The 72,089-nt window shown below is 42.3% G+C and overlaps 1 protein-coding gene across 4 annotated transcripts; it reads left to right on the top strand.

Moving 5' to 3' along the window:
- Positions 1-25,934: 25,934 nt before the first annotated feature.
- Positions 25,935-47,790, top strand: LOC147639358 (uncharacterized). 4 transcript variants are annotated; one of them, XM_086790479.1, is made up of 6 exons: positions 25,935-26,093; positions 27,799-27,928; positions 28,035-28,211; positions 46,655-46,753; positions 46,835-47,080; positions 47,182-47,790. In XM_086790479.1, exons 2-6 carry the CDS (start codon positions 27,872-27,874, stop codon positions 47,452-47,454), a joined length of 852 nt encoding a protein of 283 aa, XP_086646605.1. In that variant the 5' UTR covers positions 25,935-26,093; positions 27,799-27,871; the 3' UTR covers positions 47,455-47,790. The 4 variants fall into 4 exon arrangements, with proteins under 4 accessions (XP_086646605.1, XP_086646616.1, XP_086646600.1 ...); XM_086790490.1 differs by lacking the exon at positions 25,935-26,093 and adding an exon at positions 26,125-26,287; XM_086790474.1 differs by lacking the exon at positions 25,935-26,093 and adding an exon at positions 26,125-26,321.
- Positions 47,791-72,089: the final 24,299 nt, after the last annotated feature.

Below are 72,089 nucleotides of genomic sequence, written 5' to 3'. Positions count from 1 at the left end.
GTTGCCATTGAAGTAAATAGAAAGAAAAAAATGCAAAAAGAAAAAAGAAGCAACATATATAAAACAATATATAGACCAAAGATAACTCTGAAAATTTTATTATAGATGGAGAGGTTACAATCTTAAGGCGATTCAACAACCTCTAGGATATGTGGTTCGATACAAATAGAGCAGGTTTTGGAAGCTTCACTCTTGCTTTCGATTTTCCTACCAGCTAACTTAAAATAGAAATCCCTTGGTGCATCACTACACATCAATTGGATCTCTTGTCTAAGAAAGGCTAATGGCCAATGGCGTTCTATATTGACCACTAATGGGTCTCAACCTTGTAATTGGATTGCAACATCTATGATGGAAGAGTGAGTTCCATCATGCATGTCTTGATCCAAGCTTTGCCAGACGCCTCTCCATAGTCGCCATCTTCTGTAACAAAATTGCATGTATAATGTTTGCCTCCTAATGAAATACCTGGTAAAAAACAATCAATGCTAAAAAGTAATGGATGTCACCCTAACAGAATTTGCTACAAACACACATAAATTTTGATTTCACTTGAATGTAACATCTGGCATTGTTACTTTGTATTCAATGGCTATAGAGGTCCTCTTTACATCCCATCTCTCCCCCAAAAATTGATTTATCCAATCATTATCAAGGGACCTCACTTGATATGTTAACTTTGTTTTCTTGACACCCTCACATCATGCAAACATCATGGTATAAACCAACTCAAATGCAAATCCTTAGAACTTGTTGATGGTTTCATTGCTGCATGCATATCTGTTCTTATCTTATTCTTGTATGTTGCAATGGTGTCTGTGTAAGAACAAACCCATTCTTGGCTAAACAATAGTGGTAGTGGGATAGACTCCGGTCATAAAAACAATCAATGCTAAAAAGTAACGGATGTCACCCTAACAAAATTTGCTACAAACACATATAAATTTTGATTTCACCTGAATGTAACATCTGGCATTATTACTTTGCATTCAATGGCATCTTCTATAGAGGTCCTCTTTACATCCCATCTCTCCCCCAAAAATTGATTCATCCAATCATTATCAAGGGACCTCACTTGATATGATAACTTTGTTTTCTTGATACCCTCAGATGATGCAAACATCTGTGCAAAGGTGCTAAATGGTATAAACCAACTCAAATGCAAATCCTTAGAACTTGTTGATGGTTTCATTGATGCATGCATTTCTGTTCTTATCTTATTCTTGTATGTTGCAATGGTGTCTGTGTAAGAACAAACCCATTCTTGGGTGGCTAAACAATGGTGGTAGTGGGATAGACTCCGGTCTACCAACATTATCGTTTGCATTAGCCAAAACATATATGGAATTATAAAAGAAGATTTCATGTGCCACTAAATGGTTGTCATATAACAATGTGCCTATCTCTATAATGAAGACATTGATTCTTCCACTGATGCACTCTGCATTCTACCAATCCTCCACATTAGATGGCTGCAAGAAAATTTTAATGCTTAGCTATAGAGCACAAAACAATTAGCTATTGAACACAAAAAACAAAGACTACTTATTGAATCTCACTGTTTGTCTTAGATCTTGTACTTTCATCAAGGTGATGTAGCACAAATCTACTTATTGAATCTTATTGTTTATCTTAGATCTTGTACTTTCATCAAGGTGATGTAGCATTATGTCCGTGTGCATATAAACATGTTGGACAAGGACCTTGATTGCACCATTTGGCCACCTGTTTGTGGTGCAAAACTCCACAATCTTACCTTTCCAATGCTTGTTAGAATCACCAATGCCTTTTCATTTTACCTTGAATTCTCCTCGAGTGTTGGGTCTCATTGTGATCTAGTATGACTTCCTAAACCCCGCTAAGGGATCTAGCTACCATTAGCATCCTTCCTATTGAAAAGATTTACACTTTCAATGTTGCAGATGTGTTTTCTCCCAGAGCTCATCTACAAAGGGAAAACATAACATTATTACCGTTTCCTTGTGCTTAACAATCTAAATAACAAAAATAAAACTTTAAAGAAATGTTGTGAACTTTGCACTCCGTTTTCCTTGTAGTCGAGTTGACAAATAACCCTATAAGTTTTCACAAATGACACCATGGTCATTTAAGGCTAATGAACATAACAAACAAAATAAAATCACAAAGAAATCATGATTAGAAAACATAGCTTAACGAAGTTACCAAACTATTAAGATGGAAGAAAAAAGAGGCTGAGAGAAGAAGAAGAAGAGATGAAGCAGATATGGCAAAAATAAGTGACGTTGTAAGAGAGGCGGGAAATGAAGAGAACTAAGTTCAAATTGTGGAGAAAGTCTTTAATCATTCTGGCCTCTTTTCTTGATATTCCTTCTAACATACATTTTGGTAGGTGGTATTCAGGCCTGACATTCTTCTATTTTTGAGTTTTATGCCAATATATTTTATTCCTCTTTTTTGAGCTTGAAATTGTGGGGACCACTCTGACAAAAAATATCCATGTTACATGGATCTAGAATCCAAGCGCTCTCACTGGCTGGCCTTGTATTATTTTAATGGGCTCTAAAAGGGCCCATTTGGAGCCCGAATTCCCCCTAATGGGAGATGATTCCTTCTTCATGCCACGAGATGATCCTCGTGATCTCTGCATTGTAATGGATGCCTTGGATATGTTTGGTACAACTATAAGACTACAAATGAATTTTCGTAAATCAAGCTTATCCCTCTTAAGACACAAGATTAGCATAGTGTCTTGTGGGTCTAGGGGCTCTTGTTCCCTTCAATCAACTAGTTAGGCATTTGGGTTACCCACCTGCATGGCACACGTTGATAGCTTTAGGAAGTACTTCCTATATAGCTTCGTCTCTAAAGCACACCACCATGAGAGGAGACTATAACTAGCACCAAAGCCCAGCAAACACAACACCAGAAGGCACCAGAAGCAATCAGCCACTACCCCCTGGTCCTCAACTTCCCTAAAAGATACTCCAATACCCTCCCAGCCATCCTATGCAAGATCTTAAGCTTCTTAAGGTTTTTAATTATACCCAATAAATTATTTTATTCCTCGGGGGGTGCACTATTAAGAAACCCTATGTATCACATGCGTTCAAGGGGTATTAAAAAAACCCCTTGCCTATGAATTTTTCATGAATAAAATAACCCCTTTTTCTTTCTAGATTTACGAGTTTTTTTAAAAAGCGATTAAAAAAGCCCCTTCTCTAAATGTTTTTTGTAAATTTACCTTAAATTTTTGAATTAAAAAAACCCCCTCATTTGAACTCACGTGCTATTCTTACATATTTTTAGGTGAACCCCAAAAGTTTTATTCTTCTTGGGCTTGAGATGAGCATCCTCATAGGGCATATCCCTTTGGCCATAAAAAACTCCATCATCTTTTGGCACCCCCCCCCCATGGTTGAATCATTTATGCTCAACCACTTGTTGCCTATGGATTCTTTGAAACAATCTTCAACAAACAGTACATTCAGCTCCCAATAATCTTCTTCATGCTCCTCTGTGTAGCTTCATCACTAGATAAGCCTTCATCCTCTATCTATGTATCCCAACTTTGCTCTTGTGTTGCTCAGCTGGCCAAATCTTCTTCCCTTGCCAGCTGTAACTCTTGAAGATCCAATAGCCTCTCTCGATACTCATCTATGCATTTCCCCTGATGCTTTAATAGAAACTATAGACTAGGGAGTTCCACTTCAATGGGAATTAGGGATTCCTTCGCAAAAACCAAATGGTATGATGAAACTTTGTAGCTATTCTCACAATTGTCCTATAGGCCCACAGAACTAAAGCTACATGTAAGTCCCATTGCTTGGGATGTTCTTCCAGACATTTGGTTAACATGGTACATAACTCCCCATTGAACCTCTCCAACCAACCCATTACACTGTGGATAATAGGGGGATGAAACTTTGTAGCTATTCTCACAATTGTCCTATAGGCCCACAGAGCTAAAGCTACATGTAAGTCCCATTGCTTGGGATGTTCTTCCAGACATTTGGTTAACATGGTACATAACTCCCCATTGAACCTCTCCAACCAACCCATTACACTGTGGATAATAGGGGGTTGAAAACCTGTGAGTAATGTAATTTCTCCATAATCTCCTCAATAATCTGGCCTCTGAAACTAGGTCCTTGATCTGTCAATAACTCCAAGGGCATACCAAATCTTGCATAGATATCCTCAAAGACAAACCTAGCTACTTCCTTAGCAATAATTCTTCTTACACATCTAGCCTCAGTCCATGTGGTAAGATAATCCACTCCAGTTAGGATGTAGGTCCTACCCCTAGTAGTTGTGTGGGTAGAGGGCCAATGGCATCTAAACCCCATTTCTCAAAATCTCGATATGAAATAATGGTTTTCCTTAACTCATGGTGCAATACTCTCCTTCCTTACTTCTGACATTGGCTCATAGCTTCTACACCAACGGTAGATATCTTTTCTCACACTGGGGGGGGACACTAGGCCACACATAGCCTATGGTGGTAAGAATTTTCCTCAAAGTCAACTTCACAGCAAAGTGCCCTCCACAAACGCCCTCATGACATGATCCATTATGGCAAAGATCTCTTCTTTGGTTCGGACCCTTCTCAGAACCATATCCTTGCCTTTCATGTACAACTGATCATTAACAATATTGTACTTCAGAGCCCTTCTAATGAAACCATACTTCTGTTTTTCATATAAACTTGAAGGGTACCATACTTATATGCAAAAACTCTTCCATTTCATGTAAACTCTCCCTTCCAGAATAACTAGGGTGGGTTACAACTATAGCATATGTATCCAAATCTTTTCCTGCCCCCCCTCCTTGTTAATGTGTCTACAGCTTGGTTCTATGCTCTTTTCACACGTTGAACCTAAACTTCTTGAAACCTTTGCAACATCTTTCTTATTTGAAAGAACCACTCCTTCAATTTGGTATTCTTAGCCTTCTAAACATTTTGAAGTTGTCTAATTACTAGTAAATTGTCTCCTTTAATAATTAGTCTGCTAATCCCTCTCTTCAAACACTGTTGGAGTCCATATTCTAAGGTGGCATACTCAGCTTCATTGTTGGTCTGCACTTGTAACTTGATTCCTTCTTGATATATTACAATACCTTCTCGATTCAATAAAACAACCCCACCATTGGCTACCTTTGAGCTCTTCTTAAAAGCTCCATTAAAAAACAGAGTAAAAGCATTTGACAGATCTGCTTCAGGTTCTTCCTACCTAGGTACTTTCTTCTTCTTCGCAGTTTCTTCCCTAAATACCAAAGGTTTTGTCTATAAGTGGCAAAGTAGCCCTTGTACTATCCTCCACTATGGAAGTGAATTGGAACTCCATTTAGACAGTCTCTTTGATGGAAGATCAGATTGAATCTAATAGGGAAGTAAAGAATAATGTGTCAATATTGTGAAAGGCTTAGGAAGTAAATAAGACCTAAAATTTCTTAGGGAAAACACCACAAATACCATTACAAGCTCTGCCTCATAATAAGTCCTTTCTCCACCTATCCTTGTCCTACTCAAAAAATATACTGGCCTCATGTAAGAATGCTCTCTTCCTTACTATAGCAGCACTGCACCTATGGCATCTTCTCCAACACTAGGATTCACAAAGAATTCCTTACTCCAATTTGGGGGCATCACAATTGGCAAAGTGCTCAAATTTTCTTTAACTGTAGAAAGGCTTCCTTTTCTTTGGCTTGCCACACAAAAGGATCCGTTTGGAATGCTTGTTGCAAGGGGTACAAAGCCTGAGAAAGAAGATGAATAAATCTAGCCAGATATCTAACCTTATGTGTGAATGTCATCAAATGTTTCAGATTCTGAGGTGCCTCTAACAAAAGCAAAGCTTCTACCTTTGTAGGGTCTACCTCAATTCCATTCTTAGAAACTACATTTCCCAGTAAGGTGACCTTGGCTTGTTGTGCTAAGTGACACTTATCAGGGTTTAACTGTCCACCCAATTCATCCAGCCAATTCAATGCCGTCCTCAGCTTCTCATAGTGAACTAGTCTACCACTCTAACGAAGGACCCCAAATAAGGCTCAAACACCAGGTTCATAAATCTTTGGAAAGTAGTAGGTGCATTTGTGAGGCCGAAGGGCATTACCCTATATGCAAAGCACCCCCATGGTGTAATTAAAGTAGTTTTCTTCTGATCCTCTAGGGATATAGAGATTTGGAAATAACCAAAATATCCATCACAAACAATGTACCTCTCATGCCCAACTACACTATCTAAGATTTCATCTTGAAAAGGCAATGGGTAGTGGTCCCTCTTGGCCCCACAGCATTCAAGGGCTTAAAGTCTACACAGACTCTCCCATTTCCCAATTTTCTTGGGAGTAATCACAACTGGAGAAGCCCACTCTGAGTTATCAATTGGAAAAATGAAGCCTGCATTCAACAACTTACTCACCTCTTCTCTCAATACTTGCTGTTGTACTACCCCCAATATTCTCATTCTTTTCACCACCACTGGTTTTTCTTCAGGTTTCAATTGTATTTCATGTTGTATAGGTGACACCCCCCTAACTTGAGTATAAGAAGAGATAAAGAGATCTAGATACTGACACAGCATTGTTAGGTATTCTTTCTTCTTAACCACTAATCAGATGTTTAGCAAGCATCTTTTGTAAAACTTCCTCTTTGGCTGAATTCTCTTCAACCTCAACTTCTACCTTCTCCCCTTCTTCTATACACAACTATAGAGACATGAAAATGAGATATGTGTCTGGTTCTAGCAATGTAACTTTCCCCTCATCATCCTATGAGCTTTCGTCTTCTGTCTCAGAATCCTTTGTTTCAGAACCACCTGTGGTTCTGGTTTCTACATCTTCATGTAATTCTCTGGGATTAATTCTCTCCCCTTAGCCATGTCATATCTGATTTTCTTTTTAGCAGACTAATCTAGACCCAAAATCAAGTGCCCTCTCCACCAATCATGCCATGTTCCCAAAATCAAAGGATAAGTCTCTGTCCTAGCATGACATGCACATCGATCTCATCTTCTAGCCTAAGGATAGTCACTTGCAACCTCCTCACCACTCCTAGACATCTAACCTTTGCATTATTGTCCATTATTACTTTGAATTCTGATGGTGCAGTCACCTTAAGTCTTAAGGCTTCCATAGTTTGCGAGTCATAACACAAACTTGGGCACCACCATCAATGTACACTTTACGCACTTTGAATTTATTTATCCAACCATCCATGACAAGTAGATAATCTTCGTCTCCTTTGACACCACGTATAATATTCAGCTATCTTGCTTTCTTCTTCTGCTCCTTCTTGTTGGAAATTGTTGTACTAACCAGTTTGTTGCTCCAGGTCCTCCTGACTTTGGGGCACATTTGTAGCAGCAGCAGCTGGGGCCAAGACAAACAAGGTCCCTTCTCCTGGAGGTCCTTCTTCTTCAGGTCATATTCTTCCACCTACATCTCTAGAGGAATATCTTCCATGCCTATGCATCTCCTGGGTCTGCTCTTTTTCTTCTCTTCTTTTTGAACTGGTCCTCAATCTGCTTCTCCTTTTTCCTTCTAGATGGTCCAGCTTCATCTTCACCTTCTACACCCCTGGATCTCTTGTTGGCTAACATATCTACTTTCTCATCTCTTCCAATTATATTCACCTCACCTGGTCTAGGCACATTTGCAAGTTGTGGCTGAACCTGAGGTCCTGGTGGGTGTGGAATTTCCTCTTCCCTTCTCACATCTGGCCTTTCCTCTCTTCTAGGTGCCAGAGGGTATACATCTTCACCCATTCTTCTGAGATAAGGACATTGAGGGGAGATATATCCCCTTTCCATACAGTTAAAGCATTAGACATTTAGGTTTGGGCCCCCTCTTCCCCTGCCTCTCATCCCTTCTCTATCCTCTGCCCTAGGGGCATTTTTTCCTCCTTGTTGCAACAAACTCAAATTTAAAATTTCCATTTGTTAGGCTAACTGATTAATACCTTACATTAATTTGTCAAAGCAGCCACTAGAACTCGAACAGAATGGTTCTGGTGTGGCTTCGTTTCTAGGGTTTGCTAGTTTAGGGCAACGTAGCTGCAATATAACGAAGCATTCTGAGAACTGGATATGGAGTGGTTGGATGCCCTTCCATCTTAGTGGGTGTATGTCTGCCTGCCGTGAACGGCCCACGGGTCTTGATCGGGCAGGCCTGGATATCCCACAAATTCATCTATCCTGACATGGACGTTATGGTTGGCGATGATGAGCTTAATACTGAAACGCTTTCTGAAGCCTCCCATGGCTTGTGACAATTCAGTTGCGCTCTGATGCCTCGTTACAACGGATGGTAAGCTTTGAATGGAGATTGTCTGCAGTATCCCTATTTTCTCTTCAGATCTTGAGCTCCCTTCTGAAAAGGGGAATGCTGCAGTTGTCTGGAGTTTTAGACATGTTCCCCTCTAATGCAATCCCCTAGTCGTTAGTCATACTGCTTCCCTTTAATTCAATCCCCTAGTTGTTAGCCATGAGTGAGGGACAACATCCCAAGGCCATGAACTCTCGTCATGAACCCGCTCACCAAAAGGGAGGACAAGACAAAGTAGCTTCCGAAAGCGGATCTAAAAAGGGCACACTAGGCTTTGCAAGTCACAGACAAGGTCATGAAGAAAACGAGGTTGTCAAAGGGAATGGAGATGGACAAGGTCCAGAATCTCTTGCAACAGCCGAAGGGAAATGTCTTCAAGAAAGCTCCCTCACTGCTAATCTTCTCTAAAATATCATAAGGAAAATAGTGTTGGAGTACAGAACAAATGTTTGGTCGTAACCTCATACTTAAAGGGGTCTGGAGCTAGCGGATACCTACCTTACAATTTCTTCATCTTTCTCTCTAAGAGGGTGAAGATGCCTCTGGAAGTCCTTAGTGTTGGTCGGTGGATGACCAGAAACTCCCCTCTCATTCTGTTCAAGTGGTTTCCACAGTTTTTTCCCATGGACTCGAAACCTAGCAAAATGAATGTGTGGGTGGATCTCCCTAATCTACCCTTGCATTGGTCTCCCCTCTTGCCAAAGTACTGGGGCAAAGGCCCTCCCTAGAGCTCAATCCCCATTGGCACCCTTAGATTTTGGTTGAAATTGACCTCCGTATGAAACTTCTATAGTCCCTTATCATCAAAGTAGGAGCTTGGGTCCCCATCACCCAAGTGGTTTTATATGGAACCTTTCCAATGCTTGCTTTCATTGTGGCACTCAAGGTCATCTACATCACAAACTGCTCCATCAAATTTTCCCCCATTCTTGACTCCTTGCCTAAAGAGGCCTCCAAGGCACATGAGGATGGTTTTATTACAGCAAGTAAGAGAGGTAAACCCCAACCCAAGCCATCGCCTACACCGTCAATGCAATCTCTAAACAAATTTGTAGTCTTGCTTTCTAATGTCACAGACCCTCTCCAGGATGTGTGACCCTATAGCTCATCAGAGGGAGACTCAAGTGACTCGGATGATGATGAAATTGTGCATGGCCCTCAAGCCAAGCCTTCTCTTGAAGAAGTAGTCCAGATGGATGATATAGAAAACATTTGAAAGGAAAACTTTCCCCCTCCCCATGGAATCCACTTTTCCTCTTTTAACCTTGCCTTTAGTCCTTCCCCCTCCCGACCTCCAGAAGGAAGCCATTCTAAACAGCCATAAAGAGAGTTTTAAAAAAACGGCTAGAGCCTAAGGTTCCCCCATGACTATTGGTAACCAAGGGAAAAAGAAAATAAAAGGTTTTATATGAAGCTCATAACCTTAAATGTCAAAGGGCTTACTGACCCCAGTAGGTCAAACATAATCAAAAGTTGGATATATGACTCTCAATTATCTTTCGACTTCATCTATTTACAAGAACTCAAAGTGGCATGGGATGAGCTCTATGGGATGAGCTCTTTGCTAGGCTCTCCAAAAGTTCAAGCATGTACAAGTGGCACTTCACTAACCACCAGGTTGGAAGTCCTAGGAGTATCCATGAAAAATGTCTTCCCTTGGATCAAGACGTGCAATTAAGCACATGTCATAGATGAATGGCTATCACAATAGGAGGGGATTCCCCTATGACAGTTGTGTCTTTGTATGCTTTTCGCCCAGTTGCTCGGGAGTCCCTAGCAGGGTTACAAGGCCCCCTCTTGACTGCAAGAGACTTCAATATGGTGGAAAATATATTGTAAAGGCTTAAAGAACTAGGGCATTGTTTAAGGCAGAGAAAGAAGAAGCTGGGAGGCTCTGATGTTGGCTCAGGACTTGTTTGATCGAGATATAAATAAGGACTATACATGGTAGAACAGGTAAGGATATTAGGAAAGCAAGATTGGACAGAGTGTGTCTCTAATAACATTTGTAATACCTTCCTCAATATCAAATGTAGAGTCTTCAGGTCCTTGGTCCTCTCAGAACACTACTCGATTGTCATTAACATTGACAAAGAGAGTCAAAAGGTAAGGACCGTCGCCTGGTTTCGTATTGACCCTAGCTCTTTGATTTGCCTTCTATTCAAGAGGATGTCACTGGGAGTCCAACTTTAGAGGTTGGATTTTCAGCTAGATAATGGTCAGCAACTAAAGAGTCCCAAATCTTCTTGATCTTTATCAGGAAACAAGTTTTAGTGAGATTGATAAGACAAAATAAGAGAGAACTCGATTATCAAGTCCTATCTTAGTTAGAGAAGGATGTTAATGCAGGGAATACTAATGCTCAGCCCTAGCTTCTTGCTCTCAAAGAGAGCCTTAGGAGGGAAGAACAAATCAGTTGCTCCCATCTCAAATTATTAATGAGAGACTGGTGGACTGGTAAGATAGATAGGCCCACTAAAGAGATGTGCTAGATCCTTAAAAAGAAAGCTGCAAAGGAAGGCATCCCTATGCTGAAGAACCCCTAGGGTACCCATGCCCATTCTCAGGAAGAAAACCTGCAAATTGCTTCTCCCCAATCTCAATTTCTTCCCAGCACAGAAAGGACTGTATGTAGCAAGTTGCAGATGCCAGACAAAAGGTGGTTCCCAGTATGCAACTAGAAAAATCATGAGCTTAAGGATGCTATAGACAATCTCAAGCCCAAGAAGATCCTAGGTCTTGATGGTCTCCCCTCTAAATTTTTTCAAAAATTCAAATTTTTCCATTGATGAAAGTTTGGAATGAGGCTATCCTCTATAAAGCCCTTTCAAAATCTATTAATGAAGGGGTGATTAAGCTAATCCATAAGAGGGGAAAAAAGGATGATCTCTCCTATTGGAAGCCTATCACTATGCTCAGCAAAGCCTACATTGTCCCCTTGCTCTTTGCTATTGCAATAGATGGGTTAGGTGTGAGACCCCTACGCCCTCCGCGCACCGGAATCCGGGGAGCTAGCAGCGGAAGTAGCAACCTCACGCGCGCGGTAGGGTTTCCCACTCAGGGCCTCATCCACGAAAGTCGGGACAAGAGACTAATCCCTCGGTTCTTCCAAAACCAAACCCGAAAAAACATCCCTTGCCCAGAAAGCATAGGCAATTACTCCGAGAAAAATCTTCTAATGTAGTCAAGGGCCTCAACTAACCTTTGTATTTCGACCGAACCCGCAGGTCACATGGCCGAATCAAAGGAGGAACTTGCACTTGGTTCATAGAGACCAACGCTTTTTTCCCATCAAAGAGGCATAGCCGTTAATTCTTTTTCCATCACATGGCCAAATCAAAGGAGGAACTTGCACTTGGTTCATAGAGACCAACGCTTTTTCCCCATCAAAGAGGCATAGCCGTTAATTCTTTTTCCATAGAACAAGGATTGTCCTATGACTTACTTCAGCTATCGTAACTTGAACAGAATTAAATTTTAAATATAGGGATCCATCAGTCCAGAGCCTAACCCTATCCAATCCCATGGTTAGCCAACCGCCCAACCATTGTGTCACGTAGGCTGTAACGCCTGTGAGACCGACGGCGATAGACCGAATGGCCATGTCCGGGGTTCAGTGGGAGAGGACGCCCATACGGAGTCATGGGCGGCCAGGCTAGTATGGACGGCAGGCCACACACTATATAGCCTGGGGGATGAGGGGCAATCCTCATTCTTCCTCAATGGCTGGGTGGTGAGCCAGAGGCCGTCCCCTCCTGTGGTAACGCCCGTAGCGGCGTTACAGTTATCTAACACTGGTATCAGAGCGTGGTTCGATGGGGTCGTCAGAGTCCGCGCGTGACCGGGGGACCGAAGCCCACTCGATGGTTTTCAACCATTCATCTTCTCACCCTTATCTCCACAATGGAGTGTGTGGAGGGAGGCGGCCAAGAGATTTTTGAAGGGAAGAACTCTCTCTCTCTCGCTCTCTCTCCCCGTCACACACAGCAAGCAAAACCAGGTAAGCTATTTCGTTTTTTTTTCCTTTCGAAATTAAAATTGTCTGCGCAAAGATAATCTCGATAAGGTCGCCACTGTGTGGAAGGGGGGGCGCAGACCAGCCCCACGAAAGCATGTTGAAACGCACTTCCGTGTGTGGGGGTGTGGGGCGAAGACAAGCCCAGGACGAAGCCCACTACTGTGTGTGGGGGGCGAAGCAATTTTCATTCGGTGTGGGGGGGGGCGAAGATCAGCCCCACGGCGAACACCAACCCCATCAGCCCCACCAGCCCCCCATGACTTGCGTTGAAGAAACTGTTGTATAAGGCTTGAATGACAGTGGCGTAGCCACCCAAGTGTAATGACCTGCGCGACCAGCAAAAGGCCAGGCGGCTATGGCGGGCGTGTGGAGGTGAATGGCAATGCTGCTGCTGCTCGATTGCCTGAGCCATGGGCCAGCCAGGCGGCGGCTAGCCCAGGCAGCCTAAGCAGCCAGCCAGGCCAGCCAGGGGGGGCGGTGACGCGGGCAGCGGCGGCGGCCACCAGAGCATCCAGCGGCCAGCCACATCCAGCCAACAAGCGTAGCACCAAAAGAAGGGAAAAAAATAAAAAATTAAAAAAAACATATATATATATATATATCTCTCTCTCAATTATTCATTTTTAATTTATTAAAAATGAAACTGAATTCAAACGAATCCTCTCTCGGTTGGGGAGGGATAATCCCGGCAAGGGATAACCGATTGTTTTCAGGCACAGCTTCCCGAACAAAAATTTATTTTTTTATGAGTTGCAGGAATTTTTTCAGCCGCCTCGGCTAGTACTCCGACTCCTCGTGGTAGCCGAGCTCCTGCGGCACGGGTGAGCGTAGCCTCGCCAGTGGTTGTAGGAGTACAGCCGATGCGCCTGCGGGGCCGTCCGTAGCGATAGCTTCGTCGTTATTGACTTAAAGCCGCCTAGTTTTGGTGGCGAGGAGAAGGAAAGAAACAAGGACTCGGTCAATATGTTTCTAGCGAAGTGGTCAGATTTGCACGCGCTGCGACAGCAGCCTAGCCATATACAGCCCGTAGAGACTAGCCTCTCATTAGCCGGCAAAGCGTACAAGTGGTGGATGAGTTTGACAACTCGCCCTGCCACTTGGACGGAATTTGAAACGATGTTTCGAAAAGAATTTTTGCCTGTTAATGAGGCAGAGCCAGGAACCCAGTTTTCCATGCGTAGACAAAACACATTGAGGTAAATTACCATTTTATCAAGGAGGGAGAGAGTCTTGGCAACAAGCAACATCAACTTGGTCTATGTCAACACACAGGATCAGGTTGCTGACATCTTCACGAAGGCCTTGGGAGCTAAGAAGCTCTGCAGATTTTGAGATATGCTTGCTTGAGGGGGAGTCTTAAGATGTCAAGATCAACATGAGCTGACACTCACAAGGTGCCTGCATGATCATTCGACATTTACATCACTAGCGGGTTTGGTAGCTAGCACCGACATATCTTCGCCAGAGTATCTACAGATGGACTACACTGACTAGTCCACACCCATCCACTCCACTTAGCATGTTCACATTATGGACCGCTTGTATATACCTTATTATGTGTGTTAGTAACTTTATCTTCTTTGTAGACCTCTTTTGTTGTATGAAGAAGAAGAAGAACTTTCAGCCTCTCATCTTGTGTGTTCTCTTCTAGGGTTTGTGTGAGTGTGTGTATGCTTGCAAGAGCTCAAGCTCTCTTCTCCCCTGCATCTTTTCATTAACCACATGTGGTTAACCTAACTAACTATAAAAATAGTTACCATGGTAACCTTTCCAAACCAAGAATATGGCTTTGAGTTTGACAAGGGGAGTGTGGGAATAAGCATGTGGGAATAAGCACTAGATTTTCTATAGTTCTCCTATCACCTTTTTCCAAATTCTTATTTAGATGTTAGAAGTACTCTTTAAGTCTAGGATCATGTAATTGTAGGATAAATGCACAACTCTTTTAACGATGTAGCTTGAGATTATTTAGGGACTTTTAGGATGGCCCATGGACATACTTTGATTAACTCATTATCATGAAGGGTGTATCAAGATTTGATTTGTTCTTATGAAATGTTCCTCTCTTACTATATGTATTCCTCTTTTGTAAGGATGTATAGATCAAAGATTGGACTTGGAGAGATGGTAAGTTGTTGACTATGACTATTGTTGCTCATTTACAAGCTATAGATTTCAAACAAGACAAGCTGGGATCAATTAAAAAGGGTTTGGAGAGTTAAATAATTTACAAGATGTTGGTTCTATAGGTTTTTGAAATCTTTGGAAATATGGTTTACTAGCTTATGCTTTGGTTTTCTTAAGGAAGGTAATAGTGGGTGCTAGTCAAAGATGATTGCTAGGAATATGACTAATGGAAGATGTGTCTAGTGCTCAATTACTAAGGAGGATAGTTGGTATGCATTTAAAAATTGACTTGCCTTGAGATTTTTTTTGGTAAATTTGTGAAGGTCTTGGTGTTGCTACTACTAACTCTCATAAGAAGGACTCTCCTTCATGTTTTCATGTTTTGCTAAGGTTGTATGCATGTCTCTATACATATTATTCTTAGACCTAGTGGCTCTTTTTGTTTGCTACTAGTAACTCTTATAAGGATTCTCCCTCATGTTTTCATGTTTTGCTAAGGTTGTATGCATGTCTCTATACATATTATTCTTGGACCTAGTGGCTCTTGGATTTTTGATTTGTACATAAAATTGTATTTCTAAGAAATAAAATTTTCTTTTAATAGCTATTATTGAAGTACATACTCCAACTGAGGGTATGAAATTTTAGTTCTTTTTTTGTAAAAATAACAATTGATGGGGTTTATTTTCAAGAATTCAATTTAATTTCTTTCTAGGAAAAATCAAGTAGAGTCCACACTAGAAAACCTTAAGAAAGCACACTATTTCTACCTCACACATGGAAAGTTTTGCAAATTACACTATATCTACCTTACACATGTGAACTTAAGCAACTCTAAAATAATGAAAGCAAGGTGTACCAATCTGCCATGGTTGTAGTGTGATGTAAGTGAAGGCTACACTAATGTGATGTAATATATAAAGTCTTTGTAAGATTTAGAGACCATGCTAGGTGTTTAGGAGAGAGAGAACTAGTTAGTGGGTATTAACTTTGTCAATTAAAGAGATCCAAGAATCCCCTATATTTAGAGGCCCCACGCTTCCTTAACACTTAACAAAACATAATAGATGGTTAAATGATTAAAAACTTATTTAGTAAGGCTTAAAAAGATGTTTCTAAAAATTGCTTCAAAAAACTTATTTACTACCTTCAAAAGATTTCTTCTAAAAATCGATGTGTTTCAAATGGCTTCAAAAAGCTTATCAAGTTTAGTTTTTTTTTGAGAAGCACACTAAAAGAAAAAACTTCCACTTATCTCTACTTTACAAAAACTAGCACACTTTCATAACCATGATAATATATATATTTTGAAAGGTGCACAAAAAAACATTGAAGAAATGCAAATTTGCTACATTGTTTTATTGTCATGATGAACATTAACTATTCTTCTTCACTTTAGACAATGTCACCTTCTATACCATCATCCTCTTCCTTCCCAAATGAATTGGAGGAAGCATCTTCCAACAAATCATCTTTGAAAAAGTTAAAAAAAATACACAATCTCCACTCAAGAAATCTCTTGTTAATGTATGTTTTCTTGTTATGCATGATCAAATTTGTCCCCATTACATTTACTACTCTCTTCATCACCTTATATAACAACATCATTATCTATAACATCATTATTTCCCTCCCATAAGTGGAGGAAACAACATCCTTCTACAAGATGTCTTTTAAAAAAAAAAGGATACATCATCTTCTCTCAAGCAATCTCTTGTTGATGCATGATCTCTTGTTAATACATGATCAAATGTGTCCCCATTAAATTTACAACTCTTCATCACTTTGCACAGCATCAATATCTATACCATCATTATTTTCCTCCCAAAATAAAGTGTAGGAAGCATCCTTCTACAAGATATCTTTAAAAAAGAAAAAAAAGATACATCATCTCCTCTCAATCAATCTCTTGTTGATGCATGTTCAAATGTTTCCCCATTTATGATGCATAGTGTACATATATTGCAAACGTTTTCATGTTGATAGAATATTGATTTGACTAAACAAAAAGGAAAATTATGACAATTTTGCATGATGTTATTCAACTCTTATTGTTGAGTTTCTAGAAAGCGCGACTATTATTTAAATGTCAGACTATTTTTACCAATATTTTTAGCCTATCAAAAAGGTCTTGGTGGTATACTAGCTTTTGGGGTAATTCTCCTTGCTCATAGCCTCGCAAAATTTGGAAAAACTTGGGAAAAAATATTTAAAGCCCCAGCTGTCTCAACTTTTCTAAAACAAAAACCACATCTTTGATATCATTGAAATCTTATGGATGTAGTGATATTTATTGAAAACTTTTTTCATATGCACAATGTCATGTTAGGTGGGATGTTAGTTTTTCCACAACTTTTTCAAGAAGATGTTTTTCAAAATGAAAAGGACCGCGTGATCAAATTTTTTATGATCAAGTTATTATGGTGTCTACTTTATGGTTTACCTTTAAGAAAGAAATATTTCGGTGTTAAGTTAGTTCCCAAGATAGATTTAATATGCAAGAGCTATAAGATAAAAAATCTTTTAATTTAAGTGATTATTGTAGTTTAACTATCATTTGTGTATTCTAAGAAGGTGGATCTTGAAAGATGTTATGGTATCTACTTTATGGTTTACCTTTAAAAAAGAAATATTTCAATGTTAAGTTAGTGCCCAAGATAGATTTAATATGCAAGAGCTATAAGATAAAAAAATCTTTTAATTTAAGTGATTATTGTAGTTTAACTATCATTTGTGTATTCTAACAAGGCAAATCTTGAAAGATGTTATTTTTGTAGGGGAGATTTTTTTGAATAGCATAAAGGAAAAATCAACTTGTAAAACATACGCGAGAGAGAGAGAGAGAGAGAGAGAGAGAGAGAGAGAGAGAGAGAGAGAGAGAGAGAGAGAGAGAGAGAGAGAGAGAGAGAGAATTTTAACGAGTCCATTATATGGGAAAAACTAGAACATGGCATATTAAAGCATAAAGTTCTACAAATCAAGACAAGTATTGTGATTAGATCCAAGTTTTTGCTTGAAGGGGACTAGAGCCTTGCCATCTCCGATGTGCATCCATTCACACAATATATATTGTTGTTCAGCCTCTAGACTAAAAGTACAACAATATTCTACCTAAACAATGAGGTTATATAGTCTTATCCTTGTGGTACATATAGTGGACACACAGCCATCTTGAGTCTCACCACTTCCATTATGTCCTATTATGAAAAGCTTTTGGGATTCCAATTGATAAAACTTGACTCTGATTTCTGCAGCAGTGATGTACAAGATGTAAAGATCCTTAAACCTTTTGGCATAACCCATGTACTAACCTAGAGTAAGAGAAATTACTACTTATGTCATGCCTAGGAAACAAATCAACTGGCAAGAAAGTTGCGATGTAAACAGAAGTAATAGAGATTGGCTATTTAAGTTCAATGACAAGTTGATGGTATGATGGGGCCATCAACATAACCTTTGTATAAGCCCTTAATGAAGGGTCAAGTTGGGTCCATGAACTGACCTTTGCAAATGCCAAAGGGTCAAGTTGGAAGTCGTGGCTCGACCGTTGCATGAGCACCGCGTAAGGTCCTGTTAGCGACCAAGTGTCGCTCATGCGCCCCCCCGCTGCATGCAGAGCTACCGTCTCCCCTGCTTCGCATACCCTCTCCGCCTTACCTATGCTGAGCCGCTCATCGCTCTACCCCCTCCCCCCGAGAGGGGGGAACCCTGTGCTAAGATGTCTCTCCAAGACATCGTTCTCTCTGGAGCTTCTACGACCCCTCACACCATACGCGATGGTGCTGGTCCTTCGTCCCTGGTCCTTCGTCAAGCGCCAATGAGGCCTCTCGGTGTTTCGCTCTCCACATCCAAGTCGTCTGCTCCTCTCCTTCGTCATCAAAATGGCTCTGGAGGCCTGTGTGAAACTGAAGGAGCTCAGGGGTCTCATCTTGATGGCCCCCCTCATCTCGGACCTGCCTCCACTGGTCACCCGATATTGTTCGCTGAAGCAGTCCATCTTCCCACAGGCGCCCAGGCGTTCTCACGTCATGTTCACTCACCTCTCCCCCCCCAGGTCTGTTGAGAACCCTCTGATTAATCTGTCTCGCAGAACCTGACTTTTGAAGAAAGAACTGGTGATTTTGATGTGGATGTGGATGGTGCTGTCATATGCGACGACGACGAGTTGGCTGCATGGCAGGACCACCTGTCATCCCACTCATTGATAGGGCTCTGTCATGGGGCGAGACCCCCGGTTGATACTCTGAAATTCTGGATTAAGTCCAACTGGGAACAGAAGGGGATTAAAGTTGCTTCTGTTCAACATTTGCCAAATGCTTACTATATGTTCCACTTTGAAGACCTGGTAAGTGCTACCTCTGTAATCAACAACGGCCAGTGGATAATTAGAAACACCCCCCTTTCTTTCTTCAGATGGTATGATTCTTTCGATCCCAAAGGCCCCATACCCACCAAAATCCCTGTCTGGGTGGAGTTTACAGATATGCCTGCTAAGTATTCCATATGGGCCAAAAGGATTGGTGGTTCTGTAGGAAAGGTTCTAGGGCAAAAGCCCTTTCAAGTTGTCAATCCTCAATGGGCTCATCAAATGCTAATTGAAGTAGACACCGCTAAACCCCTTAAAGAGAAAGTCCCCTTGAAAAACAGAGAGGGCCAGATTATTTATGAACAAGTTCTTACCTATAAGAACCTTCCGAATGCCTGGTTTAACTGTAATAAGCAAGGGCATATGATTAGGGATTGCCCTGATCTCCATCAACCAGTTGTTAGTGATAAAACCCCAGCCAAAGAGGCCTTTGTGGTGCCCCAGAAAAAACATGTGTCAAAGTTTAAAAACACTAAAGCTAATTGGCATATCCCTGCCAACAGATTTGCCCCCCTCCTAGCAGAGGTTCAAGATGGTCTAGGCATGCAGTTTTAGGTCAAAGAGGCTCTTAATTCAGCCCTTATAGGTGTCGAACAACCCTCCCCGGGAAGGGTCCCTCACAAGGACCGAGTGCTATTCAGTCTAGATCTTGATTTCCCTATGGAATCAGATGAGGAATTCATTGACAAAACTCAACGAATGGATGAAGTATTCATCAAAGATTAACTAGAAGAAGAGGATGCTGCTATGATGAAGAGGATGTCCCTCTCACCTATGAAACAGCACGAGGAGGGTGACTTCTCTCCCCTTCTTTTGGGTTCAAAAATGAAGAGGAAAAAGGAAAAAAGTCAAGAAGCCCTAAGAACACCATGTCCGCGGGGAAACCATCCAAAACCATTAAAAAATTAATTCTATTAACCTGCTCTCCTTTAATTGTAAGGGGCTCACGAACCCGGAAAGGGCAGTGGCCATCAATAGGTGGATTAGGGACTTAGCTTTTGATTTTGACCTTCTCAGTCTGCAAGAACTCAAAATTGGGGGTCCTCAGCTGCATATGAACCTTCAAAGAATCTCTAGAAATGCTCTATGGTTTTTTACCAATCATCACTCAGGGAAAGGTGGGGCAGCAATTGGCATTCACATGAAGTGGGAGCATTCAATTTTAGATGCTTGGTCTGATGTTAACCATTGTTGGACAACGGTTAGGCTGGGCAACCCTTTCAACTTCACCTTGGTTTCTGTTTATGCCCCCTGTTTGGCCAACTTGAGAGCTGCAACCTGGCATTCTATCATGCAGATTGTGGGACCCATCTTGCTTGTTGGTAACTTTAACATGGTTGAGACTCAGGGAGACGAAAATAGATTTTTGGGTAGAACCATTAGTGGTCATGAAAAGGTTAAATGGGACTTGCTGAAGGTGCATAAGGATCTTTCTGACCTTTCAATGAAAACAGGATTCTCCTGGTCTAATAATCAAAAAGGTTTCTATCACAGAGCAGCTAGATTGGACAGACTTTATGCCTCGGGCAGCCTGATTGATATGTTCTTAAAAGTCAAGTGTAATACTAAGTCCTCCCTAACCATCTCTGATCACCTCCCTTTGATTTGTAAGCTTTCTTTAGGCCAGTCCAAAGGAAGGGCTGGATGGCCCCATCTCGACCCCTCCCTCTTCCGTCTCCCGTGTATCCAACAGATGATTAAAGTCTCCATCACTGAAGCCTTCAGTCAATTATCCTCCCCCTCCAAGGGATGGGAATGTCTGGTCAATAAGGTTCATACTATCTGTAGGGAGTATAAGCTGAAAGTTTCTACGATCCGTCTAAATCGTAGAGTTCAGATCAGGAACCAAATCCAGGACATCTATCTATCTAAAAATGGGGTATTAGACCACTCTTTGATTGAGCTAAAGAATCAACTCAGACTTGAGGAGTTGTTGGCAGCCAAGGCCACAAGGTTGTGGTACAGAGAGGTTTGGGCTGGGAAAATTGACACGCCTCACCCTAAGATGTTTGCTCTCCTCAAAAGGAAAAAAGTTAGGGAGCTCATTCCTATGGTCAAGAAACCCAATGGGCATTCAGCAGATGATGTTGAAAACTTGCAGGTAATCAAGGATCACTTTTTTGACTTGTTCTCCACAGCCCTACCTCCCTCTCAGGAAGTTACTGCTGCAAGGGCCAAGATTGCTCTCATAAGGAAAAAGGTTGTCAACCCCTCTTTAGCTTTCAAGCTAGACTCCCCCTTCTCTGAAAAGGAGGTCAAGGAGGCTATCTCTCATCTCAAAAAGAGGAAATCTCCAGGTGAAGATGGGATTCCAAATGAATTCTTTCTTGCATTTAAAGACGAGCTTACCCCTCACATCCTAAACATCTGGAAAGAAGCCATGAAGAAGGGGGGTCTAGCTGAGAGGACTAATATGGGGGTTATCAAACTGATTCACAAAAAAGATGAGAAAGAAGACCTTGGAAACTGGAGACCCATAACATGTCTCTCTTCTCTCTACAAAGTTTTTGCGCATATCCTGACTAACAGAATCAACCCCTATATGGATGAGTGGATCCTCAAGGAGCAAAAGGGTTTCATTAGGGGAAGGTATATTCTAGATGCTATCATTAGCCTATGGGAGGGTATTGAGCATGCTGAAAACTCTGGCCAGAATTACATCTTTCTCAAAATAGGTTTTGATAAAGCCTATGATAGAATTGATTGGTCCTTCCTTTTCCAATCCCTTCAAGATATTGGCCTCAACAGGAAATTCATAAAGTATGTTCAAACCTTACTGGGGAATGCTTCATCTAAGGTGGCAGTTAATGGATCTCTCACTGATGCCTTTCCTCTTAGGAAATCTATAAGGCAAGTTTGTCCTCTCTCCCCCCTTCTCTTTGCTATTGTTGCGGATGCCCTGGGGTGGCTTGTTAACAAGGAATTAGCCAACAATAACATCAAGGGTATTTCGGTACCAAACAGGGCTGATCCTTTATGTCTTCAGCTCTTTGCTGATGACACTAATGTTCTTCTTCGGAATGAAGTGCAGACTGCAGCCCACTTCATGGCCTGCCTTGATACCTTCTATCTAGCCAGTGGTTCTCAAATAAACCACTCCAAGACCAGCTTCAGAGTGTTCGAAGGAGTGCCCCCTCCAACTATTTTGTCCTCGTAGGTTGTAAGACTATCCCTGAAGGTGTAGTATTCAGGCTGCTTGGCATCCCCATGGGTTTTAACATCTCAGCTAAACAGAGATGGGACTATGTGCTTAATAAACTTAAGAATCAGGTCAAGAAATGGAGTCACATTAACACCGGGGTGGCCTCCCGAGCCTTTGTCCTCAACCACTTCATCATCCCCTCAGTTGTATACTTCCTGGCCTGTTGGAGGCCCTCCGAGACCCAACTCCAATGGAGGCCCTCCGAGACCCAACTCCAATCCCTTAACTCTATCATGGGTAATTATCTTTGGGGGGGGTCACTTGACAGAAAGAGGATCAGCACAGTTGCTTTTCAGGTATGTTGCTTGGATAAAGAGCAAGGGGGTCTTGGCATAATCAATATTGGTTTGCTTGCTGAGAAGCTTGCAGCTAAATGGGTGCAAAGGGCTATCTTGTCAAAAGATGTTTGGGCAGACCTGCTCAAAAAAGGGATGTTGGTAAATTTTGGCTCACAGGTAAAAGGGCTTGGAAGGGGTTCTCTCTCAATGAAGTTCTGTTCTCAAAGGCCTATCTCTCCCCAATAGGCAGCAAGCTATGCTGCAGGATGTGGGAGTCATGGATGAACTATAAGAAGCTCTTTTGCTTTCAAACATATACCAAGAGAGGGCGGTATGCTTATGCTGCGAATTCAGTCTGGTTTGGGCATCTTGTGTTTCCGATTTCCAATGAACAGGTTCAGATCAGCCTCTCTTGTTTCAAAGCTGGTATAAAGGTGTGGGGTGACTTATGTGACTCATCTGGCATGTTAAGCATTGAACAAATCAGTAATAAGTTCATCTTGCCACGGGGTGGAGTTGAGCTTGTAATACAAAGATGTAATGCTTTGAAGGTTTCCATTCCCCCGGGGCTGCAAAACCTTTTCTAAAGCCCTTCTGTGGGGGTATTCCAGTAATCTTGTCAAGCTGCCTAACGTGTTTCATGCAGGTAACCTGGTTCTCAAGCTCAACAATAGATGGTCCTTGTCCTGGAACAAACATCAATGGGCCTTCCGCTTCAAGTTAATTTGGGCCTTCGCTCAAGAAAGAAAACACGCCATTTTGGCCTGGCTGGTCATCCACAAAGCAACCTGGACCCTTGAGAAGGCTATGAAGATTGGTCATGGGAATGGTCTATGTCCCCGCTGCAAAACCAAGCTAGAAACTGTCCCACATCTATTTTTCTCTTGCTCAGACACTAGGCAATTCTTGAGTGTTCTGAACAAGGCTTTTATGAAAATTAGGAACTCCCCTCTCAGTTGGAAAGAAGTCCTCTTAGGAGAATGTCACACCCTGGACCCCTTAACGTGGCAGTCCGTCAGAATGCTGCTTCTATGGCATGTATGGAATCAACGGAATGAAGCTCTTTATGAAATTAAAACTAATCACCACTTTTATCTCTTTCTTGACCGCAAGCTAATCCACTAGCTTCAACCTACTGGTGTACCTATGGAGGTGGATCGTTGGGCAGGACCTGCCATGGAGGAAATGGAAGAAGTTTCACTGCTCCTCGCTTTGCAACAAAAAGAAGGAAACCATGCTACAAGGATTGGATTTCGAGTGTCAAAGAAGGCTTCAGCACTCTGCTTTTTACATCCACGCATCGGAAGGTTTCCGAAGGGTCCCTTAAACCCTCCTGGACTCAGTCTACTATTCACGTGGTCCGACCATGTCCTTACAAGATGATTGCTCAGCTCCTCTCCCTGAAAATAAGAAAGTCAAGCTACATTTGGGTCTTGTTGGCCTCAGCCGAGTTCATCAGGCTGTTCATCAAGTTTTGATTCATGAAACTGCTCATCAAGCTTTGATTATGTCTACTGTTTCAGTTTTGCTGCATATGATTTTGAAGGTTCAGAGTTGATCCCATTATCTGCAGGGTTTAACAGTTCTCAGTGTCTCCCCATGGACCTTCCTCATGGGGACTTGTAACCTCACCTTTTTTTAATATATTCCTCTGTTTTAACTAAAAAAGGGTCAAGTTGGGTCCATAAACTCACCTTAATGAAGGGTTAAGTTGGCTCCATAAACGCAGCTTTATATAAGCGGCCCTCAAGTTGGGTCCATAAACTCACCCTTGTATCCCTATATAGCGGAGGAGATGTAGAGGGCCTATTGCTTTGCACGTTCCATTTTTTCCTTTCACCAACGACCCCAATTTCAACCTGTTTTTTTTTTTTTTTTTTTTTTGGCTTGCCTATGGCAAAGGCCTTAGCATTGCGTATGTGGGGTTGCATTGTTGCCCATGAACCATTGCTTTCTATGAGTTAATGCACCTTTGCCTTTCATTGAGTTATGGGCCTAACATAAGGCTACCCTTCAAAATGGAGGACTGCATGCAACCCAAAGCGCCCACTATCACAGAACTCACATGCATGATGTGGTGAACGAGATCCGGTCACGTTGGTTGAGTGGTGAGTGGAAGAGAGTACATAGTAAAATAAGAGAACACGCAGGAGAGCCCTCCGGGACGAGTGCATGATAATAAGAGAACGCATTGCAAACTCTGTGATTACAACCCCTCCACTACAGCCTTCGTACTCAATCATTGTCTTCCATTTTGCCTTTCCTTCTGAACCATTGATTCTTTTCAAGCCAACCTTCAAAGTTCACAGACTTTGCATCAGTTTGCGTTGTCTTGTTCCCCTTCGTATTGCTTTCCAGTACTCGCCCAGTGCTCAGCTCAAGTTAGGCCACTTTTTTTGAGCCAACTTCCAAGCCTTAGGGGTACAACTGCTACAGCCTGCAAGTGAAGAAGTCCTCCTAAAGCTCTTACCCGAACGCCCTACATTTCATGAAGTAAGAATCTGGGCTTCTTCATATGACCCTCTTCCTCATGAAGTATGACCCTCTTCCTCATGAAGGTGACCCTCTCCGTCTCTCCTGCAAACTGTAGGATGAGGGCTCTCGTTTAAGCATGCGTTTCTCGTCCTCTCACGAGAGAACCATCCTGAGGACGTACCAGCCTTGAGGCTATTGTTTTTCTTACATTGTGGAAAGGGTGACGAACTCGAACGATAGGGTGTAAATGTCCATGATACCACCAACCGCAATCTGATCATTGGCTTGCCTATGGCAACGGCCTTAGCATTGCATATGAGGGGTTGCCTTGCTGATAATGCACTGTTGCATTTTTATGAGTTAATGTACCTTTGCCTTTCATGACATCCTCTAAATAACCAAATTTCAAGAACTCTCTCTAGTCCTCTCATTTATTGAACATTCTCTTTTTGTCTGCCTATGGCAAAGGCCTTAGCATGGGGTTGCAAAGGCCTTAGCATGGGGTTGCCTTACTGGCAACTGCCCATCAACTGTTGTTTTTTATGAGTTAATGCACCTTTGCTCTCTATGACTTAATGTACCTTTACTTTTCATGAGTTATAGTTGGGAACCAGTGGCACGTCTTTTGAGGCTTTCAAAATCAAATTTTACCCAAACGTCCTCAAACCTCCTCCTCCCCTTCTCGAACCTCCACATTCTTGTCAGGTGGCAGCTTTGTGAAAGGGCCTGGTCGCACCATGGATTTCATCCAGCTATCCAGCTCAAACAACCGGTGCCCCTTCCGGTAATGATTGATTTGGGTGCAGTAGAAAGGTGAAATGATTGCACGTGAAAAGACAGCTTCAGAGCAGCCGCCCAGCCATTTGAGTTGCTCCAAATCCCTACCCTCTACTTAAGCAGTTCATTCAGCTATTTAACTGTCAAATCCAGCTATTCAATGTCAAATCAATGCATTAAGTGCACCAGTACTGTTGAGGGGTAACCGGAAGGGGCACCGGTTGTTTGAGCTGGATAGCTGGATGAAATCCATGGTGCGACCAGGCCCAAACTCTTCCTTAAGATAATATATAGAGAAGAGATAGAGATGAGGGTGACATCCTCTAAATAGCCAAATTTCAAAAACTCTGAACATTTCCTTTTCCCTATCGGTATGACCATTCAATTACCTGCTTTCTTATTCTGAGTCAATAGTAAGGCACGGCATCGTCTTGTTCTTCTTTCAGACGTGACTGTGAGCCTTGAACAGTTCCGTGTCTCTAGTGTTGATCACGACGTCCAAAGCACAGATGCAGCTCGAAAAGCCCGTCGCCTTCACTGGTAACAATCATCTCTTCAACCCTGTTTCTCGAACCCTAACTTCCTCCTTCTAACGCGAATCCTTCAAATCTCTGCATGCAAGGCCTCGCACCCACCTTCTAGTGTCATTCTAGCATATTTTAGGAAAATTTCACACAAATCAAGCATTTTTCTGGACAATCACCTGCTGCTCCTGTGGAGAAATTGATTATTCGGTTCAAATTTCCCCTTTTACTTATTTTTCCTCTGGTAATGAGTGTTGTGCCTCTTTTGAGAAATTTTCAACGTAATTGATGGAATTTAGCCTGTCTAGTTCAAGAATTAGGATAATCGGCTTCTAGAAAAGAAATTTGCAGCAGTTTAACTTGAGAATGGTGGTAAGAAGAATCTCCATTGAACCATTTCTTTTGCCTAGTTGAGGACCACTGTTTGGAATGTAATCTTCAGCATCTGAGGGCTGTCATAATTGGTACTTGGAACTGTCATTATGGTGTTTGAAGGTGGCTACAGGCCATAGCTGGATGATTTGGCCGCAGGTGGATGTCTTAACAGAAAAGTAGCCCAGTTTCTCACAGCTGGATGGTTTAGCTAAAGCAGTAGCCAGGTTTCATCTTCTGATAGAAGGTAGAGTACACTATTACCAAGATCTCAAAAGAGAAAGAGGCCCTTTTGATCATGCACGTGATAACACGAGGATAAAAGAGGCAAAGGGGATTCATCTTGGTGGCAAGATCATTGATGGACATGCTTTCAATGCGCATAGCATAGAGAGTGTAAGGCTATAAAAGGCATCAGCATCTCTTTTCATCTCTTTTTATATAGAGATTATAATGCAGCCAATTACCGATCAAGGATAGCACCAGAGGGCGTTGTTATCTAAGGATAGTTCTCAGCATTACCAACTTTACCTCCCTGAGAGAGGTTGAGAACCTCAGCATTGTTTGTGTGTAAGGGTCAAAATATAGATTTGGTTTTCTTGTATGCCATAAATTTTGAACTTAATCTTTGATGTACATGAGTTGAATGTTGCAACACATAGTTTGCACAAGCTCAAGTAGACGAGCTAACAGACTGGTAGGAAGGCAAAGTGATGAATCATTTGAGAGTGGCCTTATGTGTCTTGAGAACTTGCAGTGCAGCGATGTCTGGTATTGATCACCTCCAATAGATCACACTTCTCCTGCATGCTATGTTAGTAGCATATACCCATGGTGAGGTGAAGGTGAGTTGAGACTAATCATTAGACACTATGGCATTTGCACACAGTAGTCAGGGCAAAAAATAAGAGGGCAATCCCACAAGAAAGATAGAGGTAGGTTGGCGAATGTTATTCATGTCTGAACTAAGAAGTATAGAAGAACGTGGCAAATCTTTTGAATTTTCTATTGTATGTCCTGACATTTAGTGCATTTTTGGTGAATTTTTGGCCAAATCTTACCCAAAAATGTCATTTTGGGTGAATATGTTAAGAAAAACTCTTTTTTTTTGCTCTAAAACAGCCCATGACTTTCTGGAGACCCTCAAAAAATAGCCATTTGACGAATATTCGTCCCTATTTTTTTCGGTGACGGTAGTAGTGAAAGGATTTCATTGATGTGCAATATTTTGACTTGTATGGCTTTATCATCAACTCTTGTCGTCAAGTAAGTTTGTATTTTGCATGCTAGTGAGTGGATCCAGAGATTTTCAAGTGAGGAACTGAAAATTCTGCTTCCTGTTTCTGCAGGCGAATCAGGAGATCTGAACGTTGTGTCTATTTTATTATTATTTGACACACTGCGGCACAGATTACCACCAGCATGTTCTGGGGCCATGATCCTCTTAAACATCAAACTTTGGATGAAGAGCTTGCCAAGGTATTATGAGGTTTTGTTCAAGTGAGAGACAAATGTGTTCATTGGTTGAGATGAACTTGTAGGGCTTCAAACAACTGGTTTTACCTGTCGTTTATGAATACTGCAGGTGGAGGAGCTTCGAAATGTACTAGGTTCTTTCAATGGTTGGGAAAAGCTGTATTGCTCCGATGCATGCTTGAGACGTTATTTGCGAGCCAGAAATTGGAATGTGAAAAACGCCAAGAATATGCTGAAAGAGACCCTCAGATGGAGAGATTCGTATAAACCTGAAGATATAAGATGGGTAATAAGCTGCACGATCATAGTTATTGGGAATTCTGAAACATGGGTTTATGTTTTCTCTACATATGTCATGTCAATTGCACCATATGTTTCTTTAAAAAGCAAGACAAAAATTCATGTGGAGAGAAACTAATGTGTTGAAAGCTTTTGTAGTAATAGGAAAGGGAGGAACCCGCTAATCAAATTCTCTTCTGCTAAATAAATCACCATGATTAAACATCTGCCAAAATCATCGAACTGAACCCTAGATGAAAGAGAGGGTTTACCTCTTTGCGGCAGAAAAAATAATTTCAATACGCAGTACCTTGTTTTGACACATGCACATGCCTAGTTTGATTTTCTTCTGCAAACGTATGAAAACAAGGTGCCAATGGCATGAAGGCTCGCCTGGTGTGGTAAAGGAGGGGGCTAATGGGTGGCTGTCTCTTTGCACACAATATGTTCAGGGTTTCAATCACGTAGACCCAACACTGAAACAATGACGACGTAGCAAGGTAAGGGTGGCATAGATTACCAACTTCCTCTCCTTCAGCCTACGGATGGAACACTAATTTGCATCCAACATGATGACGCCATAGCAAGCCTGACTAGAAAGGGGGATCGACGCTGATTGGAGAGGGGATGTGAAGTGTGCGTAGTTGGTTGATGGCGGAATACCTTAGACGAAATGCTACACCATCCAAAAACAAGATTCAGTAATTAATTGAATTTCATTTTCCACTCATTGGAGTCCCCTATTCATCTTGTCCTTGGGCTAAACATTTCTTGAAGAAGGTCGTACCCCAGCTGGGCCCTCATCCAGAAGGCAGGGCCTTGTGGCAACTGTTGGTTAGTGAGTCATCCCTTGCCTTGGTGTTGTACCCAATCTCATCCATCAAGCCTGCCCATAGATACATATCATGTGGCAAAGGCCATATTTCCTCTTGGAGAACCCCTGAACCTGAGGCTCAACTCACATCAACTCAAGCCTCTCGACTGACAGTCAAGCTTTTCCCTTACTACCAAATTTCACTATCGGAGTGCCTAGCTAGAGCTTGGTCAAGGCCAGATCCAAGTGCTTGTCTTATGGTGTCCATCCGGGATTATGAGCATCCCTGACCACCACTTATATAGGCTCTGAAATTTGGGCTAGCAAGAAAGTGTTCTAGTCCTAAGGCGACTTCATTTTGTCCCTTATTATCAAGTCATAGCCTAGCCTCATCATAGATGTTTTTTGGGGAGATAACATCTATGGGTCACCAAAGATGCTGAAAAAGGGAGAGAGGGGACCCGAGGGGAGGGGGGGGGGGGTGAGAGGAGCAGGGGCAGCCGAACAGAGCTCTCGACCCTACAGCTATTCTACTTGCCTTGTTGCATGCGCGGAAGCCTTGTTGTACTGATCCACAGCCCTAAGCCTGATTAAGAACAAGATGCTCATTAAAACATGATTAAGATAGAGGAGAGAGAAGAAGAGAGAGATCGGTGTTAGGTTCTCCTGTATTTAATATTGTACAAAAGGTTACTGATGAATGTACATGGCTTGGGCCCTTGGTCAGCTCCGGAGGGGTGACCTCTGGCATATCTACATGACCACTGCTGAATTCTAACGATTTACTTGCTGAAATGCTGAGAATGACTTCATGCTTATATATTTCATTGAGCACCAGGTCGGCCAGAATGTTGGACAAATATTCCTTGATTTTCTTCCTTTTTAATGCTGCGCTTTTGCCTTTGTATGTCCCACTGCTGGCCTTCACTTGGGTGTCCACCTATTGCCTGGGACCCCATGCTGGCTGCTGATAGGTGTTCACATGCACCCTGCACTCGAGTGCTATGTGACTCATTGGCTCTACATCAATGCACCATTCATCGGTAGGATTTACCTTTTTAGGAATATTTTGTAGTATGCCGTGGCCCCCGTTCGGGACATGTGAGGCACGAGCTACGTAGGTCAGTCTCCATAGCCATAGAGAGTCTGCATGTGTCAGTCCTCTTAACCGACTTGGAGAATTTATTAGATAGTGCATGTAGTGTCAACCTTAGTATTAGTTATGCATCAATAAGCATTTCATTGCCTATGGGCCAGCCCATGGCCTTAGGAGCTTGTCCAGGGGTTGGTCACAGCTGTGGACAGCATTAGGGGATAGCCGACTGGCTTGTGGAAGTACCTTACCCCAGTTGGCCAGCATATACAGCAGGCCGACAGCATCCATGGTGAGCAAGCTCTAGTTGGCCAGGTTTGTTGAAGACCAACAGGTAGTTGGATTGCACCACAATAGTCGGGCAGCATTAAATATCATCTTTTTTCCTATGTGCAGCATTAAATAGCATTTAATGCTATTTTATTAGCATTTTTGTCCATATCGAACTGGCCTACAGCTTTATGTTGGCTGACCAGCAGCATGGGACCATATAAATGCAGCGCTTCATTTACCCATAAATCATACAGGTACTCAGCAATATTCAGCCAAGTTAGGTTCAGTTCCAAGCATTCCCAGGTGTCACGACGCTGTGTTTTTCTTTGGACAGTATGCAGGTGTGCACGGGGACATGGTGGACAGTGTGAATGGCATGAGTTTGGAGTTAAAAAAAAGAAACCCATGTGTGGACAACCCCAAGTGTGAAGGGGACAAAGAGATTTAATTAACATTTGGTGGCCCAAAAGCTAATTTGGGAGGCTACTCCACTTTTGGAGGATGCGCCTCTTTCTATCTCATGCTTTTTGGGAGGCGCCTTCTGGATCTGAATGGTATGCTTTTTTGGGAGGGGCTGGCGGGCTGCTTTTGGGCGCTTCTCTATCGGTGCAAAAGCGGAGGGCTGAACAGCAGGAGGCGGGCTGGAGCTGCGGCACATGCTCTCTCTCTCTCTCTCTCTCTCTCTCTCTCTCTCTCTCTGTGTCTCGCTGGTGGTCGTGCCTTGCTCGCACTAGTGGTCCTACCTTGCTCGCTGCTTGCGCTACGCGTTGGTGGTTATGCCTTGCTCGCTGCTCACGCTATGCACTGGTGGTTCTACCCTGCTCACGAAAAGCCGTCTGGTCCATGGTGTGATGTCGCGCAAGCTCTCCCTGCTCGTGCTACGCACTGGTGGTCTTGCCCGGCTCACGAAAGCCGTCTGGTCCATGACGTGACGTCGCGCAAGCTCTCCCTGCTCGCGCTACACGTTGGTGGTCCTTCCCTCCTCGTGCTGCACACCCTGGCTGTGCTGCGCCTAGCGTTGCCCTGTCCACGCTGTGCTACTGTTAGAAGTCATCTCCTGTCTAGATTTATACACCAGGGCCTTTGTTGTGGGTGTGCCCGCCCTTATGAGGTGTTTTCCCATTTTTCCCCACTCTTCGTATTTTTCCCCTATTTTTTCCCATTTTTCTGAGGCTTGGGAGGGCTGCCAGGTGATGCCAGGAGCACCCTATTGCTGGCCGACTGGATCTACATCAGTCTCGTGGGCTTCAGGGCTGCTGGCCGACTGGATTTGATCAGTCGTGGGCACCTGTTTTGCTGGCCGACTGCATTTATGCAGTCGTGGGTCTTTTCATCAGTCGTGGGCATTCCTTCAGCTGGCCGACTGCCCTCTATGGGAGGTATATATAGGACCCCAGCCCCCATACCTCATTTGTATCATTCCTCAGGATCTTCTTGTGTATATAGAGCAGAGTTACACGCCTACATCTGTCTCTCTCTTGTGCTGTTTTTCTGCCTGCGTTTTTGCTCTTGTGTTCCCAGATTTGGTCATCATCTCCGCTGCATATTCTGACATGGTATCAGAGCCCTAGGCTCTAGATAGGTCTTGGGATTTGTGTGAGCAAGAGGGGGCTGTTTTGTGGCTGATTGGTGGACTGTTTTGGACTGTTCGGGAAGAGGAGAAGCAAGAGGAAGGCGGGCTGATTTGCTGGACGGCCACTTGCAGGTATCAGTTCTTCTTTGTTCGCACCCACCCACCCTTTTCAGAGTACATCCCCGCTATGGCAGATCTGGTTGAGATGGCCGAGAGACATGTGAAGATCCCGACACTCTCCACGTTCCCGGTGGACCGTCAGTTGGACGGGAGCAACTACGGCATATGGAAGGTGATGATGGAATCCGTTCTGGAGTCCTACGATCTCGCCGATTTCGTCGTTGTTGGTGTTCCACGGCCAGAAGTAGAGGAAGGGGATTTACCGTCGATCCGAAAGGACCGGGAGGCCCAGACACAGATGTGGGATCGTGTCAACGCCAGGGTCCGTTCGTTTATTTTCCTCAACTGCACACCACAGGTAATCAATCATGTAAAGCATATGACGCTGGCCAGAGGTATATGGCAGCATTTGGCCTCACTTTACAACAGGGTATCGCCCATGAAGAGGATTTCCTTGGAAGTACAGATGCGGGTTATGAGCCCTGCAAAGTCGTCGACAATGCGGGAGCATATTAACAAGCTGCAGGCTCTTCAGCAGGAAGTTCTTCAGGCTGGGAAGGAGATATCGTCAGAGGACATGGCCATCACGTTGCTGTCACATTTGCCCTCTTCGTACTCAGCATTCTACTCGTCGTTGATTACCAGTGGTGGCAGGCTCAGCACCATCACGTGGGAGGAGCTTGTGCCCATGGTCCTGGACCAGGAGGAACGATTCACGAACCCTCCTCAGGGTGGAGGTTCGGAGGCCTTTACTGGCCAACGGTCGAAAGGCCGTAACTCGAGCAAAGGGAAGGCTTCATCGGAGAAGTCTTCTGAGAAGAAGTCTGACGCTGACCGCGAGAAACTGAAGGCAGAGAGGACCTGTAATGATTGTGGCGAGAAAGGCCACTACTGGAGGCAGTGTCCCAAGCGGAAGACCGAGAAGGGTGAAGACTCCTCAGCAATCACGAAGACTCCGGCTTTTGTGCACCTGGAGGTGATGGACACCGATGTTTCATTTTCTTCAGGCAGGGAGGAGATTGGAGGACTCTCCGCAACGGATACTCGGGAGTGGATTCTCGATAGTGGTGCTTCCAGGCACATGACTCCTTCCCGTTCCGGTTTACAGGATCTCTGCAGGCTTTCTGGTCATATTCTTACTGGGGATACGTCCACTATCCCAGTTCACAGTGAGGGCAGGATGGAGATAGTTCCCGATGGCAGAGGGGGGAAGCATTCCTCCCAGGTATTGTATGTTCCGGCACTTGGTTTTCATCTGTTGTCAGTGCATCAGCTTTGCAAGACTGGCGTACGGGTGGAGTTTGATGAGCATTTTGTTGCTCTCCGGGACAAAGCAACAGGCCAAGTGGTTTGGGAAGGTGGAGTGGAGAATGGAGTTTACAGGCTTTCAGCACTCTCTCTCCCAGGTCCTCAGGATTGTGATGAGTGGCAGTCTGGTAATGGCTACTCAAGTGTGGATACGCTGCAGGAGCGGGCTTTCCGAGACCAGGTGGTGGATAGCTTGCCAGTAGATGGCAGCAGTTGGCAGGAACTTTCCAGTACTGAGGTTGGTAGTTCTTGTGTTCGTGAGTCAGAGGAAGCTGAACAGGTCACTTATGCTCTGATGTCTCGTAGTGTTCGGGACATAGAACTTCCAGTAGTTGAGGATGTTCTTTCCACGGGGACCTTTCGGAAAGCCAGGTAGGTGACAGGTGATTACTTGCAAGAGGAGGTGGTTTCTCCAGGCTTTGTGGTTCCGGATTCAGAGGGGGTGGTTGACAGGTTTCAGAAGGCCTTGCGTGGTCATCAGAAGGTTTCCAGGACTTGCTTGTGCACCGTAACAGGTGTTGATCCTTGTGAGCAGTGTGATGTCTCTGTGACTCAGAAGCTGTATGGTTCATTGATCTGGTTGATTGACACCGGATTGGACGGGAGCTTCCTGATGAGGCGGTTGAGCTCATGGTTGCAGATGTCTCTTTCTGAGGCAGGATTGCATTTCCTGTGGTTTCTGCAGCATGCGAAGGATCATGGACTCTTGTACACAGGAGGGGGATTGTTGGATGGAGTCCGACTCCACGGTTGGAGTGACTCGGTTTAGGGAGGAGATCTGGACACGAGGAGATCTACTTATGCCCCAGGAGCAGTTTTACGGAGTAGGAGGAGGTTACATTGCAGGTTTGGGCTTCCACTGGAGGAACCCTTGGTCATCCAGAGGCACTTTGTTCGTGAACAGATTGTTGCTGATGACATCTAGCTGGAGTTCTGTTCGATGGAGGACAGTACGGTGGACCTCTTCACGAAGTCCCTCTCAGGATTTGCTCAGGCGGCACCCCAGTTCCCAGTGGTTGGTCACATAGCCAGGAGCTGAGAGGGGGTGTTAGAAGTCATCTCCTGTCTAGATTTATACACCAGGGCCTTTGTTGTGGGTGTGCCCGCCCTTATGAGGTGTTTTCCCATTTCTCCCCACTCTCCGTATTTTTCCCCTATTTTTTCCCATTTTTCTGAGGCTTGGGAGGGCTGCCAGGTGATGCCAGGAGCACCCTATTGCTGGCCGACTGGATCTACATTAGTCGTGGGCTTCAGGGCTGCTGGCCGACTGGATTTGATCAGTCGTGGGCACCTGTTTTGCTGGCCGACTGCATTTATGCAGTCGTGGGTCTTTTCATCAGTCGTGGGCATTCCTTCAGCTGGCCGACTGCCCTCTATGGGAGGTATATATAGGACCCCAGCCCCCATACCTCATTTGTATCATTCCTCGGGATCTTCTTGTGTATATAGAGCAGAGTTACACGCCTACATCTGTCTCTCTCTTGTGCTGTTTTTCTGCCTGCGTTTTTGCTCTTGTGTTTCCAGATTTGGTCATCATCTCCGCTGCATATTCTGACATGGTATCAGAGCCCTAGGCTCTAGATAGGTCTTGGGATTTGTGTGAGCAAGAGGGGGCTGTTTTGTGGCTGATTGGTGGACTGTTTTGGACTGTTCGGGAAGAGGAGAAGCAAGAGGAAGGCGGGCTGATTTGCTGGACAGCCACTTGCAGGTATCAGTTCTTCTTTGTTCCCACCCACCCACCCTTTTCAGAGTACATCCCCGCTATGGCAGATCTGGTTGAGATGGCCGAGAGACATGTGAAGATCCCGACACTCCCCACGTTCCCGGTGGACCGTCAGTTGGACGGGAGCAACTACGGCATATGGAAGGTGATGATGGAATCCGTTCTGGAGTCCTACGATCTCGCCGATTTCGTCGTTGTTGGTGTTCCACGGCCGGAAGTAGAGGAAGGGGAGTTACCGTCGATCCGAAAGGACCGGGAGGCCCAGACACAGATGTGGGATCGTGTCAACGCCAGGGTCCGTTCGTTTATTTTCCTCAACTGCACACCACAGGTAATCAATCATGTAAAGCATATGACGCTGGCCAGAGGTATATGGCAGCATTTGGCCTCACTTTACAACAGGGTATCGCCCATGAAGAGGATTTCCTTGGAAGTACAGATGCGGGTTATGAGCCCTGCAAAGTCGTCGACAATGCGGGAGCATATTAACAAGCTGCAGGCTCTTCAGCAGGAAGTTCTTCAGGCTGGGAAGGAGATATCGTCAGAGGACATGGCCATCACGTTGCTGTCACATTTGCCCTCTTCGTACTCAGCATTCTACTCGTCGTTGATTACCAGTGGGGCAGGCTCAGCACCATCACGTGGGAGGAGCTTGTGCCCATGGTCCTGGACCAGGAGGAACGATTCACGAACCCTCCTCAGGGTGGAGGTTCGGAGGCCTTTACTGGCCAACGGTCGAAAGGCCGTAACTCGGGCAAAGGGAAGGCTTCATCGGAGAAGTCTTCTGAGAAGAAGTCCGACGCTGACCGCGAGAAACTGAAGGCAGAGAGGACCTGTAATGATTGTGGCGAGAAAGGCCACTACTGGAGGCAGTGGCCCAAGCGGAAGACCGAGAAGGGTGAAGACTCCTCAGCAATCACGAAGACTCCGGCTTTTGTGCACCTGGAGGTGATGGACATCGATGTTTCATTTTCTTTAGGCAGGGAGGAGATTGGAGGACTCTCCGCAACGGATACTCGGGAGTGGATTCTCGATAGTGGTGCTTCCAGGCACATGACTCCTTCCCGTTCCGGTTTACAGGATCTCTGCAGGCTTTCTGGTCATATTCTTACTGGGGATACGTCCACTATCCCAGTTCACAGTGAGGGCAGGATGGAGATAGTTCCCGATGGCAGAGGGGGGAAGCATTCCTCCCAGGTATTGTATGTTCCGGCACTTGGTTTTCATCTGTTGTCAGTGCATCAGGTTTGCAAGACTGGCGTACGGATGGAGTTTGATGAGCATTTTGTTGCTCTCCGGGACAAAGGAACAGGCCAAGTGGTTTGGGAAGGTGGAGTGGAGAATGGAGTTTACAGGCTTTCAGTACTCTCTCTCCCAGGTCCTCAGGATTGTGATGAGTGGCAGTCTGGTAATGGCTACTCAAGTGTGGATACGCTGCAGGAGCGGGCTTTCCGAGACCAGGTGGTGGATAGCTTGCTAGTAGATGGCAGCAATTGGCAGGAACTTTCCAGTACTGAGGTTGGTAGTTCTTGTGTTCGTGAGTCAGAGGAAGCTGAACAGGTCACTTATGCTCTGATGTCTCGTAGTGTTCGGGACATAGAACTTCCAGTAGTTGAGGATGTTCTTTCCACGGGGACCTTTCGGAAAGCCAGGCAGGTGACAGGTGATTACTTGCAGAAGGAGGTGGTTTCTCCAGGCTTTGTGGTTCCGGATTCAGAGGGGGTGGTTGACAGGTTTCAGAAGGCCTTGCGTGGTCTTCAGAAGGTTTCCAGGACTTGCTTGTGCACCGTAACAGGTGTTGATCCTTGTGAGCAGTGTGATGTCTCTGTGACTCAGAAGCTGTATGGTTCATTGATCTGGTTGATTGACACCGGATTGGACGGGAGCTTCCTGATGAGGCGGTTGAGCTCATGGTTGCAGATGTCTCTGTTTGAGGCAGGATTGCATTTCCTGTGGTTTCTGCAGCATGCGAAGGATCATGGACTCTTGTACACAGGAGGGGGATTGTTGGATGGAGTCCGACTCCACGGTTGGAGTGACTCGGTTTGGGGAGGAGATCCGGACACGAGGAGATCTACTTATGCCCCAGGAGCAATTTTACGGAGCAGGAGGAGGTTACATTGCAGGTTTGGGCTTCCACTGGAGGATCCCTTGGTCATCCAGAGGCACTTTGTTCGTGAACAGATTGTTGTTGATGACATCTTGCTGGAGTTCTGTTCGACGGAGGACAGTACGGTGGACCTCTTCACGAAGTCGCTCTCAGGATTTGCTCAGGCGGCACCCCAGCTCCCAGTGGTTGGTCACATAGCTAGGAGCTGAGAGGGGGTGTTAGAAGTCATCTCCTGTCTAGATTTATACACCAGGGCCTTTGTTGTGGGTGTGCCCGCCCTTATGAGGTGTTTTCCCATTTTTCCCCACTCTCCGTATTTTTCCCCTATTTTTCCCATTTTTCTGAGGCTTGGGAGGGCTGCCAGGTGATGCCAGGAGCACCCTATTGCTGGCCGACTGGATATACATCAGTCGTGGGCTTCAGGGCTGCTGGCCGACTGGATTTGATCAGTCGTGGGCACCTGTTTTGCTGGCCGACTGCATTTATGCAGTCGTGGGTCTTTTCATCAGTCGTGGGCATTCCTTAAGCTGGCCGACTGCCCTCTATGGGAGGTATATATAGGACCCCAGCCCCCATACCTCATTTGTATCATTCCTCGGGATCTTCTTGTGTATATAGAGCAGAGTTACACGCCTACATCTGTCTCTCTCTTGTGCTGTTTTTCTGCCTGCGTTTTTGCTCGTGTTCCCAGATTTGGTCATCATCTCCGCTGCATATTCTGACAGCTACGCCTATCCCCACCCGAACTGCCCTGCTTGCGCTGCACGCCCCCTGTGCTCCGCTTGGAATTTCTGTGCTCGCATTGTGCTGGCCTGCTTGTGCTGCCAGAAATACTCTCTCTCTCTCTCTACTACGATCCCTCTCTCGCTCCTCTTTGCCTGCTTGTGGGAAGCACTGCAGAGTAATCTCAAAGAGTGGCTCCGAGTCTCCAAGAGAAGGTCGAGGCCCTCGAGACGGCAATGAAGGCACTAATCAAGGAAAACAAGAAGACATCCGATTCCAACCTCAATGAGGTGGAGAACAAGTTACACCAGCACATCATGGCCCTCAAAGTACGGGTCACGGAACTTGAACAAGAGAACATGGCACTCAAGAAGGAGGTGAGTGCATTGAAAGTGGAACTGGTAGCTGTCAAGAACACCGAGAAGGAAGAAGGGGAGATCAATGGCAACACTCTTAGCCATCAAAGAAGAGATCTCCAAGGAGATCACAAAAGACATGGAGGGGAAACTCGAAGCCAAGCAATTAGGATGGGTTGAAGTGGTGAAGAAGAACATCCGTAAAGAGGTGAGGGAGGAGACTCAAAGGGAAGAACACCAAATCATTCACACCACCATTGAAGAGGAGAAGATGAGGCAGGCCCGCCGCCTCAACCTTCGAGCCACAGGTATAATCGAGACACCCGACTCCACTCCCGAGAAAGATGGACAGCTTCTATGCACGAAGCTCGGCTAGAGGAAAGAGGACCCTCCCCCCTTCACCAAAGCATGGAGAGCCGAGAAAGACTCAACATGCAAGCGAGCCTTCATCCTATAGTTTGTAGGGGAGATGGAGAGGGCCACCTTCGTGAGGAAGAGGGTGATTCTACAAGGATTACAGGGAGATCCCATCTATTTAGATGATGACCTTACGAGGATGCAGATAGAACACAAGAAAACATGTATGCCGAGGGTCCTATAGGCCTGGAAAGAGAGCAAGAGAGCATTCTATCGCGATGGTCGTGTCATCATCAATGGCAAGGCCACCGATTAACGCGAGGCGGCCTATGGGACATCGACTATGGAGGATCTAGATTCACAGATACACATAGCAGTTTGGAACTGCAATGGAGCACTTTGAACACATCCTGGGAGGATAGAGGAGGTCATGGAGGGACGGGATATCATACTACTTACAGAGACACACCAGAGCCCAGAGAGGGGGCTACCCAAAGTAGAGGGTTATCAGTGGGAGTCTACACACAGGGGGACCACGTGGCAGAGCACATCGAGAGGATCTCAAGGTATAGCGGTACTCTTCAGGCGAGAGCTACATGGGCGCCTACGGGTGGTAGAACGTGACCAGGAGGCTAGATACATGTGGATCAAACTGCAGCTCTCGGCAGACAGGGTGTTATCCATTGCTCTATACTACTTCTCTCCTAGAGGATCGAGATATGCCATGATAGCAGAGGAGGAGGGTAAAGAGGAGGAGGACACAGGGCCATTAGGAGAGTCACCATATGCAGCCCTTTCAGATGAGATCATACACTACTCCAACTTGGGGGAAGTCCTCCTTATGGGGGACTTCAATGCACGGACACAGAGCTGACAGTGCGACATTTATGATTTTGAGCTCCCTGAGGTGATGCACACACTAGAGGCGGAGGACACGGGAGCTTGCAGGGTGTTAGAGGACATGGGGCCGGATAACACCAGATATGGTCATCACCTATTTGAGTTGGGAGCCCGACACCATCTCGTTATTTATAACGGGATGAGATAGTGGGAGGATTCAGGAGCACTGACATGCTTTCCACGGTCAGGGGGAGGTAGCACAATGGACTACATCATGGGGTCCATGGAGACCACACAGGCAATGACATCTTTCACCATCCTCCCCTGTCCTATCGGTGTGGATCACATGTACCTCTTGCTGTCATTGGCGAGCTCCACACTAGCACCCACACAGCCCACACAGGCATCGCATACCACTTTCTACTTCACCCATGACCTGACATATACATATATGAGCATCATGTATATGATGGGCTACTCCAAATGGATCCCCTGTCACCCCTAGACACACTCACCACTCAGATGTCATCTCTACTACATACGGCCGCCACCCGCAGCTTCCCCGACCATACACATTGCACACATAGATAGATCGGGGAGCATACCCCAGAATCGGTGGTATGATGATGAGTGCAGAGAGCTATACAGACACCTCCGTGCCTAGAGAGCACTGGGGACCATCACACAGAGACAGGCGAGCCGACAGATACGGACCCTCTCACGCCGTAAGAGGCGTGCATATGAGGAGGCACAATACTGGGATATGTACCACCTTCTCACGAGTAGAGATACAGCCATTGCATTGCGCAGGATGAGAGAGCCTCACCCTCGTACCCCGATTGAGGATCCACACACATGGCGCACACATGCAAAGAGCCTCTACCATATCCCTCAGCAACCGCCCATACCACAGCCACAGGAGTCCCGTGCTACCACCACCTCTACCTTCTTTACCGCCTCGATGGTAGAGAGAGCTATACGCCGGTTACAGCATGGGAGATCGGCTGACCACACAGGTATACAGCCTGAGCATCTTATTTATGCAGTTGACACACTGGCACCCTTTGTTGCTCACCTCTTTAATAGGGCACTAGTGGAGGGCCTACCAACTGAATGGACTATGCACACCATCATGCCTCTCCACAAAGCGGGAGACGTGCTAGACCACCCCAGCAACTACAAGACTATTGTCATGTGCACAATGTGTATCTACCGTGTGCTACACACACACGACTAGCTTCGAGGTTTGGGGAAGCTTGCAGCTAGGCAGGCTAATTGGTGAGCTGAGTTAGGGATAGACTAACGGGCGGGCACCCAAGTATGGACGGGCGGGTGTGGACGCCTGATGACCGGGCAAGAGCCTATAAAAGGGTGGCCAAGGTTAGTCATTAGCTCATAGTCTCGCGTGTCTTTGTGAGAGCTCTATGGTCAGGAGCCTGGATCTAGTGTAGACGTGCACCTGCTTTATGCAGCCGAGGCCGGCAACAGTCTCGAGCATAGTTACCAAGGGACGGGGACGGGGATGGGGGACAGGAACGGGGACGGGGACGGCTAAAGGTAGGGAACGGGGACAGGGACGGGGACGGCTTAAGGTAGGGAACGGGGACGGGGGAGTGGGGACGGTGTAGTGAGTAGGAGAGGGTGGAGAGGAAGGTGATGGACCGTGGAGTAGGAGAGGGAGATAGTGGAGAGGAAAGCTTGAGTAGGAGAGGGAGATCGTGGAGAGGAACTCAAGTCTTGGAAGGCTTGAGTAAAAAAGGAGTGGCTCCAAGCCCATTATATAGTTGTGTTGCTCTCTCTCTCTCTCTCTCTCCAAGGGAGAAAGGTATGGATAGCTGATGAACTCACCCCGCTACAACTCAAGGACAAATCAGCAGAGCTGAATAAAGTTAAAGAAGCAAGAAAGAATGGCAAATGGGCAATATACAGAGGAGGACAAGCAATCATTAAAGAATTCCGTACCCCACCCCCCTCAAGAGCAAATCCATCCATGGATGAAATATAGCTATTTTTATTTTGAACCTCAATTTCGAACTAGATGCTATAGAACCCATTGTAACTTAAACTCTTAAGAGTCTTAAGAGTTCATTTTGAGTTATTTTTTTTCAGTTTTATGCCTCTTTGGCATCCAGAGTGGAATGTAAATGGATGTACCTGATCTGTCCTATAGGTCGGATTCGGCCTCCCGTGGACGTTAATATAACTTTCTTTCTTTCTTCTTCTTTCTCTCTCTTTCTCTCTCTCTCAAATGGCCAGTGTTAGCCGTTTATTTGAAAAAAAAGCCTGAAGATTTAGCTGTTGCAGCCGTCCCCGTCCCTTGTAGACAATGTCCCCCCGTTCCCACAGGGGGGAACACCCGTCCCCTGGTCACGTCCCCTCCGTCCCGTCCCCGTGGCCGTCCCCAGCCCGATGTGCAGGTCTCTCTGCTCGGGACGGCGTTCCCACGTCCCACGTGGGCGTCCCTCCGTCCCCCTGTCACTATGGTCTCGAGGCCTGCGAGGGTAGCTTCGTGACGGTATGGGACGTCACAAGGTAGAGATTGGTTGGTACGTCCATCTATTTAGCTCAGCTTGTGGCTCGGTGGGGATAGCCAAGACTTGTGGGCTTGCCCACAGCTGTCAAGGTTGGGAGGTGAGTCAGGCCTGCACCCCCTTCACGTTTGTTTGGTTTAATTGCAGGTTTCGAGTCTTGTATCAGGAGCGTTCTACGAGGTGATCCTACGGGGATTTGACAGTGGTATCAGAGCAAGCCTCGAGAACGAGCAAGTCGGTATATAGAGAAGATGAGGTCTAAGAAAAGGTATGAGTTCGAGAAGATTGCTGTTTTTTTGTGTATAGTGCTGTTTTTTCAAGTTCAGCATGTTACTTTTGCATCGTTGGAACCCGTGATGAAGGTGTGGTCTTGTATGGGTTGTTTGCTTTGCAAAGAAGAAGGCTAGATGTGTTTTAACTGTATGAACAGTTCTACATGGTCTCGGGCCACAATACAAGGCGTTCAAGACGTCTATTCAGACTCGGGAAAACATTCCCAATTTCACAGATTTGGTGTCTATGTTGATTATAGAAGAGAAGAGCTTGGGTGAAGACCAACAGTCTTCACAAAACAAAAACAGTTCTGAGTAACAGGCCTTCTACACAAGTTCAGGAAGAGGACGAGGTAGAGGAGGCCGTGGACGTGGCCAAGGAGGTGGTCGAACAGGTAATCAGAATTATGGCCGGCAGCAGCAACAACAACAGTCCCAGAATTCACAACAACAACAACACATGTGCAGGTAGATTGTTATAAGAAGCAGGCTGACATGCAAAATGGAAAATTGCAGCAAAACAACTACGCATCCTCGAGCAAAAACAATGAGGATAACGAAAGGTTGTTTGTTATGCCGTTAATGCCATGTCTGAAAATGTTGAAGCAGCAGATAAAGATGATGTATGGTACGTTGATTCAGGTGCCTCGAATCACATGACGAGTCATGGGGAGTGGTTCAAGGAGATGAAAAATCTTGAAAGACCAGGTTTTGTGGAAACAGGGGATGACACTGCTCATCCAATTGCCCATGTTGGAGATGTGCCATTGTCTATACAGGATGGCAAAGTGAAGTACATTGCATATGTACTTCATGTTCCGAACATAACAAAGAATCTGGTTTCAGTTGGCCAGATGATTGAGCAGGGTTTGCAGGTTCGGTTTAACCCTGATGGTGGTCGTTATGTTGAAGACTTTAAAGACAAGTGCAGGTTGGTTGCAAAAGACAACAGAGTGAGCAGATGTTTACATTGCATGTTAACATGCCTTAAGTGAGTGCTGCGATGTTTGCAAATGGTTCAGGAATTGTTGCAAACACAGACATTTGGCATAAAAGAATTGGACATATGAATGTGCAGAGAATGAAGTCTATGCAGACTAAAGGAATTGTGACAGTGCTGCCAAAGTTTAAAGTTGAAGGTATGCAGAAAATATGTGAAGCATGCCAATTTGGAAAGCAAACAAAGCATGTATTTCCACGTGACTGAAATGTGAGCAGAAATGCACTAGATGTTGTGCATTCAGATGTATGGGGTCCTCTGAAGACCATGTCTATGGGAGGCTGTAGGTATTATGTGACATTTATGGATGACCACACAAGGAAAGTGTGGGTATACTTCATGAAGGAGAAGGGTGAGGTGTTCACTCATTTTGAGAATTTCAGATTTATGGTTGAAAAGCAAACAGGGAAATATGTAAAGTGCCAAGGTCAGATGGAGGGGGAGAGTACTTCTCCAATGAGTTCTCTGAATTTTTGAAGAAGAATGGTATTCGGAGACAGTTTACATGCAGATACACTCCGCAGTAAAATGGAGTTACTGAGCAGAAAAACAGGCACATTGTTGAGATTGCGCGAGCATTGATGGGAGAGAAGAATATGTCGCATAGCTATTGGGCTGAGGTTGTTTCTACAGCAGTTTACATCATGAACAGGACTCCAACTGCAGCCATACATGATGTAACTCCAGAGGAGAGGTTTACTAGTAGAAAACCTGATTTATCTCATCTTAAAGTCTTTGGATGCATTGCATATGTGCATGTGCCAGATGAGCTGAGAACTAAGCTAGATCCAAAAGCTGAAAAATGTGCGTTTATTGGGTATTCCCTTGAGCAAAAGGGATACAGGTGTTATAACCCTGCTACACGTGAGTTGAGGGTAAGCAGGGATGTTGTTTTTGATGAGATGAGCAGCTGGTATGCTGCTGAAAAAGAAGCTGTTGGGGCTGATGTGAGTGGAAATGTGGTTGCACAGAATACAAGTCAGCAATCACAGTCTTTGAGTGGACCAGGAGAGTCCTCATCTAGTGGTTCAGTTGATAGACCTTGGAGTGGCAGGCTGCGTCATAATACCAGTCCTGCAAATGTGATTAGTACATCACATAAAGGCAAAGAGAAAGTGATTGAGCCCCTTAGTATGCCTGACATTTCTGCAGGGCATTCTCATGTTGATGGAGAGTCTAGTGGCTCAAAGATGAGCCTTGATGAGAATCTTGGGATATCAGCTATGAGAACACCTGGTGTAAAGAAGGCTATGGAAGCCATGAATGCAAAGCTGCGAAGATCTGGGAGAGTGAAGAATCCTGTGCAGAGGTTTACCTATGATGGTTATGTGGCACATCACTATGCATACATGGCAAAAGTTGTACAGATTGTAGAGTCCACATGCATTGATGAGGCTGTTGAAAATGTGTGTTGGGAGAAAGCTATGGATGAGGAGATGGATGCACTATATGAAAATGAGACTTGGGATTTAGTGCAATTGCTTAAGGCAAGAAAGCCATTGGATGCAAGTGGGTGTACAAAGTAAAACATAACAGTGATGGAAGCATAAGCAGGTACAAGGCTAGATTGGTAGCCAAAGGATATGCGCAGACATATGGCATTGATTATGAGGAAACTTTCAGCCCAGTTGCCAAGATGGCAACAGTGAGAGTTGTGATAGCAGTGGCTGCGTCAAAGCAATGGTCTTTACATCAGATGGATGTAAAGAATGTATTCTTGCATGGGGATTTGCAGGAAGAGGTGTATATGTTGCAGCCACGTGGTTATGAGGATGTGGGTCACTCTGAGCATGTTTGCAGGTTGAAGAAAGCCTTGTATGGCTTAAAACAAGCACCAAGAGCATGGTCTGATAAGATTTCTGAATACCTTGTCACTATTGGCTTTCATGTAGCCAATGTAGATTTCTTGCTGTATGTGAGACACAGTGATAGAGGGGTTGTGCTTGTTGTGATCTATGTAGATGACTTGATCATTACGGGGGACCATGATGCAGAGATCTTTGATGTAAAGATCTTGCTTAGACAGAAGTTTGAGATGAAGGATCTGGGGGAGCTCAGATATTTCTTGGGCATTGAGGTGATTAGGTCACCACATGGCATTGGATTACTACAGAGATAGTATGGCTTGGACATGTTGTCCAAGTATGGTATGACAGGCTGTAAGCCTATCTCAGTGCCGCTGGATCAGAATGGCAAGTTGAGTGCAGATTCAGGAGAGATTTTGGGAGATCCTACTATGTATAGGCGCATAGTAGGAAGCTTGATCTACATGACGATCACCAGGCCAGATTTGAGCTATGCTGTTGGGTTGGTGAGTCAGTTTATGCAGGTTCCTCGGAAGCCGCATTTGGATGCATTGAGACGCATACTGAGGTATGTGAGGTCTACTTTGCATTGTGGACTATTTTATGAAACTGAGACAAAGATATATGTACATGGGTACACAGATGCTGATTGGGCTGGTAGTATCTCAGATAGAAGATCTACTAGTAGCTTCATGTTTTCTTTGGGGAGTGCTGCTGTGACTTGGAGCAGCAAGAAGCAGCCTACGGTTGCTCTATCCAGTACAGAGGCCAAGTACAGAGGTGCTGCTATGGCAGCATGTGAGGTAGCTTGGTTGAGAAAGCTACTTGTAGATTTGGGTCTATCAGTGGATAGACTAGTTGTCATTTTCTGTGACAACATTAGCAGTATACAGTTGGCCAGGAACCCAGTTTTTCATGCTCGCACGAAGCATATAGAGGTCCACTACCATTTTGTAAGAGAGAAGGTTTTGGCAGGAGACGTTGACCTTGTTTATGTCAGCACACAGGATCAGGTCGTTGACATCTTCACCAAAGCATTGGGTAAAGAGAAGCTCCGCAGATTCAGGGCTTCGCTTGGTGTACATGAGATGGAGTTGAGCTCGAGGGGGAGTGTTGAGATTTCGAGCTCATCTAGTGAGGCGGTTGACATTGATGACCCGCCTGGGGGATAGGCCCCACACTTACACCACTGGCATGGTTGGTGAGATCATGGGTGATATGCGGCCAGTGGGATGACAGGCTGTGTGACAGCCATTCTAGAGACTGACATAGTTATAGCGCCAACTCATTTAGTTGGGTTCACACTATAGAAAACCCTAGTATGTATTTGGTTGAGTACCTTTTCATATTGTGTACTCTTATCTTTGTATATGGTGTGTTGAGTATTGTGTGAAGAAGAAGAAGATTTTCAGCCTCTCACCTTGTGTGTTCTCTTTTAGGGTTTTGTGAGTGTGTGTGCGCTTGCAAGAGCTCAAGCTCTCTTCTCCCCTGCTTCTTTTCACGTACACCGTTGATAAAAACATTGCCATTATTATTTTGTTTGGTATTTCAGGAAGAAGTTGCAGTGGAATTTGAAACAGGAAAGATGTATAGAGGTAATTTCACCGATAAGCTCGGGAGGCCAGTGATCATAATGATCCCCAGAAATCAGGTCCTTTTTGCAGATGTGTTGGGAGTTTCTCAAGTTTGTGATTATAATGCATGATAACTCCCCTGAGCTTTTGTGCTGCAGAATACGAGCTCACATGATGGGCAATTGCGACATCTGGTTTACACAATGGAGGATGCTACCTTCCATTTGCCTCCAGATCAAGATCAACTCTTGTTTATAATTGATTTTGAGGGCTGGTCACTCTCCAAATCCTCTCCAATCAGAACAGTGCGGGAAACGGCACACATTTTGCAAAACCACTATCCAGAGAGGCTTGCTTTGGGCATCATGCTAAATGCACCCAAGTTATTTGAGTATACTTGGAAGGTAGAACTGCTCAAATGCAAAAAGGTTTTTTTGTTTGTTTGGACTCTTTTTGAGAGCTGCCATTTTCATGTGATGATAACTAGATTGCTTGAATCTTGCAGCTATGGAAACCTTTCATTGATCCAAACACTTATCGGAAGGCCAGGTTTGTATACACGAGTGATTCCAGCAGCTTGAATATCATAGAGGACCTTTTTGACAAGGAGAGTATACAGCTGGACTTCCATGGCCATTATAATCACACAGAGTATGGGCAAATGATGCAAGAAGATGATGTTAAGAAGAAAGCATTTTGGGACCAGGCAGATACTTACTCTGAGCCCATGAATGGTATGTCGTCAGAGATTAAGGAGGTTACAAATGGTGGTGTTTAGGGTGGCAAATATGTCATGGCAAATGCCATGCAGAAGCTGGTAGGAGATAGTGGTCTGTGCTTTGTTGTGCAAACAGAAAAGGTTCAGCCAAGAGCCCGTAAGCTGCTCTTGAAGGCTTAACATTGCTTATCTCTAAAACAAGAGAAGCTTCTTTAAACCTAAAGCTTAAAAACATTTGTATGCTTATTCACAGGAACAGTTCACCACCCACATACTGCCATGTAAGTCATCATCGATGCCCTTCTCCACCTAATGTGGATTCCTGTCATCCATCTCAAATTAGCATTGATGATTGCAAAGGAATCTTAACATACCATCAATGAGTTTTTTTTCTGTTGAACTTGGCTGGAAAGTAGAAAGTACACACATTATCCCCGGACCCCCACACCCGCCCACACAAGTGCCATCACTCACACAGGAGATTCTTTAAACGGAAAGCTTTGTATTCTTACTCGCAGGAAGAGTTCTCCACCCACATACTGCCATGTAAGTCATCAACCCATCCATGTTTTCCTTTTATCTATGCCCTTCTCCACATAATGTGGATTCCTTTAATCCATCTCAAATTAGCATTGATGATTGCAGAGAAATCTTAACATACCATTAATGAGTTTTTTTTTTTAAAAAAATTTGTTGAACTTGGCTGAAAGGACAGACTTTATCACCCACACACAAGTGCCATCCCTAGCACAGGGAGATTCTAACACACAACCTTGGGACTGTCGAACCCATTCTAACCACTGCACTTTCACACAATCGACACCATTAATGAGTTTTGCTAATTTTATTGTTGACAACCCGCCATGTGTGGCGTGAGAATGAGCCTTCATGTCATTGAACCAATGCCTTAGATTGTGCATATAGAGCTGCACAAAATCTGCTGAGAGTCAGTTAAAGGCACAGCGATTGAAACGTAGGGGCCATCTTCTGCATGCCTCATCGCGTGCAGGAAGGCTTCGTCATGGGATGATGGCTGCTGTTAGTTTGCTGAAAATTTGAGCTGTCTGTGTTGAAAGCATCGTGGCCGTTGTTGAAGGGCTAATCGCCACGATTGAGTGTTCGGCCACCTAGATCCGCTTCAGCCCATTTTGGAGACATCCAGTCCGTCGATCTGGGATGCATCGGAACCGTCCATCTTGAGATAAAGGGGTCCGTTCCGCAAAATTTGCAAAAGGGGGTGATTGTGTGGTGTGCAAGGTGGTGGTGTTTCATATCATGTGCATGTGAATACACCTGCATACATTTTGATATAACCCAATATCTATTGCAAGGCTTATAAATCATTTGATGTCAATAATTGTGTAGATACTTACTAAGCTCTTTAATCAAGTTGAGGTAGATTTCCACAGAAAAATAGTGCCTCGCTCGTAAATATCTATTGTGAGTAACTATAAGTAAATCTAAACTTTAACACTATTGCAAACAAAGTGGATAATATATTGTATGTTACGTCTAGGTCACTTTTTTAAATGAAGCCAAATAAACAAGTTTGTCATTCATTTATTTGGAGTTTTATCAAAATCACATGACAGTTCCTAAAATCGAAAAAAATAACAAGTTTCTCTTGTGTATGTATTAGAGAAAGAGTAGTCCATTGAAAAAGGAAATCCATCATAACTATAATTTAAAAATTAAACAAAAGTTTGAAATCATCACACAAGGGCTCTCCATTTGACTAGATTTCATCTTTTTCCATGTCCTTTGCATAATAAGGCAAGGAGGTAAGATTGACGAGTCTTCTTCTTATATGTTTCGTAATAAGGCAAGGAGATAGTCATACTACTTAATGGATTGCTCCAAACCATGCCTCGTGAACAGGTGCAAAAATGAGAGAACACTTTCATGTCCATTTGTAAAGGAAATTTTGAGGCATGTAGATTTCTTGTTGCATTGTTTGTTACAAGATTCAGCTTAATGGAATGTGCAAGTGAGCACAAAATTAATATATGTGCAAATGTGCATAAAGTTATTTTATGTAACAAGGCTTACTAGCAATTTTATTTAGACAAAAGTTTTTATATGTACAAAACTTAAGGATTTTGATATGATTTAAAATTTGTAAAGCAATACCCCAAAAGTGAAAAAAGCAAGCCCAATTTGTACGTTCATCTATTCTTAGTTCCTTGGGTTATTTTTATGAATAATTTTTTTGAAATATTCATGTCGGGAGATTGTACCCAATCTTGTCTTGATGGTGATGTTATTTTAATTCTTTTGTCTTATGTTATGCTTAATTATTTATTCATCAATTTTAATTCAAGTCTTTATTTTAATTTTGATATATTTTATGAGTTTTTAATTATTTCTTCAAGAAGTAAAAAAAAGTCATCAAAGTTTTGGTTTAATTTAATCTTCTTGAAGGCTATCAAAGACTTATGGACAAAGAGGTGAAAGAGACCAAGGAACATGTGATTTTGGTAAATTTTTTGAATTTTAATTAAAGAAGAACACTCTTATGGATTTATGTTTATGTATGGTTAAAAAAAAGGCTTTGTTTTTAATCATTGGATAATCAATCTATTGTCCAAAGGGTAAAGCAAGGGAGAAACCCATTAGTGGGTTTGTAAAACCACAAAACCACCTTTAATTTTACTAACATGTTTCATAATCAGTCCGTACGGATTGAATCAACAAGGAGAGGAGCATGGAGAGCAAACTGCTGCAACGTCAAGAATTCCATCATGGAGGGATGAGGATTGTTCTGAGAATTTGTTTTTCAAAATTACTTTTGGGATTTTTATTTTTCTTCTCCTCAGTTTAGCGCTAGGCGTAAATTTCTCTGCCAAAGCGCTTTAAACGGTCGATGGAAGAAGAAATTCAGCAGCGCACTCCCCCTCCTCAAACTGCCTCATTGCAGCCCGCCTCCAAAACTGCCTTGCCCATGAAGAAGGATGGGTGGAAATCTATCTATCTATCTATCTATATATATATATATATATATATATATATATATATATATATATATATATATATATATATATATAGGTTACCCACAAGCTGCGCGCTATTTCTTGTAGCTTTAAAAAAACTTTAATCTAAGCTTTAAATAAAGCTTAATAATCACCCTCTTATATATATATATATATATATATATATATATATATATATTTTCTCTTGCTCTAATTTCGGTGCAGCATATTGAAAAAGTTTGCATTCAGACCAAAGCGGCTCTGCAGCCAGCAATTTTACTCTCCATTCACACAATAGCTGTGTGTTGTTTCGGTGGCCGTCCCTGAGCTCACAATAATGAGATTTGAAGAGTAAAGCTTTTACCAAAGCTTTGTTAATATATAGATATATACATATATAAAGCTTTATCTTTTATTATTTCCTGGCAGCGCACATGACCGAAAATTCCTCCTCCTTTCCAAAACGTGCGTTGCGTGATAGAGGTGCCTGTCTTAATTAAGCGTTAATTAATGCTTAAGATTTAATCATATATATATATATATATATATATATGCTTCATCTGACCGATTTTTGGAACGCTTTAATTTAGGCTTTAATTAAAGCTTAATGCTATACATACATACATACATCCATACATATATATATATATATATATACATACATATATGTACATACATATATATATTATAATATTTTTCTAAACTAAGAACCTAATTATAATATTTTCATAATATTTTTCCAAACTAAGAACCTAATTAATAAACCATAGACGCAACATTAAAATTAGTTCAAGTTCAATAACTTTAATGAAATTTCTAGATAGGAAAAATTTGTGTCAGAATTTAAGTTTCAGAGGGAAGTGGCCACTCCGCCTCAAACTTCTATTCTGAAGGAAGTGATGTATGGAATTAATCTGGTGGTATGGGACATCAGATTGGTTTCATATACTTACTCCAGACACATTTATGTCTTCTATCTTTCTACCATCCTATGTGTGTATATACAACGCGCCTATGTGGTATGAGACACTTAGACTTGTCTTACATGCATTCATTTAATTGGTTGCATTTTGTGTAAATCTAGTCTTCCACACCAATCATGAAGCCATCCTCTCATGCGTTTATGCAACTGTATATCGGGGACGCCCGTATATGGTATGCTATGGGCCTCCACTGTTTGTTTCAGTTGGTTTGTATTATGGAGGGGTGATTCCCGGGGTACATACACCTGGCAAACATGTGTGTGGCTATTATTTGATTATTTATGGGTTGGCTATATCTCGAGACGACGTTGGGATTAATTGATGTGTTTAATTAATTGTTTAACTAACGTGGATAGCGTCTGAGTATAGCAACGAGAAGTGCGAGGGTACCGATTGAGGTGTGCACTATACAAGGGTACCGAGATTGAGGTGTGCACTATACGAGGATACCGAGATTGAGGTGTTGTATGGCTGGTGGATTGAGAGGTGCTGTGAAGATGTTTTTCTTTTGTATTAAACTTTTTGTACATGTTATTTTTTATTTGATAATCAGTGTGATGATCACCAATTTTGGTGTCGCACGAGTTTTTCTTGATTGGTATTCCATGTCCATAAGAACCTTTGACCCATGCCTTTGTGCCTCTGAGTCATGTTCGGATCTCTAAGTTTACCTTGCAGGTTATGACATCAACAATCTTGTTCTCTTGGCATTTTTCTTACGTAACTGAGGACAGTTGCTTCCTCAAATGGGAGGACTGTTACATGATTCAGCTTAATGGAATGTGCAAGTGAGCACAAGATTAATATATGTGCAAATGTACACAAAGTTATTTTATGTAACAAGGCCCACTAGCAATTTTATTTGGCCAAAGGTTTTTATATATACAAACCTTAGGGATTTTGATATGATTAAAAATATGTAAAGCAATACCCCAAAAGTGGGAAAAGCAAGCCTAATTTGTACGCTCATCTATTCTTAGCTCCTTGGGATATTTTTATGAATAACAATTCTCTAAATACTCATGTCGGAAGTGGAGCTACACGGCATGGGGGGGGGAGATTGCGCCCAATCTTGTCTTGATGGTGATGTTATTTTAATTCTTTTGCCTTATGTTATGCTAAATTATTTATTCATCAATTTCAATTCAAGTATTTGTTTTAATTTTAATATATTTTATGAGTTTTTAATTATTTCTTCAAGAAGTACAAAAAGGGTCCCGTGACATTGTTGGTCTTCTAGTTTATAAAAAACGTGCCGTGATCAAAAGACTCCATATTTAGATTTTTTAGCTAAATAAATTATAGGAATATTTTTAGACATAACATAGCATAAGGCATAAAATCATACATAGCCATAACAAACCATATAATTTTTGTACATAACATAGCATAAGGCATAAAATCATACATAGCCATAACAAACCATATAATTTTTAAACATAACCATAGTATGCCAGAGCACACGATAGCTTCATATATATGATGGTGAAAAATGAAATGCGAGTAGTTCTTGCTACTAGCTTTATATATATGATGTTAGAAAAATGAAATGAAATTCCAACAAAACAAGGTGAAATTCCAACGTGGGAGTGGGAGGGGTGAGAGGGATTAAGAAATAATATAAGTAGGATCAAGAAGGATAATCCATTGGCATCATGACTTCTCTAGCATTAAATGTAAGGTTGAGGATACAAGTGAGCCAGTCAAAATTTTTAGAACACAAAAAATATACAAATATTTTGCTCAAAATTTTAGCAAATCTAAAATTATCATTCTTTTGGGCAAAATGAATGCTAAATGCATTTGGTATTGCCTGCTGTGCTGTAAAAAACTAAAACTGTCAAAATTTTCCTCCAAGATGCAAGAGATTGGATAGCCGTTTTTCCTTAATCCAAATATACAATAAATAGTTCAAGTACGTTGGCTTTTTCTTGATAAATAGAAGACTAAGATATATAATGTTTCTATACATAGATATCATTTTGTTAGCTGAACCTCAGAGGATTTTTATCGATTTAGCAAAATAAAAAAGAAAATGTGCAGAATCGAGCTGTATTTATGTTGATTCGAGTAATAGGTAACAAAATTGTAATTTGTGTGTTCAATGTTATGTTTTATATAGCTTTATAAGTGGTTTTTTTTTCAAAGTACCACAAGGGGTACACCCTTCCAAATATTAGCCATTTTCAAGGGAGTGGACAAGCCATGGGACGACACCCACAAGTTAGTCGTTCGACTGATTGGAGTCAACACCTTTCAACTTTGTTAGAATTGGGCATCGCAAGTCGAGTCATGTCCATAGTAACCATCATCGCTAATCTAGAGTGTGAGCTTGAAGGGCAAGCATTCAACACTATTATAATCCACATGATCATCAAAGATGAGGGTGGAAGTGAGTGCCAAAATGATCAAACGTGATGACGGCCTATGGTGTACATGTGGTAGCCCATGTGCCCAACATCCTTAGTTTTAGAAGTAGAAATTGGATTTGAGTACTTTGGTACTTAGATCTGTTTTTGGAACTTTGGTTTGATCACTTTGGTATTTAGCATATACTTTGTGTTTTTGAAACTTTGGTATATGGTTTTAAAATGATTTTTCTTGAAGATACACAAATAATATTTGTAGTTATTTATATATAAATCAATATATAAGAACTAAACCCCTAATTTGATGGGTGGCACACCTCTCCAAAAATTAAAAGATCCAAGAAACGTGTGAATAACATAAGGCAAATCTGGTCGATTCTACAGAGTTGAAGTTCAGGGATGTTAGCAATGAGGAGGGTAATCGAATGCATGCTATGGATGTGCAAAGGAAAGCTTCCTTTTTGGATGCCTCTCCAACAAAGAGGTTCCTTAGTAGCTTGAGAAGAAGCCATAGATTGCTTGGGCTGAGGAGGTGGGGGATGGCGTCTAGTGCCACAAAGAGGTAGTGGCCTCTTGCTCCCCTGTCGAGAAATGCATTTACCATGCAAGGCAAAGAACGACAAGAAGAATCTCTTCATAACGTAGAGCAACTACTCAACTCAATTGGGTGCCATGGTGGCAATGTGTAGATTACTGTGAACAAAAAGACCTCTGGCATGAATAATGAGGTTGCACAACAAGTGTCCATGAAACACCATATTAGTGAATTTGGGAATTTCCCAATTCCCATTTTTGAATACTTAAAAAAGGGAGACATGGATAACATGTTTGTAAGTTTCTCAAAACCCTATCATATGACCTATCGTTGGAAAGCGCTTGAAAAATGGAATCTAAAGAGCTATAAAGTGCTAATTTTGGATTAGTGGTGTTCAAGTTATGGTTAATGCAAACTTTTGACCACGTGTCCCAAACTTGTGGGAAATTCCCATATTTCCCAATATGGTGTTATGAGTGGAAATAAAGCAAGACGTTTTTTGAAGAAGCCAAAAAATGCCAAGATTCAACCAAGCCTTGGAACTTGTGGAAGGATTTATGCAAATGTACAACATTTGACTGCACCAATTCAAGCCTTGTAATTCTACGTGAGAAGGTTTGGTCAAACTTCAATAAGATGGTGAAACTTTTGACCAAAAGTAGGACAACCACAAAGGAGCAACAAAAATTTCAAGATGAGCTTTCTAATTTTACGAAGTCCATGGTTGATACATGGGGTGAAACCAACATTATGCACTACAAGGTAAACACATTTGCTCCTTCCTACTAGATATTAAGGAACGAGTATGAATAACTACTGACTCTCTTAATTTTTTTGCTGCACATTCTTTATGCTCATGGTGCATACTTCATGAATGAGTATGGTTCTCTGGACATGTGGAGCACACAAGGAATGGAGAAATCTCACTATCAAGCTAGAGGAGTATATTTTAAAAACACCCAGCATGGAGGAGGGAAGACTCGTACAAATTATCTCAAGGAGATGTTTAACTGATTTTACAGATACACTTTTGGGCAAAAATTATCCATGGAAAGGGCATGTATGAGTAATCTAGCAAGGGCAGCACGAAATAATGCCAAACAGAGAAGATCACTAAAGTGGAAAGCTGGCACAAGACCAGCACGTCATGTAGCATGGAGATCTTCACGAAGACGCATAGGAAGAATTTGGAAGTAGAAACAGCACTTTGAAATTGAAAGTATATGGAATAAAGTTGTAAACATTTTTGACTTAGGAAGTAAACATTTAGAAGAAAGTTGTAAAGCTTTTTGACTTGAAAAAAAAAATAATTGCACCATTCCATTATATTGAAGATTTACAGTGAAAATATTTACAACGAAAAGAGCTGATTGCTCTTGAGTCTCTTCTCTTCTTGCTCCCCCTCTTCGGTAGGCATTTTCCCTCTATAACACAAAAACCTCTTATGACTATAGCCCTGTTATATGTACATTATGTGTGCATATACTAGGAGGCTAACCCACATTAGGCTTGTGAGCATGGGAGCATGGGAACAAGCTCTAGTGGAGCATGGGTTAGGACTAACCTTAAAGGTTAAGGTTACAGGCATCCAAGGGTCACACATGGGGAATGGAAAGTCAAGAGTCACTCGAGGGCCCTCCTATATAATAGGGGCATGGGGCACACTCAAGGGGGCTTGGAGGCTTATGCTATGGTCTCTTGTGTAGAGGTCCATATCTACTCATCTACCATTTCACACTATAGCTACATGCTATTGGATTGGAATTATACCTCTTGATGGTATGGGACATCAAGGTAGAGGTATCATTTATGATTCATGTGTGCATCCTTTGGGCTCGGGGATGGTTGGGTTGTTGAGTTTATGCCTGATTTATGCATGTTTATTCCTAATTTTTAGGAATTTTTTGTGCATTTCTATGATTAAAAATGTATTTTTTATACATTTTTGCGAGTTTTTTCCGCGGGTATGCGATCAAATTTCTATCGATTTTCTACTGAAATTCAGTAGGACAGCGTGTTGATGCATGAAATGCTCTCCCGTGTGCGTGGGACTCTCTCTGCCTCTCACATCTGATTTTTCCTTCTTTTTTCCGTGAGAAATTCTCTTAAAAATGATTTTTTAAACATTAATCATAATTAATGGTTATGTTTAAGTATTGTTTAATTAAAAACTTTAATCAAAGATTAAAGTTAATCTCCCTGTGGTTAATAGAGGAGAGATAGGAGAGGAGGATTGTATTTTGGATGGAGAAAGAAAGGAGAGAGGGCAGAGGGAGGATTCACTCTCCATCACCTCCATCAGCGGGGGGACCGCTGCAGCCGCCGCCGTCGCTGGCGAAAAATTTGCCCCCCCCTAAAAAAATCAAAACCCACAAAAGCTTAATTAGGCTTTTTAAAAAAATAAGTTTTTATATTAAAAAAGCTTTTGATAATATTTCAAAAAAAGCTTGAAAAAAGCCTAAAAAATAGTGAGAAATTATGGGATTTGAGATTAAATTCTCTGAAAAATTTCTGGAAATTTTTTCTTGAAACTTTTTGGCTTTTCATCTTCTGGAAAACCTTTGGCTTTCCGTTTTCCCGAAACCTTTTGGCTTTCCGAATTCCAAAAAAACTTTTGACTTCCGTATTCCGGAAACCTTTGACCTTTCACATTCCGATTTTTTTTGTCTTTTCATTTTCTCAAAACTTTTGGCTTTCCATATTTCGGGAAACCCGTTGGAATTCTGAAATTTTTTGACCGTTCGTATTCTAAATGCGTTCGGGGTAGTTTAAAAATTTTAAAAAATTCCTGAAAATTAGTGAAAAATTAGACAAAGGTTATTTTAAATTTTGGAAAAATGTGGGGTTGGTGTTTGGCATGTGGTGTGTCCATTCGGGTGCCCGTGACCATTCAAATTCTTTTAAAAATATATTTTGGACCTAAAAAATTAAAAAATCCATTAAAATTATAAATTTTCATTGGATTTGAGAATTGTCGGGCGGAATTGGAAATTTTGTGAACGATGGGATTCTCAAGAAAAATTAGGAAATTTCTAGAAATTATTTTTAAAAATCCTAAAAATTGATATTTTTAAAATATCAATGGTATTTTGGCAAAATTAATTGCTAAAAATATTCTAAAAAAATATAAGTTTGGAATGCCATAAGATAGGTTTGGTGGAATTCAAAATTATTATATTTTGAGGCCCTAGAAAATTAGGTAAAATTAGAAAAAAATCATGATAATTCTTTTTCTCGAGAATTTAATATTTTCGAGGGTTATTTAATATTGAGGTACGTTTTCTCGTGCTGACATTAGATAGATGCAGGTTATTCGCATATTATTAATACGATTATACCTCGTATTAAATGGATATTTATGTTTAGATTAATTCTAAACGATGTATTCATGATTTTTTACCATTGTTTAGCCATTCTTTTTGGACATGTTCCTTATTTTCTTTTGATGGCTGTAATTTGCGTTCAAAGTGTGTTTCACCTTTGACACTTTTCCATGATAACTTATTTTGCACTTGTTTAAGTGTGGTTTGTGCTTAATTTCTTAAGCCTAAGATAAATTCTATCATGGGTTAGTTGATCGGTTTGTTTTGGTGGATTTTTATTGGATGTTTTTCAAGTTTTATTTGGACTCATCAGGTTCTACCTAGATCACTTGTGTCTAGGGGTTTTTTATTGAGTGCTACACACATGTGTTTCACTTGCTTACTTTGGAGTTTTGCTTGAACGACACAATGTTCATATACTCCGGATTGATGAGTTGGCCACCAATTTTAATGCTTCTTTTGGGATGATTAATGTCCATTAGATGGTATGCATTGATTTTTATAATCAACTATGGTCTTTATGGATTCGAGGAGCTTCTATGCTTTTATCCATGGTTTTATAAGGATCTTTTCATCTTTTGAATAATTACATGTGCTTTGAAGGTAGCATTTGCCTTCGTTTTTTGCACATAATTTTGGAGTATATTTCTTGTACTCTTGTATATATTCCAACTCGGATACCTAGTTGCTTATATATTTAGGCGAGTTATTTTTCTATCCTAACTTTGTTGTATTTTGGGTAGTTATCATTAGAAAGGCGCCAATAATTCAATTTCTTTTCTAATGATGTACTCAGAAGGAGTTATTCCTTGATGTAGTCTCAAGTATATAGAGACAGGTTTAGTATGTGAAAGTCTGGATAAGGCCATCTTATTCCTTTTATACAGGATTTTATTCATATTTCCTAGACGGCATACTAGGGAGTTTCAAATTGTTAAGGTATGTATGGGTGGTATCATAGTGGTATGGGACGCTAGTGATCCCTCACATATATTATCTTATGGGATAATTTGGGCTCAAGATTGTTGCTTTGCTTACATCACTTAGCATGTTGACCTCAACATTCAAAGACAATCTTATTTTCTAAATTCATTAGAAGTTATAGTGTGGGCATTCTCTAGATAAACTTCTTTTATCTATAACCTGCATGTTTTGATGGAGGGTAATCTTATTGGCATTTTCACTTGTTGAAATCTCTTTCTTTAGAGTTCAAACAAGTTTATCTTGTTGTGTTCGGATAAAGAAATTTGGATTCTTCCTTTGTTGGCATTTCTTTCTCTAGTTCCATACTTTAGGTGATTTATATAGTCAACCTGATTGTTTTCGGATGGACATATGTGACTCATCGAGATGTTGATGACTCTCTTTGTTGATATGGGTAACTCGAGACGTCGATTATTCCATATCCAGATGTGGGTATATCGGGGCGCCGATGAATCCCTGGTTTCTGCTGTTAAAATGCCATGTTTTCCTACTTTACTCCAAATGGTTTACAATGAGAAAGTTACTTTGAATGTGAATTGCTCTGATCATCCGCAGTCTGATGGGCAAACAGAGCGTATGAATCAGATTATAGTATATATGCTTCGTACATATGTCTCTAGAAAATCATCATATTGGAAAACAGATCTTCCAATGATGAAATTTGCCTATAACAGTTTTAAATATACGGCTATTGGTTTTAGTCCGTGCATACTTATGTATGGGTATCAACTCAGGGGACCTATTGATGCTGGTCTTAAGGACATTGAGCTTGATGTATCGAGGGATTTCTTGAGTGATATGCAGGAAATGCTGACCGAAGCTCGGGATTCTATCAGGAGTGCTCAAGATAGGGCACAGTTTTATGCTGATAGGAGACGCTCATCTCGGTCTTTTGAACCAGGAGCGTTGGTTTATTTTAATGTTCCTAAAGATTTTTCAGACTTTGTCAATGGAAAAATGCTCGAATTTATCTCCTAGATATTGTGGTCCATTTTCAAGTTATACATCGGATTGGCACGGTTGCGTTTGAACTTAAAACTACCTCCACATTTTAGAGTTCATCTAGTCTTTCATATCAATAGATTGAAAGGAAAACTGGGAGGTGAGGATAACACAGTTACTCCTCAAGAACTCGTTGAAGTCGAAGAATTATCCTATGTTCCACATGAACCTGATAAGGTTCTTAAATTCAGGGAGGAAAGGAAACTTTCTAGTTGACTAATCCCTGAGGTTAAAATTTGGTGGAAAGATAGGGAAATTGAGGATTCGACTTGGGAGTCGGTTAAGATTGTTCAGCGCAGTTCTCTTTCTTTTCATTGCAAGAGTGCAATGTTTTAAGAGAGGGGAAGTATGTTATATGTACATTATGTGTGCATATACTAGGGGGCTAACCCACATTAGGCTTGTGAGCATGGAAACAAGCTCTAGTGGAGCATGGGTTAGGACTAACCTTAAGGGTTAAGGTTAGGGTCAGGCATCCAAGGGAACAAGCTCTAGTGCATATACTAGGAGGCTAACCCACATTAGGCTTGTGAGCATGGGAGCATGGGAACAAGCTCTAGTAGAGCATGGGTTAGGACTAACCTTAAGGGTTAAGGTTAGGGTCAGGCATCCAAGGGTCACACATGGGGAATGGAAAGTCAAGAGTCACTTGAGGGCCCTCCTATATAATAGGGGCATGGGGCACACTCAAGGGGGCTTGGGGGGCTTGGAGGCTTATGCTATGGTCTCTTGTGTAGAGGTCCATATCTACTCATCTACCAGCACTATTGGATTAGAATTATACCTCTTGATGGTATGGGACATCAAGGTAGAGGCATGATGTATTTCATTTATGATTCATGTGTGCATCCCTTGGGCTCGGGGGTGGTTGGGTGGTTGAGTTTATGCCTGATTTATGCATGTTTATGCATAACAATTATCTAGAGAGATCTTAGGGTTTTAACAAGCCCTTGAGTGACTTTACATCCTCCACTCCTACACCTAGGACATAGCTTGAATAACATAGAAAATAACCTGCTCGCGAGGCCCAAAACCAGGGTCGTATCCAAAGATACGGATGGCAGCACACTTCTCTATAAGCATGACTTTATGTATATTATAAGGTATAAATGCATACCTTGTATACCTAGATAGGGCTTTCAGTGTAAGGAGTGAAATCTTTGCATCCCTGGAGTACTTTCTATGATATATAATAAATATATTTTTGTTGATAGAAGAGATGTAGTGTGCAAGAGCGGCATCTTGCCCAACTCTTGCACGACCAGCATCACCTCGTCCAAGAAATCCATCGGCGTCGTCAAGCTCTATCTGCATTGACAACAAAGAACCAGGAGGGAACAAACTAAAGTAAGAAATAATTCAAACAGACTAAAGCAATAAGAATTAAACCAGACTAAAGCAATAAGAATTCAAACAGACTAAAGCAATAAGAATTAAACCCGACAAACTAAAGAAATAATTAATTCAGGTAACAAAAGCAATAATTTACCTTCTAGTTTTCATCCTCCTCCAACTTCACTGCATCCCAAAGGTTGATGGATCCCTCTTCATTTTCTTGGTCAAGTTCGGGAACAGGTTCCTTACCAAACTCAAAAATGCCCATATCTTGCTGAAGGGCTTGAAATTCTTCCTCTGAAGGAAGAGAAGCTTCATTCTCCTTGGCTTTTTTAAAGCACAAGGACATTACTTCTGGGGCCTCTAAGAAGTTTTCTATCACTTATGTGTCCAATGCAAGAAATTCATCCTTATGCTCATTTTATACATCGAGAACACCGGATGCAGCTTCACAATCGTCTGCTATTATAGCAAGATAGTAATCCTCCCTAAAATTGTAGAGTTTTTGAATGTGGGAGAGGTAATACTTCCCATTAATTAGGAAGGACGGTAGCCCAGGCATGACAAAATTGGACGTCAATTGCTCCCCATAGATGGATGACATTCCTTCATCAATGATGGTGGAGGCCTTAAACTCTGCCACATCAAAATTTGTGTTGAGAAGTTCCTCCTCCTTCTCCGACACAAGGTCCAGGATCTCTTCTTCTGTAGATTGAGCACTTGAAATAAAGGACTGTTCTGATTTATCAGTCCTTCCTTTGAGCTCCTCTTTTGTGTAATCCTCCTTATCAGCATTAAGAAAGAGATAGGCAACAAGCCCAAAATGATATTCTAGCAACCTGCATTTCTTGCCATGCACTGGGCCCATGTCAACACAAATGTTAATGCGTTGATCATCTGAGTAAGTGTCTCACCTCTTCAACATGCTTGAATTCTGAGATGAGGTGACTGTGAAGCTTGACATGTGGACATACGTAATGGACCCATGAGAGATAGTCCCTCCGCTGACCAACCTAAAATAGTCTGTCCACTCTCCCTCCAAGGATGTCCTTGTCATGTCCTTGATAATCTCCTCCAGACTGAAAGGAACGTTGAACATAGGCTCTACATGGTAAAGGGATTTCTCCTACCCAGGCCTCCTCAGCAGATTAAAGAGATGATCTGTGGTGCTAAGCTCGTCCTTAATCTCCTCTAGCAATAAATCATCCACATCATCTGCAACATTGTACAAGTGAGAACCCTTAACCTTCATCGCTTCTCTGATCCAGGTGGAATCCGTTCACCATGCGATAAGGGAAAAGCAACGACGCAGGAATGCACCTATCGCACCATGAACGGTATGGCCGTGGAAAAAGCTGACTCGCACCATGGTGGATGGTATGGAAAGCGAGAAATTTTCGAGCGCAGAGAAAAGCAGAAAAAAACTCGCACCATCTTTATATAGGTCAAATAATAGGGCTGATGTCACATGATTGAGGATCGAATGCCATGTGTCAAAGGGCTTACGTCATCGTCGATTCACGAATTGCCACGTGTAGGGCTGACACAGTCAACGCATGATTGTGTTTTGCTCTATAAAAAGGAGGAATATTTTATTTTCCACGCTTTTTTCTTCACAGTTTTTTTCATGATTTTTTCCAATTGCGTTTCTCCACACTTTGCTCGTACAGCTCACTGAATCCATCCATCCTAGCCCTTTTTTCAAGTGCTTATAAGTTTTTCTCTCTCTTCCCCTTTTATTTTGCTGATTTCGTTCACGGTGCGATATGGAAGTTCTCCATGTTTTCGAATTGACATATCGCTCCGTGGGGACGGTTGGGTGAATTTTATTGATAAGTTCTCTCTTCCCCTTTTCTTTTGCTGATTTTGTTCACGGTGCAATATGGCTATTCTCCATGTGAAATCGAATTGACATATCGCTCCGTGGACGGTTGGGTGAATTTTATTGATAAGAGATTTTGTTCATGGTGCGATATATCTATTCTCCATGTTTTCGAATCAAAATATCGCTCCGTGGATGGGTCTAAAATTTTTATTGATAAAAAATCAATGATGCAACTTATAGATTAGACTTACCACCACCACCACATTGGCACATTCACAATTCATTTCATATTCACTTACTTAAACCTCATAAGGGACCACTTCCACCTACACCAATCTATGATGATCCACCACTTTTAGATAAAAATGAAGAATTATTAGAACCTCATTCCATTATTGACCACCAAAACACTACACCAAGAATTGATAAGACATGTAAAATATCTTCTATCTCTTAAAAATCATCCTAAAATGGTTTCTTGAGAGTTCCTTTTTTACCTATCCTTCAAATTTGTCTTCTTATTTATCCCCTAGTTGAGGTCAACTGCTAACTCAAGCAAGAGGAATGTGACATGTTTTGTATTTCTCTATTTTTATCAATATTTGGGGACACCTAATATTGGGGCATCATGCTGGGATTTATGTGCTAAAAAGGTTGATCCTTGTTAAATGACTAGTGTAAATGATGTGAGCTTGGGGCCATTTCTTGGTGCAATGTGTGTCACGGCATGCGGATGTGGTGTATGGGATGGTACATGATGTTATGAAAGTGCTAACATGATTTAATGATTGAAGGAATGGATGTGGCAGATATCTTGGTGAAAGCTAGCATGGAAAACACCTCTTAGGATTGTTATTGTGAAAGCTTTGTAAATGATGTAAATATTTAAACCGAAGGTCTTTGTATTAGTTGATACACTTTAGTAGTTATAGTGAGCCATGTATTTCAAACTTGGAAAGTGTAAGCGTGAGGTACAGGTGTATCTACCCACTTAGCATGTAATGAGATGTCTCATGTATGATATACTTTCCTCATGCTAATGTACACAACATACCCAAGCACTATGGGACTCATAATAATAAAGATTCCAAATACTCACGCATATTGGGCATGTGCGTGGGAGGGGGGAGATTTAACCCATTGATTGTGTTCATGCTTAATTTTAATCTCTCTTAATCTTGCATGCACGGCTTGTGTTATTGCCATCAAAAAATTTCTTTCTCCATGTGAAATTCAACAAGGCACATTACTTAATCTATGTTTAATTAATTATCTTTATGGGTTATGTGCTGCTTAATCAGATTACTTATGTATTTCTCTATTTTTCCAATATTTGGGACGCCTAATATTGGGGAATCATGCTAGCCAAGGTAAAAGAAATAAACACTGTAGACCCGGGAAAAGACCCGAGGCTAGTATACATTAGAGAAGACCTCTCTACTACAGAGGAAGAGAGTAAGCTCATCGCTCTGCTTACAGAATTCCTGGATTACTTTGCCTGGAATTACATGGATATATGAAAGGTGTACCTCCGGAAGTAGTTAAGCACACCATCTTGATGGTTGATGAAGAAAGGCCTGTCAAACAAAGGGCTTATCCTATGAACCCAAAATATTCCAAGATGATCCAAGAAGAGATCAATAGACTCATTGACGTTAGATTCATGTACAAAATAGAGCATCTGGAATGGGTATCACCCATTATGATAGTGCCCAAAAAGAATGAGAAGGTAAGGGTGTGTGTGGACCTCAAAAGGTCAATGCCGCCACCATAAGGGATCATTATCGCTTACCCTTCCTTCACTGAACATGTGCTAGAATGAGTAGCAATAAAGGAAGCCTATAACTTCCTTGATGGATTCTCAAGCTAAAACTAGGCGTTAATCGACCCCAAGGATCGACACAAAACAGCCTTCGCCACCATCGAATGGGGCACTTATGCATACCGTGTAATTCCCTTTGGGTGACCAATTCCCTTGGTACCTTCCAACATCTAATATGCATGGCCTACAAGGAATATCTTTGAGAATTCCTTGAGGTCTTTATGGAAGACCTTTGTGTCAACTTCTCATGGAAGACACACCTTGACTATTTATGTAGGGTGTTAGAAAGATGTAGGCTGTATCGCATATCATTGAACCCATTCAAATGTCAATGTTGGGTTAGGCATGGAGTTATTTTGGGACCCATTGTCTCCAGATAGGGAATCTCCACAGATGATAGAAAAGTGTGGTAGCTGCCCCCACCTACCAACTTTAAGGGAGTCCAGCGTATCATGGGACATGTGTTGAGAGATGTAATCACGGTGTTGTGTGTATGTGGGAAAGCACCCTAGAGGTACAAGATATTTTGGTAAGATAAGTATGTCACATGTGATGTTGTATGGTGTGTGAGTGTTGACCAAAAGAGTGGAAAATGAGTTGCCACATGGATGATGATGTGTAAAGTGGGATATGGCTAGAAAGCATATATCATTGTATGGCTCATTGTGAATGCAATAGAGATCTTGTGTTGAGTGTGCAATCTCTCTCTTTCTCTAGTCATGGAGTTTTTAGTATGGTATAACCCACCTTAATCTTATGCTTAATCTTGTGTCAATCACCATGATCAATCCCATTTTAGGATTGTTAACATGGTATTAGAGCTCAGGTTTGTGTGAGAGCTAAGGAGGCAAGCAAGAGGCAAGAACAAGCAAGCAAGGAAGCAGTACGGGTAAGAGTATCACCATCTCTTTTCCTTTCTTGGTTTAGGTACAACACTCCTCGATAGCTCCGAGAGCTACAGATCTCCGATTGAGGAGCTATCTTCGCCAGGCTGCTTGGACGTGACTGTGTGGTACATAGTACTTTGTACTGAAGTTTTTCGGGTAGGTGTATGATGATATGTATGTTGATATAGCTCGACCTCTTTATGGACTCTTAATCCTTTTTGAGTGGATGGAGGAATGCCAACAGGCTTATATGACCCTTAAGAAAGCCTTGGCTAGTGCTCCTATTCTCAGGTCCCCCAAACTGGGACATTACCTTTCATGTCCACATCGATGCCTCCGCTTTTGCTACTGGATGTGTGTTGGGAAAATCGGGTGAACACAAGATGGATTTTCCCATCAGTTTTTCCAGCCACCAATTCAACGAGGCTGAGGGAAAATATACCACGACCAAAAGAGAAGGGTTGGCCATGGTCTACACCATTAAAAAGTTTTTCCATTATCTTCTAGTGTGACCAAATTCATCTTCTTTGTAGACCATCAAGCTATTCTATACTTGGTAAACAAGCCCTGTACAACAGGAAGGATCACCAGGTGGTTGCTTATCTTCCTTGAGTTTGAATTCATTGTTATAGTGAGGAAAGGCTCACAAACATGTCTTGGCAGACCACATGTTAAGGATCCCTAATGGCGAGCCGCCCATGGGAGTGGATGATGATTTACCAAATGCCGCCCTATTCCAACTATGCTTAATTCTTGAGTGGGGCGAGGAGGTAGAATACTTTTTAGCCAACAGCTTACCAGTACACTCCCTCCTAAACAAGGATTGTGCTCGTCGCCTAAGTAAACAGGCAGCCCTCCAGCTTATTGCAGGCCAACTCTACAGGAAAGGGAAAGACAAGATTCTTAAATGCTATGTCCGTGAAGATTAATATGTCTTCCTTCTAGAATAGCCTCACTCTGCTTGTGCAGGTGGGCACTTTGCAACAGATATCACTACATGCAAAGTCCTCACAGCCGGGTTATGGTGGCCCACCTTAATGGTGGCGGATGCACCAAAATACGTCAAGCAATGCGATGAATGCTAATGTGTGGCGATTCCTTTCTTTAAGGACAGTGTGCCCTTGAACCTTGTCTTGTCCTTGTTGTTGCAACCATTTGAAAATTGGGGCATTGATTTCATTGGGCCCATTAATCCCACATCCAGATATATAATTGTGCTACAGACTATTACACTAAGTGGGTTGAATCTCGAGCTACCCGTAAAGCTGATGCACGATCGACTGTAAAATTCCTTTATGAATCAATTTAATACGCTTTGGTTGCCCCCTAGAGCTTGTGAGCGACAATGGAATGCATTTCATTAATGAGGAAATCCAATTTCTCTCACAAGAATTCCTTGTTACTACTCATAGAAAGTCTTCCCCCTATTACCCCCAAGTGAATGGCCAAGATGAAAGCACGAACAAGGTTTTGTGTGCCATTGTAACTAAAACTATGGAGGCCAATCACAATGATTGGGAAAAAAAGTTTACAGCAACACTCTGGGCCTATAGAACTTCCTACAAGGTAACTACCAATGCCACCCCCTTCAATTTGACTGATGGTACTGAAGCAGTTATGCCAATGGAGTTCTTGGTCCCCAGCTTACGCATTGTTGTACAAGAGAAGCTCATAAGGAATGTCTTAGGCTATCGCCTTTTCGAGCTTGAACATCTTGACAAAACATGCTTTCTATCTGTATATAACATGATTGTTGAAAAGCTAATTCGTAAACAATGGTTCAACAACCAGCTAAAAGACAAACAAATGAATGAGGGTGATATGGTCCTCCTATTTAGTACAAAAACACATAAAAAGAAACTCAAGCTTATAGGCTTAGGATCCTTCCTAGTCACGGAGATAACCCTACAAAGAGCTATGCGCAAAGAGACACTTGACAGTGTCAAAATCGTGGGCTATTTCAAACGGTAGTACATTAAAATGCTACTATGGCCCACTCACCGAGAAGCCACCGTAAGGGCCATTCATGAGTGACAAGTAACAACAAAAAAAGGGCCATGAAGACATGAAACAAGCCACCCAATAAGAGGCTAGCAAGGTAAGCCAAGCTTCGGCAAAAGAAAATCATGGTCAACATGGCCCAAGTGGTAGACCTCAAAGAGGAAGAATGGGAGGTGAAGCCTGCTCGATTGTAGCTAGGAATGACCACCCTGACGAGCTTCACCCAAAAACTAGCTCTCATAGATACAGGGGATAATTACAATTTGATGTCTCACAAAACATGGTGTTCCTTTGGGGAAAATTCATTGAAAGATACCCCTACCACTATCACAACAGTAGCATCTCAGGAAGTTCACTGCTTAGGCATAGTCACACTTTTGTTCCACATTGGAAATATTCCCTTGGAAGGGAAGTTCTATGTGATGCCTGAAGGAACAATGCATGAAGAAATACTCCTTGGAAGGGGTTGGATGGGACATAACAGCTGAAACATCAATTGGGATGCAAGGACAACTACCTTACAGTTGGGCCTTCGGCCAACTTTCAGCCAAGTTACTATCCTCATGATGGATGAAGAGCCCATATCCGTTACTCCCCCATGCCAAGAAGTCACCCCTCCACTCCCCATCATCATTCCATCCTCAAACTCCCACAAATCCATCCCGCTCAAAAAGAGGCTGATCACCCTTCCAAACACACCACTGCCTCTCACACCCTCCCCACCACCACACTCAGCCAGCAGCCCACTCCCACATCTCAAAAACCACAAAAGCTGCTGACCCACCACAAAAAACTAACCACACTAACACTTCTAACGACACTAACACATGCACATAGAGCATGCCTTCTCCCCATTGGGTTCCTAAGAAGCTCCTAAACGCGTAGGGCTACTATGAGGGCACATCTACCTTGTGGATCCCCCAACAATCCAACTCTCATCCTCATACACGGGCACCCTGAGCTCCTCACCCCCCTCATAGGCAACCAATTCGCCAACCACAAGCCCATAGGGTACGGGGCAAATGTGAGCCCAAACTCTCTCCATGGCCCACCTATCCTCAATCATACCCTCAGCCATGCCCAAAACCAACCTCGAGCAGGATCCCAAAACCTCTACTACAAGCCCAACATTTCTATGAGGGCAATCGCCACATTTGGATCCCCAAATCACCACGACACCAACTCCCACCTCATCTCACTCCACATTCACCCACCTTAGAAACCCAAGGTGGCTTTTGCCACAATGACTGCCTAGGAAAAAGGGAAGAAAAAGCTTCACCAACAACACTATGACCCCCATTCCACAGTTGACAGCCCTTACCAATGGTATACCCTCGATGTTGCAACTCCTCCACATGTTATTTTCAGGCTGCCTCGAAATACTCCCAAGAAACTATCAACCTCTCTAGTTTTAGGTACTCCCTTGTCATCAGCCTTTGCATCCCCCCAAGAATCGGATGCTGCCAACCTTGCCCTCACCTAATTGGAATACCGACTCCTCACTTTGGCGAATTGGGCACGCAGTCAATACAAACCCGGCATGGGGTGCTATAACAGCATAGCCCAAGGGTACAAAACCTGACTCAGGGTGCCCAAAAAAATAAGAAGTACTACGCCCTTACAATTCACATCCCCCTTTTCCATGGCCAGCAGACCATTCAGAACTTCAAATTTACCACGGTTGTACCAAAGATGCCATGGCCATACCGACATCCAATTGAATTTCCATGGTCGTCCCATTGAGCGTTTAAGATGCCATGGTCGTTCTGAATGTGCCACAGATGTTCCAACTTTTTCTCAAGTTACATTAGGGAAATTTTGGCCTCAACTTTGGGCCCTCTAAGAAGTGCCAACTAAGCTTAGAGAGAGAATCCAAAAAGCCTAAACAATGTGAAATTGATTTTGGTGTATTTTCTCTTGGCATTTTCTTGAGATATAAAAGATATATTTCTATTCTTAAATGTATATAAAAATGATAGAATATTGCTAGTTCTCGAAGTCTTCAATCTGTTCATGTACTATATGTACTACGTGAACAATGAATTGGTCAATTCTCCAAGTTTAATGGCTTATATCTCAAAATCTCTACGTACGAGAGCTAAAATAGAATATTTCTTGAAATTTGAACCAAGGATCATGTAAAAATAGTTCAAGTTCCCTCCTTGCAAGAAATTTCACCTCAAATTTTGAAGGTTTTGAAGTTTCCTCCCTGCAAGGAACTTTACCTCAAATTTTGAAGGTTTTACATATCAAAGTTTACAGGTATTAGTTCCTTCAAAATCAAGGTTTTTCTTGCAAATTAGTTAGACTCTTTACTTCTTTTTACTATTTTAGCACCTTTCTCTTTCCATTCAATTTTTTCTACTAATCAAGAACTACAAGGAGGAATACAAAGAAAAGAGACATTTACAACCTACACATCGAGCTTGAACATGAATAGAACCTCTAAGTAAGAGAAATAAACCTAATACTTTGTGTACTGCTTCTAAAGAAATGTTGAGGATGCAAGGGAAGAAAAACATAGATTTATGGATTGATGGGAGGTTATATCCAAAAGACCCTTTTACAAACTCCACACCCCCATTTTAGGAATACGACATCTTTGCTTAACTTTGTTGGAGATGGCTATAATGGGCTCCTAGGATATACACATCATTTGGAAGCAACAAGAAATGTTCTTAAATTAGAAAGAGATTTGTTTAAGAAGGACAACATTCATTTGAAGAAAACCATGGAGCATTGTGTGCAGAATTTATTAAGCAATAAGGAAACCATTTAAGGGCTTGAAAAACAAATGTCTGACCTCATTAGGTCTTCGTAGACGACAAGAAAAACTAAGGGATATTGAGCAAATGAAGCTAGGAGGTGCTGGCATCAAGAAGAGAATACATGCAATCAAGTAAGCTCCTTTCTATTAACTGGTTTATTGTTTCTATTGTGATATTTTATGAATAGCAATCATTATTGTATATCAATTTTTGCATTTCAATATGATATTAGATCATTATTGCACCTTGATAAAGAATCAATGATAGAACCTTCTGGCGCACATTTTAGTCTTCTTTTAGATTTTCAGTATTATGCAGAAGCACTGATGAACGAGAAGAAATATAAGAAGGTCTCAGAAAAGCAAATAGATAACTTTTTCAAAGAGAATCAACTCAATCCACAAGACATCCAAGCAATACTTGATGAGGCTGGTATATCACACAGAGGGTACTCAGCCATTTATAAGACTTTGTATGAAAAGATGAAGGATTATAGTATGAAAGGATCATTATTGCCAAATCCTTCTTTGGTAAAAAAAATGTGTAAACATGTAAACGAAGAGGTAGTGCAAGCACTGGGAACCCCATTTCATATTGAAGACACCTATGCTGCACCAACAGGAGATGTGGTCTACAATAGATACAATAATATTTTCTATGACTTGGAGGCCTTACGATCATATGATGTTCAATTGTTTGAAGTTACTCCTGAAGAATGTGATGGTGTCCTCAAATTTGTGCTAAAGCTTAATGAGTATCAAATTGTGAAGGAGCGAAAGTTAGAAAGTGTAAGATTCCTCCCCCAAACCCTTTTTGATGTCTAGCATATTCCCCTGTAATCAATTCCTTTTCTGAAATATAAGAGATCTTGTTTGTGGCTGTTTTAACCTAGAGAGAGAAAATATTCTAGAGAGAGAATATTCAGATTTTGAATATTTTTGGATAGAAAAATATCTCACCTTATTAAAATGAATCCCCCTGAAACAGAAATTCAGAAAGAATTTTCCAATGTGCAATTGGAATTAATTGGAAATAGGTATAAAAGAACCTTAGTCTAAGGGTCTAGATTTTCAGAAATTTTTGGATTATGGTCCAATTAAGGTTCCTATGGGCCAATAGCATCAATCCATGTGTAGGGAGGAGATAAATCCAATTTGTAAAAGAAGATACCCAAAAATGAGTCAATGCTCACATAAGGTGAAGAGTTGAAAATATACAAGGTTTATTAGTAAAAAAACTATGAGCAATAAAATTTTGACACATATGTAAGGAAGGGGAGTTCTTTAAAGAAGGTGCATATTTCACATAAGATGAAGAGTTGAAAATGTACAAGGTTTATTAGTAAAAAACTATGAGCAATAAAATTTTGACACATATGTAAGGAAGGGGAGTTCTTTAAAGAAGGTGCATATTTCACATAAGATGAAGAGTTGAAAATGTACAAGGTTTATTAGTAAAAAACTAGGAGCAATAAAATTTTGACACATATGTAAGGAAGGGGAGTTCTTTAAAGAAGGTGCATATTTCACATAAGATGAAGAGTTGAAAATGTACAAGGTTTATTAGTAAAAAAACTATGAGCAATAAAATTTTGACACATATGTAAGGAAGGGGAGTTCTTTAAAGGAGGTACATATTTCACATGCTTGAATGAGTTTTAAACTCAAAAATAATGTGATATTTTTATCCCTCATCTCTCTTGAACCAAACCAAATCAAAATGGAACCAAATCAAATCAAAAAGTAACCAAACTAGGTCCAAATCTAGTCCAAATTCAACCAAACTGACTTGGAAAATTCTAGAATCAGTTTGTTTGGTTAGGAGCTCAATTTTTCCTATAAATAGAAGCCTTCCCTTGTTGAAAAAAATATAGTGTCTTATGCTTTGTTACT

The sequence above is a fragment of the Cibotium barometz genome, chromosome 4, assembly GCF_041138505.1.
Source record: "Cibotium barometz isolate CiBa-2024 chromosome 4, ASM4113850v1, whole genome shotgun sequence".
NCBI lineage: Eukaryota > Viridiplantae > Streptophyta > Polypodiopsida > Cyatheales > Cibotiaceae > Cibotium > Cibotium barometz.
The sequence above is the reverse complement of the archived record's forward strand: the minus strand, read 5'-3'. Positions and strand labels throughout refer to the sequence as shown.

Bases quoted from the DNA above. Each gene is read 5' to 3' on its own strand.
- LOC147639358 (XM_086790479.1), top strand. From the start codon at position 27,872: ATGTTCTGGGGCCATGATCCTCTTAAACATCAAACTTTGGATGAAGAG. The intron at 28,212-46,654 runs GTAATAAGCTGC...TTGGTATTTCAG, and splicing joins AACCTGAAGATATAAGATGG to GAAGAAGTTGCAGTGGAATT. The intron at 47,081-47,181 runs GTAGAACTGCTC...TGAATCTTGCAG, and splicing joins TATTTGAGTATACTTGGAAG to CTATGGAAACCTTTCATTGA.